The sequence below is a fragment of the Phaseolus vulgaris genome, chromosome 10 (assembly GCF_051622355.1).
Source record: "Phaseolus vulgaris cultivar YP4 chromosome 10, ASM5162235v1, whole genome shotgun sequence".
Classification (NCBI taxonomy): Eukaryota; Viridiplantae; Streptophyta; class Magnoliopsida; order Fabales; family Fabaceae; genus Phaseolus; species Phaseolus vulgaris.
Genome location: NC_143507.1, coordinates 40,957,923 through 41,030,011, shown reverse-complemented (window position 1 = coordinate 41,030,011; position 72,089 = coordinate 40,957,923). Strand labels below are relative to the sequence as shown.

Here is a 72,089-nt window from a genome sequence, read left to right as displayed (position 1 = left end):
AAGGCAACCTTACACAATTACAAGCCTACATACAAGATCATCTAAACCTATTACAAACTTTACAACAAACTAGCTATTTTCTACATCAAACACACACAACACTAGGTAGAGAAGAGACTTCATCCATCTTCAACAGAAATGAGATTATTGTAGACATTTGACTGTGTAGTACCTTAAAAATAGAGTATATATATCATGAGTGATATGTTTGTGAATGATTTTTTTTAAAATTAAAGTTTTATTTGAAATTTTTAAAAAATTTAACTAACCATATTGTTGTTTGTGTTGTGTTTATTTTTCTTTATCTCTGATGATTGTACACTACTATTTATTTATTTATTTATTTATTTATATATATATTAATATTAATATTTCATGTATATTATAGTATTTAAATATGGTAAATAGGGATATTACACTTAGTAGTAGCATTTTTTTGTGAACTCGTGTTTACTAAGATGACTTATATTTTTTTTTATTTATTTATTTTATGTTTTTAATTTTTATAAATTAAGATAATGTAATTAATTATTTATTATATGGTAGTTGAATGTATTTTGGATAATTTAAAGTATTAATGTAGCAAAATATATTTAAATTGTTTTTTATAAAAAATATTAAATATTTAGTTAATTTAATTAATTAATGAAATAAATTATATTAATTGGATGTAATTTTTGAAAATTTAAAGTAGTACCACTAAAATATATGTTACTATTTGAAAATATTAATATAAAGGAAAAATAAATATATAAGAAATTATTTATTATTTTCTATATTGATAATTTTTTATTGTGACACTCATTATTATAATAAAAACAATTTTTTTTTAATCATTTTGATATGATAAATCCATTTTGTTATAGATTATTGATTGAAGCTAAAAATGTTATTAATTGACTAATTTTTTTAATTTTTTACTCTGTTTGGTTCTATAATTATTGAGGACGTCAAGATTGAATTTAATGTTTTTTTAATGATAGTTGAAAGATTTTAATGTTTGTTTTAATGATAGTTGAAAGTTTTGAATTCTTAATGTGATTTTTTAAAGACTAGTTTATCATCGTATGAATTAATATGATATTTTATTTTATTATAATACGTAAAATGAAAAAAAAAACTATAAATTAGTATTTAATTACTGCTTGAATAACGTCTTTAAAAACTATAAATTTCTGAAATAATTTTCTTACTAAATATTATTAATTAGCAAAATTAAGTTTTTCAGTTAGTGGGAAAAAGTTAAAAATTAATTTAATTTAAATAGATAAAAAATGAATATGTTTGAATATAATCTTTTACATGCTATTTCCTAACATATCCTTTTTTAAATAATTATATAGTCTATTTTAAAAAAAACATCATTACATAGGCGACTTTATTTTTCCTGAAAATTAAAAACTGAAATGTAAGAAATTATAAAGTAGGCACGGAACATAATATATTCATAAATATTTCAAGCAGTGATGGCAATTTTTGACCTTAAACAAAGATGTGTCTTTTCGAAATAAGCTTTCATGTGAAAGAAATATTTATTTAGCGTATGAAGTAAAATAAATCAATAAATGTGAAAAAGGAAATAAAGTTAATTACGTTTAAATTGATAAAAAAATATATAAATGTGATATAACATTTTTTTATTGGTAAAAAATAAAAAAAATATAAAACACTTAAGAATTACTCTAACCTTATTATACAACAAATGTTTAACAAAGAGAATCTTCTACCAAACTATAAAGTTACAAGAAACAAAGTTATAAAAACCAAAAGAACTAAACTAACCATATGATATAACATATGATTAACAATAAATCACACAAGCACTCTTATTTTGAATAAATTGGATTGTCAATATCATGGTGATGATTTCATATATGGGGAAAAAATGCTGAACAAGACATAAAGTAGAAGAAAAATGTTACTCTCATGGATAGTGTTAGAGTAGGTCAAAGGTGTCCACCAATAGTCTATATTATGGCCTATTTAAGGTCTAGTTATTTATCATGATATAACAAAAGTGTAACTTAACCTAATTTGTTTGGTCTATATCAACTAACATTTGAAAAACAAGTTAAACCTAGCTATTTAAGATCTACTTAATTATCATGATACATCAAATCTGTATCCATATTGCATATTTAAATATTAAAAACATAATTATAAAGCTATGGAAATATAAGTTATTGAATTTATTAAAAAGAGTTATACTATTATCAACCACAATAAAATCATGAAATAGAAACCAATTTTAGAGACAAAAAATAATTAGTTGTTATATGACTAAATTAAATCTAATTTTAGAGACTAAAATTTTTTTTAGTTTATAAATTAGTTTCTATTATTTTTAATTAGTTTTTAAATTAGTATCTAATTTGGCTATCACAAATTATTTTAATTTTAAATTTGGTAGCAAAAACCTTGGTCGCTAATTAGATATCAATTTAAAAATTATTTAACAATAATAAAAGCTAATCTAAAAACTAAATTTTTTTATCTCTAAAATATCTCTAATTTAATCACTATAACAACTAATTATTTTTTATTTAAAATTAATTTTTATTTCATATTTTTCTTGTAATAATCGAACTAGTTTATAATTTTTAACCCTCGTCAATAATGAGTTCTTAAAGCATAACCAGTTGGTCTCATTTTAACCATTTCGTAAAATCATTGAATAGTAAGTCTTACTAATTATTGCTGTTCTGTTGCTTTTTCATTTTCGATCTTATTTCTCTTACTTGTTATTTTCATATAATAATTTGTATTTATTTTCATCTAAAATTTACATCTAAAAAATTATAAACAGATTGACATAAATTTAGAATATTTTTTTTAACTCAATTGGTTTTAACTTAAAATTAAAACGTGAAATGCAGAAAAATATTCCATGTAAAAAAATGTATTTACGTCTAATGTGACGTGAACTGATAAAAGGATTCAAATAAAATCTAAAATTTACATCCAAAACAATTATAAACTGATCGTAAATTTTGAATATTTCTTTTAATTAAATTGGTTTTAACTTAAATCTAAAATGTAAAATGCAGAAAAAATACCAATATAAATATAAATATAATATAAATAAAATATTTTTAAAAAAATTAATTAAAAATTATCTAATCTAACTTAAAAATTAGCTAAACTATAAAATAAATCTATCATTTTAAACAAAATAGAGAATAAAATATGAAACCGTTAATAGGACTCAAATAATTAATCAATCCGTATAATTTTTCCTATTTTTAAATTTCAAATTATAATTTTAATCATCATATAATATTATACTTATGAATAAATTTTTTATAATTTTTTTTATATAAATGCTTTTATGTTAGGCATCACTATTCAACTTGACATCTCAGCTAGTCTGACACCTCAAGTAACAACAAATCATCATCACATGAAAAAAGTATTATTAAAAAAAATATACAAAAATATGGGTGGAATAGGCCAAAATCCATATGTTAACAAAATCGATACATAGTTAAACTTATTCATAAAGAATTATAAGAACAGATTAGATGAAAATCTATTATACCAATGAACTAATTCTGTATGAATAAATTTTAAATTAGCCAACTTATCAGTACACACATTCCATTCACAAAAAATATGAGTAACCCTAAACCTGATTAATCACTATCATTTCATGATAGTGATTACTAAAATATTAAGTCACTGGACACTAAAATAATTCATTAGTACCAATATTTTTTTTCTATTCCTAAATTTCTCCATATATTTTAATCTTTTATAATACTATAATAATGGATCAATTTTCTATAATTTAATAACCCCTATTATTTAAAAAAAAATAGTTGTTCCTAAATTTCTCTATATATTTTTAATTATTTTATAATATTAAATTATAATTATGGATAAATTTTCTATAATTTAATGATCCCTATCATTTTAAACGATTAAAATATAAAGTTGCTCCTAAGAACTAAAATAATTAATCTACTATTCTTTAATTTCTTTGTATAATTTTATTCATCATATAGTATTATTCACTTTTAAAAAAAAAGTAATTTCAATAATTAGATATAACTAACTAAGTATCACAATTTAAATTAAAAAATGTTACACCTAAAAAAAATTCAATAGAGATATTCATGCATTGTCCATAATTGTGATCAAGATTAAAAAAACAATCATAGCTTCAAATTCAATATATATCGTTTTTGTTAATATATGAGTTTTGATCTAATTTTTCATATTTTTGTATTTTTTTTTCTTTTTTAATAATATTTTTTTTTCATGTGATGACAAATGATTGTTGTTACTTGAGATGTCAGCATAATTGAGATGTCAAGTTGAATAATGATACCTAACATGAAAGTTTCAATTTAAAAAAAAAACAAATAGATGTTTCAATTCTTATATAAAATAGGATGAGAAATTTTTTCAAGTATAAAGTTCCCCTGCTCTCACATTCCTAATTGGTCCAAAAGTTGGCCTAAACCAAACCCCTATGATAAAAATTGCTATGAATTGTTTTGTAGTAGTAAAAAACAAGTAACAAGCCAACCATCTTATACACATTTGTTATGTTTGAAACATGATTTGTTATGTTTGTAACATAATTACTTCCTCATGTTTCAGGTATAATAATTTTAATAGTACAATAAATATATAAAACACATATCTCAATGATGCACTTACGCCCACAAAACTTCAATTCAATCAGAGAAAAATATCCACCACAATAAACGACCAACACCAACTTATTCAAAGGAAAATAACAAGGAAAAATGGATGATTATGTCAGATTGTATGTGAATCTAATGTAAATGTCGAATTTTACCTCGTACACCAAACAATTTAACGGAAAAATTTCCACTTAATTAGAAAATGTTATGATACATTTCTTTTCTTGTTTTCTTCTGGATCCAATATAAAACCTATGACGTGAAAACTCATTTTGTACTTATGTGAATGACAAAAACTTGGTGGTGTTGGTTATAATTTTGGAAAAATGGTTCTCCAATCACTATTAATTTTCTCCTACACCAGTTTTGGAATTAGCTAATACTAGTAATATATAATTTTTAACAAATATAATAAATTTGTAATGAAAAATAATTAATACATGTTGGCAACTATAAAATTTGTACATCAACAACGAAAACTAATGGCGTGCAATTAAAAATCCGTTGTGCACATTTTGAGTTTTCCATCAACATCTTTATTACTTCATTTTCACTTCTATTTCAAAAATTAAAATATTCAAACGTTAATGGTTCACATCTAATATTTAATAATAGGAGCCATTCGCTTTAATGATTTACGCCATGTACGAATGGAAGCATTCTTTAATTTGATATTTTTTCCGATTACTTCACCCAGAAGAAAGATACATGCTTTGCATTTTGTGTACCATAAGACAATTTAAAAGAATAATAATGATAATAGCAACATAAAAAAAATTCATATAAACTGCTATCAAATTGATCATCACCACTTGGACTTCATTTTTAAATATATTATCAATAAGTTGTAGTAATTGTTTTACTTTTAACAAAAGGTATATTGTTATCATCTTCTTCTTTACAAGGATGAAAAAAAGAAAAAAAAGAAAAAAAATTAATTTATCTATTCATATTACGAAGTAGACTTTAAATCTAATTCAATTCCATAAAAATGACTTATGGAATGAAGTTTGCATCCACTTATATACAATGAAATGTCATAATCTTTAATTGATGTGAAATCTTCAATAATTCACTTTCCACATTAAAATTTGCTAAAACAACACACAAAAATTAGAAATGCAAGGAAGAGAGTTCTTATGATTGTTCTCCTGAGATATAACTATTATACTTGGCGATGGCATGAACAAAGATGCATATATGTGAGTTAGAAATTGCTAACGTGGAGACCTAAAACAGCTAATGGCATGGTGTTGGGTGGAAATCTCCTTATCAATGAGGGCTTGAACGTACCTAAAGTCCTTCAAATGGCAAGGGATAATTATGGTGCCTTGCTGATCAAAACCATACTCTTCTTCTGCCTCTTTCAGTAGCTGAGAAAACAAAGGGTGGTTGAGATACATAATAGGCATCACAATTTTCTCTTGCTCTTCACCTTGCCCTACCTTGATTGGAAAAAACCCTTTTGGAATGTCTTTAAACACCACTTTCTTTCTCTGCGGGTGATGATCAGGGCATGGACGATTTGCCACTGGAACTTCTCCCAAGTTGTTTTCTTCACTCTCACACATCAGAAGAGAACAAAGGTTTGAGCTAGATATTTGTTCCAAGGTTTTTCGTGGAAAACAATGAATGTTGAAGGGGGTTTTATTTGCAAGAATCAACTCTAAATGTAGCAACGTCAGAAAATGGTAGATTATTGGCGTATATGGCGGCAAAAAACGTCATGATTCGTAGAAGAGGATGAGGTGAAGTGGAACAATCCATTGCCAAATTAATTAAGTCGGTTATTTAATGGTAAATATGAATGAGTAGGACTTTGAGCTCCTATTACAAGTGGGAGAGGACCTCATGGATTCTAGCTAGGCTACAAAAAAGTCTTTATTTTTAATGATGCATTATCTTCCTTTTTTTTAGTTAAAGTCACTATTTATACATGTTTTTCATAGTTGGTTTTATTAAGTATATTTTAATCATTATTACAAGTTGTTTTTCACCCTAGTTTTTATATTATTTTTAATCATCTCTCCTAATTTATATTTTTACTCTTTACATGGATTTAAGAAATTTTGAAAAATTATATCAGTTTATACTTGTTTCTTAATAAGAATTAGGTTAATTATTTTTTGTCATCACAATAAATAAAATTCAGTACTAAGTTGTGTTAAATAATATAATAATCTTAAATTTATAAAATTTTATGGATATCAAATAAACTCTAAGAGATAAAATGTTGTCAAAATAAAAATATTTAATGATAATTATTAATTTAAGTGAAATATTAATTTAAAGATTATTTTTTATTATATTATTTGCTTGAGTATTCTTCTTGAAAGTTAGAAACTCTTTTCATATTTTTTATATAAGGATAAGAATGGAAGTTATGGTCAACATGTTTACATAATTTATATTTCTTTCGTCATTTAAAGTTAGATCCATATCCTCTATATAAGGATAAAAATGAAGTTATAATTAACATGTTTATATAATTGATATTTCTTCATGTTTATCGATGAATGATTCTTTACAAAATCTTAAGAAAAATTTATTATCGGCACCCTTCATTGATTTTGGAGGACATTATAAAATGTGAAATATGTCTTTTTCTATATTATTTATATTATTTTTATTTGTTTCGAATAAACATTTTTTATAAGTGACACTGGACTATGTTAACATAATGAAAAATATTGAAAATAAATTCTAAATACATGTTCATGGATGAAAACACTCAATATATTACAATAAAAAGTACCTTAAAACTCAAAATGTTTATATTAACAACCTTGTACTTCTCTATCCTAATAAAATTTATGCTTTTTAGTCTCACATTCCTTATAATAATGCATTATAAAATCACCAATTACTTTAAGAAACACTAAATATTGAGAAATTTTGTTAAATTTCTCTTCAAACTTTTTGAATTGCAAAGTAATGAAGATATCAACATCTTGATGTTCCAAAGGAAATAAAGTTCATAAGATCCCTATATTTATCCAAGAGTGTCATATGCAATTGATTCTGTTCAATATAAATGGCTATATGAAATAGTTTGCAACAATATAAAAGATAAATAAATTCCCTATGATATAAAAGTAAATAAAACAAATATAAAGAAAGAATATAAAAAAATTATATTGATTTTTTAATGAATCGACTCAAGAAAAAAAACACTAGTGAATCATTTCATAAAACAATTGACATTTCATATCTCTTTGTTGTTGTCATTCTAGAAAAAAAAAATAAAAAAAATCACGAACGTACATGGTAAACCTAATTGTGCCTTATTTCATAAAGTTCTAATCTAACACATATTTATTATTTGTCTATTAAAAACTTCAATCACTTGGGGCCATATAATGATTCCTTCAATCCCAACAAAAATGCCAAAGGGCATATCATATGCATTTTGTATATGATATCACAGGTCATAACATCTCTAGATTTTTTTTACCAATCAAAACAACGAGCTAGTGATAAAAAATGTGTTCTAATTTTGTTTCTCCATCAAATTATAAGAGTTTTGAAAGTTATATTTTTTGTCTTTGTGTAACAGATAACAACATCATATTTTCTTCAATATTATGGATATTAGTAAACAAATTATAGAGGTCCTTTTGGGATAAAAGAAATTATCACATGCATAATTTATGCATAAGAAGACCTTCATCTTTCAACATATGTATATGATCTTCATTTTTTTTAGTAATGGTGCAATATGAGGTAGAAAATATGTCTTTTGTTAATGAAATCCATGATTCTGTTGAGCATCAAACTCAATAATATGTCATTCGTATGAAAATATATTAACATTGTTATGTTTAATTTACATATAATTCTTGTCATGTTGATAATAAGTCAAACAAAGCTATAAACATGTGTTTGATCGGTCACATGACAATAATATGTTTTCATCTGAAAACATCTAACACTAATATGAAATTATATTTTGTTATTACATACACTATTAAAATTAAATTAAAAAAATATTGAATTTTGATCTAACAAACAAATTTTTAGAAAAAATATTATTAAATTATCAAATTAATAAACTTGAAAAGATCAATCGTATCACTATTAATATGTTCAAACAGACTTTTTTTATTTTTTATATTGATACGGAATAAAATCTTATAATACAATAATCTTTGATAAAATGAATATTTTTTTCTTATATATTATTCACCTCATTTCTATTAAATACTCATTTTTATTAAATACTTACTTTCAAAACTCATCTTGAATTCTTAATAAAGAACTTTCCTCCTTTATATACATTACTTTTTTTATATTATTATACATAAGATTGATTAATAATGTAAGGAAATTTACTCTACTAATGCATGAAATTAATCTACAATATTTTACTTTCCAAGAAATATAATAGTAGTTATCAAAATAAAATACCAATTTTGATAAAAGAATATATAAATTTATACAACTTGTATTTAAGTTAGGCACTTAGCATAAATGGTAAACTAAACTAAGTAATTTTCTTAAATTTTCTCACTAGTTGTCAAAGATATTTTGGCATGGGACACTCACTCACTATGTTACCAATATTTGATGCATTTGCTTAGATGGGTAGAAATTTTGAAGTTGCATTGTGTCATGAAAATTCTCACAATTATGCCTATATGAAGTGGGAAATGCAACTTGGACTCCAAGGGCATCTATATAAAATAGATAGATATTTGGTAACTTTATGTTATATTGTGTTCAAAATTGGGATTGACTTGAGTATTAATGTTCATTAAAGTCATTTCCCATTATAAAACCAGCAAAAATTGAAATAACAAAATAAAAATCTCACCTAGTAATGGCTAAAACACTTTGTCAACTCAGAATATTCAGAATTACAAATCCAATTTAATTAATCTTCCAATACTATATACCACGTTTCTTACATTCTAAGTTGACTTCATACTTTCAGCATTAAAATCAACGACTCACAATTAATATTTGTGTTGTTTTATACGTAATTTAGTGCATCCACCAAATATCCAATTTAGTGTGCAATGAAAATATATCACAAGTGCATTAGTTCATTTTGAAGTGCCAGTTATTTACAGGGAGGAATTTTTTATAGAAAAGAAAAAGAAGATAAAAATTTTCATTTTTGAAAAAAAAATCATATAATTTAAGAATTTAGAAAATAAAAAAGAAATATTATATATTTTTCTTAGAAAGCATGACGACATAGAGGACGTAATATCGATAAAAAAAGGTGGTGAAATCAACCATCTATAAAAGTTTAAATATATCATTAACTTTTTAAAATATATTTATTTTATTATTTTAGTTTTTTTAGTTTTTAAATTTTTAATAAAATTTCATTATTGTAGTATTTATTTATTAAATCATGACACAATAAAAATCTTTACATAACAACTAATTTAACGATAAAAATAATTAATCACTATCTTAAATTAAATACTATTTTATAAATTAAAAAATTATTGATATCTAAAATATAATAATAAAAAAATTTCAAATAATTTTTATATTAAAAAATAAAATTAACTATAGTTACTAACTACTATTGATTAATTACTAATTTAATTAAATATAAATTTAAAATATAAAATTTTACTTTAATAGTTAATATTAAATTTAAAAATTATTTTATAATTTGTTCTTAAGAATAGAAAATAATATTTTTTAAATTTATAAAATAATATTTAATTTAGTTATTATTTGTAATTAATTATTTTTAAATTCTAAAATTAATTTTTATTTAATAATTATTTTTAGTGATATATATATATATATATATAATATCCTTTTAGTAAATTAAATAGATTAGATGAATAATATATTCTATTTATATTAATAATATGACATTTAATTAATTTTTAGTATATATCAATTATTTATAAGAAATTAATTAACAGAAACAAGTGGGCGTTCTTCTCGTTCCTCCCTCTCAACCAATCTTTCAATATGTCTGTAGATTCAGCAAGGGCAACAAGTTCCTCCTCCTAAGTAACCAGAGGATCCATTTGAAGTTGTTGGTACAATGTTCCATTTTGATTTTCTCTAGAACGGTTTAGTCTTGTTTCTAAAGAATATTGGCTTTCAAAACCACCTTTTTCATCACCAATAACTTCTATGAAGTGTTTGTTGATTTTGTCTGAAACTGTGTCTAATATTTGATTGAACCTTAGCAGCATTACATATATTTTTAAATTAACAACGATTAATTATTTTTTTAATAAAATTTCAAATTGAATAAAAATAAAATAAAGTAATTAAGCTTATTCTTAGATTTTTAAATATGTTTAATGAGTATAAACTTGTATATATTCAAACTATTTGTTTTTGTTTTAATTTCAATATAATAATAGAATACATATTTATTCTCATATCTTTTGTCTTTCTTTTAATCTTTTGTTCATTTTTAGACTTTGGAATGAACAGCATAAATTAATCATTCAGGATGCCATTTCAAATTTTCTTTTGCCTTCTGTGAAGGAAACACGGTTTGGGAGGTTGTTTCCTATCCTTTCGAATAAGTCAGTAGAAAAGTTTATTTCTTACCTCAATGATCCAAGATTGAAATGATTCTAAAACTCCTCTTGAAAAGTGTTATTCAAGAATCGAATTGAGGGTGAATAAAAGGCATGGATGTAATGAGTTTAGAAATAAATATAACTTTAGAAAATATTAAGGAAATAATAATTATCAAATTATACGTAATTATTGTATGTAATTTTGTACATCATTGTACGATATTACACAAGTATATGCAATTAATTTAATAATGACATAATATCATGATTAGTGGATCCATACATAATTAACTTTTAATTTACAGAAACCAAAACTCCATACACTTGTACATATTTCCTACACACAATAAAATATATAAATATCTATTTTTCTTACCATTCTTATATACAATTTCGTATATGGTATCAGAGTACCACCGATCTAGCATATGCAAGCAAGTACTTGCTAATTTCCATGAAGTTGATTATGCAAGATCTATCAGTTACATTGGAGGAAAAGTTTGAAATAAGAGAAGAAGTGGTGGAAAAAGAGTATATAAAAAATGGCAAATTGGTTGGCAATCAAGAACAATGATGAATAGCTAAAGGACATGTGAGGGAATTCGAGTTTGGCTGCTACCATACTCACAACCATCACTCTTTCTGTAGAAAATAATTGAAGGAAATAACATGAGGCGAAAAGTTGTAGAAACCGAATAAACGTAATTGCACAAAATTGCAGCAAAACTGATGAACTGATACATTCATTTTGATTTACTTCAATAATATATATAATAAAATTACAATTACTAGAAGTTATACTAACACCTATAAAGTGACCACTAATGCAATACTAACACCCTATCATTTGAATCCTCTGTACGGTTTCGTTTACTTTTTATTTAGAAAAATAATTGTATACAATTTTTTATGTGATGAGTTTAGAAATAAATATACAACAACAATAATACAACAACTTAATATTAAGGAAATAATAATTATCAAATTATACGCAATTATTGTATGTAATTTTACGATATTGTACGCAAGTATACGCAATTAATTTAATAATGACAGAATTCTAAGATTAGTGGATCCCTACATAATTAGCTTTTAATTTACAGAAACTAAGTCTCCATACACTTGTATATATTTTCTACACACAATAAAATATATGCAAATCTCTATTTTTATTACCATTTTCTTATATACAATTTTTGTATATGGTATCAAAGTACCACCGATATCATATACAAAACTGATATAGTATATGCAAGTATTTGTTAATTTCCATGAAGTTGATTATGCAAGATCTATCGGTTACAATGGAGGAAAAGTTGAAAGAAAAGAAGAAGTGGTGGAAAAGGTATAGAAAAAATGACAAATTGGTTGGCTGAAGGACATGAGAGGGAATTCGAGTTTGACTCCTACGGTAATCACAACCATCACCCTTTCTGTAGAAAATAATTGAAGGAAATAACAGGAGACAAAAAGTTGTTGAAACGGAATGAATGTAATTGCACGAAATTGCAAAATTGATGAATTGATACTTTCATTTTGATTTACTTCAAATAATAAAATTACAATTACTAGAAGCTATCAAATAGGAATACTAACAACCCTATAAACTGACCACTAATGCAATACTAACGGTAAATAATTTAAGACTAATAAAATCTGAATTCATAACGAACATTTTCAAAATGCTATTAATCCACCAGTGTTAGACCAGCCACAGAGAATGAATATGTGAATTGTCCAAAAGATACATGGTGAATATGTTCTAGCAATAGTTTACTCATAAGTTTATGTTTGATTCCTTCTATCCAACACTATATCAATAAATTAGATATCATTTTAAAGATTAAAAAAATTATCGGTATCTAAAATAATTTATAAATTGATATCTAATTAGCTACTAAGGTTTTAGATACAACTTTAAAATCTATATAATTGGTAGTCAAAACCTAGGTAGATAATTAGATACTAATTTAAAAAATTTTTATAAATAATAAAAATTTAGATATCAATAATTTTTCTAGTCTCTATAGAATCTAATATGTTCAATATAATAACTAATTATTTTTATCTTTAAAATTAATTTTTATTTAATAATTCTTTTACTAAACATTCCTTAAAAAAAATAGCACATGTTTGGTAGATTTTCCGAAACCTTTTTTTTTTTAGTTTTTGAAATATAAAATATGAAATGCATTTTGTAACAAACTTTATATTAGAATTTTCAGAATAAACTTTGAGAATGTATATAATAGCTTCTGAAATAAGTTTTCTGAAATAAATTTTTCAGAAAAAACTTTTTTCAAAACGCATTCTCTTTCTTATTCTTCTACGGTATTCTCCCTCTCTTTTTTTCTTTTTTTGCAGTGACGATGATACAGCCACAGCTATAGCAGCACCAATAGAGGTGATGGGATGGTGAGATATAGCTAGGATAGTAGTGTAGTCCTTTTTGTTTATAATAGGGGTGCAGGAAGCAAACTCATTCTTTTATTTGGGGTCCAACAGCATTGGATCCAGGCTATTTCTTTCTGTCCCTCCATATATTCTTCTCTCACCTCCATAAATTTTTATTTCCAAAAATATCCTCTATAATATTTTGGATTACGTAATCTGGAACTCTTTTTTCAAATTTGTAATTAGCTTCTGGATTACATAATCCGGAAGCCTTTTTTCAAATATGTGATTAGTTTCTTGATTATGTAATCCGAAAGTCTTTTTTTAAATGTGTGTCCAAATTACATAAATTCGGAAGATACTCTATGGGGTAACACAAGAAAGATAAAAATGTATTTTCACATTATGTATTGGGTGGCAGAAAAATCTATGGAGGTGCAGGAAAAAAAGTCTTGGATCCATCGTAATTTATTCTATAAAAGCCCATAATATATTGGGTATAGTTTGTTGGGCTAAGATTTGATGAGATAAACAAATTTGGTAAAAAGTGCAATAATCGTTAGGTTTTGGTATCTAGAGAATGTATTTGAAAAAATTCTCACAAAAACATGTAGAAAAGAAAACTCAAATTCCATAAAAATTAAAATTAATTTGTATATAAATTATTGGTAGAAGATTTCACACACATTTTCCATATTTTGATTTTTTAATTTGTGTAAAAGTTTGATTTTGGTCATGAGACTTTGACATTCTATTTTTTTTACCTAATTAGACTTTTATTTTAAAGGTACAATAACTAGTGTAATTATTGATTGTACGAATAATGTTGGACACTCCTTCTGGTTATAAAATGGTATGTGTTATAAGTTTGTTTCCTTTTATTATAATTATTTAAATTTCTACATACTAATTTTTAATTGACAGATTTTTTAAATTAATAATACATAAAAACTAATATTCTTTAAAGTGAATTTGGTTTTTCTTTTATTGTTCTCCATCTTCGTAAGTCTCTCGAACCATAATTTTCTATTGAAATAATTGCCTTAGTCAAAACATACTGATCAAAAAATTCATTTCACCAAAAAAAAAAAAACTTTTGAAACCTTATTTTCGTATTTTATAAATCCTTAAATTTTTATTAAGTTACCAAAAGTTATAAGTATTTGAAATCTATATTTTATCGAAACCTCTAATATTTTGAAGCGTAGGAAGCAACGGAGATGACCAAAATACAAAACATTAAATTATTGACAGAATATTATCAACAGAGCTGTGTTTATCAATAATTTTTTAATTACCGATAACTTTATCGATGGATAGAATTAATGACTATATAAAAAATAATTATCATTATATTTCATCCATCAATAAAATTCATTGATAAAGAAACACAAATCAATACTCATTAATAATATTTGATACGGATTGTAATATTATTTAAAAATTCGATAAATTTCAAAATATTAATATAATTATGATAATAGTAATAATAATAATTAAAGTAATATTATCATTAATAATAATCATTTTAAATTATATGAATATATAACAAAATGAAAATATTAATTTAATATAATAATAATAAAAAAAATATTAGAAATAATTATGATAATAATTTATAAATAATTTTTTTAATATTAACTAATTTAATTTTTAAAATTAAGTAACTTTAGTCAATTTCTGCTAACAATAAATATCAACATATTTATCAGAATAATATATGCTAAATTTTTTTTATAAATCTTCTTAATATTTTATCTGAATAAAGTAAATGAGAATATTATCATTTTTAAATCTTTGTATTTTGGCAATTTTTTTTTATGATAACATCGGCATGATAGAAAGTCGTTTGGAGGATTTATCTATTTGTTAAACATTGAAAAATCCATTAAAAATTAAAATTAGCCCAATTATTCGTATAGAAGTTGTTTTCTCTAAAGGTATCTTTATCTTGTTCTCTAATACAAACATATAATATTTTTATCTTTATCGAAAAAAGCAAGAAAAGCAAGTTGAGGTTCACACTCCATCTATAAATTCCTTCAAAAGAGACATTTAGCATTTTCAAGGGCACAAATAATAACCTCCCTATCATCTATCATACATCACACATGACACAACAAATCCTTTGAACTTGAATGTTTTGAATGTTTCTGTTCAAAAGAGAAAAAAAAAATCTATGAATTTATCATGTTAAGTTTCTGGATAGAACATCACATCCTATATTTTATTTGAGTTTTGGTGTAAAATATTCTCATATAGATTTTATTACTCATTAGTATATAGTGTCTCCCCTAAAAACACTAACATATGTATGACAGTTTCATTTCACAGCATTGCCTACTGAGAAAAAAAAAACTGTTAGCTTGTCTGCAAAGAGGATCCGGGATCTCTGATAAGGGATTGCCAGCTTACTTGGTCCCCTTTTTAGCAAGTCCAGGACACCATGGTAGTAGTGTTGGAAAGAAGAATACTTTGTTTTCTTTCTGTATTTGAATCTATTGAGGTTTTTTTTGTCAGTCTAGAATATCATCTAGTGAAAGAGTTAATTAAAAACTAAGTTCTCAAGATGCTGGGAAGTATTTAAGGAATTGATGACAAATGAAATAGAAGACTCTGACTACATAGGTAAAAGACAAAGTTATATATGAATGGTATCATATCATGGTGATCCTATAAGATTTATGTAGCAAGATACAAATTGTAGTTTTTTCAAGGAGCCATTAGGTGACAAAAGAGTTTTTAACAACTTAAGTAGCAGTGAGGAGTTAAAAAATGGTTGTTAGCAGATTGAGGGAGGTAGCAATGGCACATGTTTGTTTCCAAGTTAGAGGGATGAATGGCTGAAAAGGGAGATCCAAAGTCTTCTCTGGATCCCACTAGAATGTGTCAAAGGGGTCTAATTCTGCTATACCCTACCTGTGGCAATCACTTCATTAGATGGTACACCTAATTAATCTATGTGTGTGTATATATATGCATGGAAAGACTACGAGGTCCTCAACTTCATATCCAAATAGTACAAAGACTCCAAAAAGTTTTTGGGGTTACATAATTTTATTCGCTCTCCAATTATTCATGGAAAAGATATCTGTGACCATAAAAGCTAGCTGTATGGGAATTCAACAAGCATGACCCAGCAAGCAGTTTCTCTTTCTCCCTCTCAACCATATCATGCATGGGAAAACACAAAGCAAACCCTCCAGGGCTTCAACTTTATGCTACTTTACAAAAGGTCAAAAAGTTTCAATTTCCCAAAAGCAATTCTTTACGAGACAGCATTCACATATACATAAAGTGGAATTACAATCAATCCCTTTAATCACAATGACCATTACATTAAACATTAAGATCAAGCTCAATTTTTCACAACTTTTTATGCTTGAGAATTCTGTACACACAAAAAACAAGCAAAGGTACAGAGTGAGATCATGCATAGTCAAATGAACGCCTTTTACCCCCATGAATTTTGAAAAAAACAAGGACAGTGTATTCCAAGCATAGTATGGTGTTTTGTATTTTATGACAATTCGAGGTCATGGTTTCAAATTGATATGAAAATTCAAATAATATTCTAGTAAGAGACTTTGGATACATGAGTTGAGTTGAAAATAATAAAGTGTACACATTTGCGTGCAAGTATGAATATATGAACAACAACTGTAACAAAGAAAAATAGAGCTGTATGAGCTTTGAGCACTGTGATTATGTCATTTGTATTCCCCAATGCCCCTTGCTATGTGCAGACTCTTTTTGTCTTCTATTCTGAATCAAGCTTAATATGATGCTCTAGTCTCCTCCAAATCCCTGAGCACATGAAGAAAACAATAAAAAAATGTTAAACAAAAGAGACCCCAACAAAATTCCTTTGTTAGTAATTAAATAATCGTTGATTCCCATCTTTGCAAATTATCAAGCATATAATAAAAAATCAAAAAGCTTACTAACACTGCAGTGATGCCTGCTGGGACAATGTACAGTTGCTCAAACACTGACCTGCATATCTTTGCTTCCTAAAGAAGCATTCACTTTCTTTTGCTGCTTCTACATGATTAGAGGGAGAGCTAAAATGCACAATTGTAATGCTTATTATACTTATGATCAGGATTCATTATCCTTAATGAAAAAAAAAATTAATTACCTTCTCCTTGAAGAACTGAAACTATTGATGATGGGAGTTTCGTTTTGTCTTTCTTCTTCCCTGCCTACAACATTGAAACTAGAGCAATACAAAAGGAAGTATCTTGTACATTGTGTCTTTGATTGTGCAGAAAATTAGGGTTTCAGCTATCAAATGAGATATATTAAAAGACAGGGAAATTGTAAAGTTGTGCGTTGAAAAAACTTACAAGGTACAGCAGCACACACAAGAAAACACAGTCAAAGTTGTAAAAGTTGATTCTATTGGGTGTTGTTGGTGCTCAGATCTATTAGTTTTTAATTACAAATTGATATGAAAAAGAATGACAAAGCAAACAGAGAAAAGTGTAGATCTGTGACATTAGTGAACCCATAGAAGGAAGCTAAATGCTATCCACAATAACAAGGATAGTTTACAATCGAACATAGATGAAACAAAATCACATGATAGAAAAATGGTTAAGGGACATAAAAGGAGAATTAAGAAAGAAATGTTTGACCAGCAGAAGTACAAGAAGCCAATAAAGAGAGGGCGGAGTCTACAAGGCTCCTGAGTCATATGCATGCCGGTAACACATGGCACATTTAACCAAATTAGGCCTCGATTTGACCACACCGATTTACAATGGTGAAAGGACTAATAATAATAATAATACTAAGAAAAGGGGTCATCCACTTGGTTCTTCTTCATCAAAGACTCCTGGGCCAGCTAAGTGATAGAGATTAGAGACAGAACATAGGCAAGGAAACCCTAAAGAGAGGGTGAGAGAGGAACTAGGTAGAGAGAGAAAGAAAAAATTGGAAAAAAAGGGAGGAGGGGGACTTGAAAAAGAGGAGAATGTCTAACTGAGTTTCAAAGGTGGCCAGATCTGCGAAAACATGGCAGAGACAGACAGATCGGATACTGGAAAACATAATTGGGAGAAGATCTGGCTAATGATGAAGATGAAAAAAAAAAGGTAGTTGCTTCCTGACAACAAAAACACCATCATAACTTGATCAGAGAAAAAGAAATAAACGAAAAGGAGGTAATGATGAAAAACTTTTGCCAAGTGAAAACCGGGTCAAAATGTTCATCATTACACCAATCTGCAAACTACCACCATCTTTAATTCATCCAAAAACCCAACCCCACGACTAAGATCTACCTATATTTAAGAAAAAAACAAAACTTTTACACTAATCCGTAGTTCCAAAAAAACATTTGAGGAGGACACCAAGCAAACAAACCTATATAGCATTTCATCAGCAGATGCAACAGACACAATTTATGTTACTATATTGCCACGGCTCGATCTCGAGGAAATAACATATGCTGAGAAACCCAGTTTGTGAACGAATCTACATAAAGATACCTCGATTCTGGCCGGAAAATTATTCTGGAAGCATATAATTGGGGGGAATGAAGCCTGGTCCGACAACACTATACATTCCTTGAGCACAAGCATATCACTCTAGAAAGAGAGGGATGCAGATACACAAGATGAAGATGAAGGGTCCTCGAGCCAGACAACATTCCCCTCAAAAGACAAAGCTTCCCAAGAATGGCCCTTCTTCTTGAACTGCTAAGAAAGAGGAAGAGAAAGAGGTTGAGAAGGAAAGAGAGAGGCTTTGTTTTGATGGCTCACTCCCTCACTACTTCTACTCTCTTCTCAGTGTGTCCCCCATGAGTTTCGGCTATCTTCAAGGGGGGTCTGATATTGAGAGAGAGAGGGAGAGAGAGAGAGTGGTTGTGATGATGAATGGGTGAATGAGAATGATATGAGAAAGAAGAGAGGGGGTTATAACAAGAGTAAAAATAAAGGAGGAGAAGAAAGGCAACGTCAAAAAAGACAAAGAATTGGTGCAGGTAGACCCTACCAGCTGCCTTCTCACTTCCAGAAATGACCACGACCCCATGCACCCTTCTTAATTTCCAAAATTACTACTTTCTAATATTAATGCCAAAACATTTTTATTTTTATTGTGTTTTCTGTGTGGATCAATTGTGAAGTGTGGTGAAGTCATCCACATCCACCGTTGGATATGCCAGATCATGTGTTCTGGTGTTATGTCCTGCTGCTACACCCATTCACTGCACCTATAGTACCGCACTGACCTTCCACAAAACCGAGACCGACCATCTGATTTTGTGAAATTGAGCGTGATGTGGATGATGGTGTCATCCAGAGAGGGATCTATGTGCACCCTCACATCCTAGCTTTGCATTCAATTCAATGTTTTCAGATATAAACAAACAAAAAACTAAAATACTAATCACAGACACAGACATTGATTGTGGACCGTAGGATTTTGAGAATACCAAGGTGCCAATTCAGTCAGCGGAAGAACACGCAGTGCGATATTTGTATAAAGTGAGAGGAGTTATAAATTCTCTTTATTAGGTCAATCCACCCTTAAATGTATTTCATAAATGTACCAAATGTTTTCTTCAACGTTAAAGTTTAAACTCTTCTCTTTTTCTTTTGACTTTATCAATTATTTTATGCATATGGAAAACATCAAATTATTATTTTAACTCTAATTTATTAATAGTGTAAATTTGTACATTAATGTATAGTTAATTATAAGTTTTTATATACAATAAAGTACTGTAACTTTTTAAATATATTTAAAATAATTTTTACAACTGAGGGTGTAAAGAAAGTAAATAAAAATTTAAAATTTAAAAGAGAGAGGGATACTTATATATAATATTACATGTAGCACAAATTTTGTATCTTCATGACCGAAAGTTATACCTGATTTTTATATGAAACTATTTTTAAATTTCTTGAATGTATATTTTATTAAATAACAACAGCGAAACTTTATTCTATTAGATATAAATATAAAACACGCAACATTATTCAATACAGTTAAAAATATCACATCTGCAAAAAAAAATATTTTATTAATGAAATTGAATTTCGACAAACTAATAAATGAAATTATTATAATTACAATAAAAACCAAATACAAAAACGCGTATTCATTAATTAGTTCAATCAACGGTCACAATGACATAAATACATGAATTAGTAATGTACAGACACTTTCCACTATAAAAACAAGTTAAGACAAAAAAAAAATATTCTAAAACTTTTAATTTGAAATCAATATTACATATTTATAAATTTTTTACTTTTTATATTGGAATTTAGTATTTGAAAAAATCATCAATATTAGATGTCAATCTTGATTGAAAATAACTATATTATTATATTTTAGTGTTTTTTTTGTTATTCTTAATAGTAAAGGGGCTGACTCAGTTTTCGAGAATTAGAATTATATAACATTAACATCGAGCGGGACTATCTTTTAATAGATACAAATGTTTTTAATTTGAATGTTTAATTTTATTTTTTTAGTTATTTGACATTGTAAAAATTTTATTATTCTACAAATTAATTTGAGTTAAGAAAGTTTTTTGTAAAGAGAAAAAAAAAGGAAATAATATTTATGAGTGTAAGCAATAATTTAGCTTGAGGAAGATAGACATAATGATGGTTGAAATAATGAAGTGAAGAGGAAAAAGGAAGAGGAGGAACAAGTAATAAGTGAGTCAGAGGAGTGGTTGAGTTAAGAGATGCCCGATAATAGGAAACCCTATTTATTATTATTTAATAAAGTTTTAGAAAATAAATAAAAAATAAAAAAATTGAAAAATGGAAAGAAAAGAGGTAGGGTCGTCCTCGTAGAGCGTGTAAATTTGAAGCAGGAGAGAGGCGAGGAATTCGAGGAAGTTACCGAGGACAGAAGGGGTCCACTCCGTCGCATTTCCTTTTTACCCCTTCCCAATTCCTCGCCGACTTTTCCGTCTTTCTCACTTTTAACCCTAATTATTTTATTTTAATTAATTATAAAAATATACATTATTTCATACCATCACATGCCATTTTACCAACCACTACCTTAATTTCATCCTCTCTCCCCAACTACTATAACTGTCTCACCAATAGCATAAATATCATTTTTCTATTTTATATTAATTAAAAATAAATAATTAAGTATATTTATTGTTAATTAAAAAAATTACTAAATTATTCTTAATTATATTTATCGAAAGGATGTTTAAGCTTAAAAATGATTTTGAAATAATAAAATTAAAGTCGTTGAAATTTGTTTGTTTGAAGGATAAATTGTGAAATAAAAATATATAAATTAATATATTCTCATTTTTTAAATCTTTAAGGTTTTGTATAGGGTGAAAACATTTTGTTGATAATTTAATTCATTATTTTTTCTCAACTGCATAAATATATGTTGAAACTCAAACAATTGACGTTGTGAAATAAAGGAGTATACATTTTTTCTGAGAAAAATTTATTATTCGAATATAGAAATTTTGTAATGGATCTATGAACTAGAACATAGCAGAAAAAACTTATCAAAAAACAAACTACTCTTCTTTCCAAAGCATAAAACATGATTCTTTCACACATTTATCTTATGAATTATACTATAGGGTATGTTTTACTTTAGATAAGTTGTATACGCGTTAGCATATCAATGTTACAATTAGTTTATAAACTTTTATCTATAACAATGTAAGATTTTTTTTTAGTTTACACATTTATAATATTTAAATTAATATTTTTGTTTTTATGTATATAGTAGAATTTATAATGACATTGATAAATTTATATCATATATTAATTTAATAAAGTTTATAGTTATTGTAAACTTATAATCCAGTTTAATTAATATAAATTTAGCAATGATAGTATAATGGATTACTCGAACATATAAATTTAGTAATGGTGATTTTAAATTAATTTATTCATTTTTTTAATTTTTTAATTTAAACAACAACTTACAATTTGTTTTGACTAACAAATATGTTTTTTATAAAAAAATAGGAATATCTCGAAATAAAGATGATATCTCTACATCTATCTACTATACTCACTACAAGAAAATCACTAAATCAAATTTAATTTTAGAAATAAAAAATAATTAGTCACTATATTAACTAAATTAGATATTATTTTAAGACTAAAAAAATTATTACTTTTAAAAGTAGTTTCTATTATTAATAAAATTTATAAATTAATATTTAATTAGCTACTAAGATTTTGCTACTAATTATTTTAGATTCTAAAGTTTGTAGCTAAAATTTCAGTATCTACATATCAATTTAGAAACTAGTTTATAAATATTATTAATAATAGAAACTAATTTAGATATCAATAATTTTTTTAGTCTATAAAAATAGTATCTAATTTAGTTAATATAATGACTAATTATTTTTTAACTCTAAAATTAATTTTTATTTAGTAATTTTCTTGTAGTGACTTAACACCCACATATCCCCCACAAAAATAATAAATCTTTCATATATGACATGAATTATTTTAATTCAATAGAATTAGAAAAAAAAAAGACAACTCATTTGATTTTTTCCATCATCGTTTTCACTTTTACGCATATGACATATGTTGTTATAGTGTTTTTGCATATAGAATAAAGAAAGAAACCTATATATGCATGTAGAAGAAAAAAAATGTAAAAACAAAAAAAGAAAGAGAAAATAAGAAAAACAATAAAAGAGGATTGTATTATATTTTTTCAAAATAAAAATAAAAAATCAATCATCTTATAAATAGGCGAAACTATAAAAGAAACAAAGAAAAATAAAAAAAACAAAATAACATACAATCCAACAAAAAACTATGAAACCCAACATCCCCTTCAAACTTTACAATAGATATCCATCATTTCGAACTTGGAAACATCAAAATTGATATTTTCATACTCAAAGGGCTTGGTGAAAATATCGATAGCTTGATGAGCAAATATAATAGAAAGCAACTGAAAGAGTTTGGCCTGAAGCTTTTCTTGAATGATGTGACAATCTATCTTGATGTGTTTGGTACATTAATGGAAGTTGGAATTGAAAACGATAAGTCTCGATTGACTGTCACAATATATATACGCTGGGAATTGAGTTTTAATCTTAAAGTCATCTAAAAAAACTTTAGCCACTAAATCTTATAGATATTGGCAACAAGTGCATAATATTCCATTCCAGATGATAATGGAAAAACAATTGATTGTTTCTTTGACTTCCTACGTATTAAAGATGATTCGAGAAACATATAGTAGCTAGTTGTGGAACATTTTGTTTGTGGATAGATGGCTCATTTAGAATCAATAAAGCCTTTGAGTTGTAAACAAGAATCAATTTGAGTTGCAAACAAGAATCACTTAGGAAGAACAAACCTTATCTAGAAGTACTTTTATATACAGTAAAATCTGATGTGCAATATTATAAAGATTCAAAGTGGGAGCACGCAAAAACTTACTTAAGAAGTGCACTACATAACATATATTTAATTATGTGTTTGTAAGATATACAACCTTTCTATAAGTCACTAAAAAGAAGAAACGTCTTGTAGAGGAACTCCATCTTCAAACATGTGCTTGGTATCTAGAGTGAAGTAAGGTTTTGTAAGGAGAAACCCGGTATTAGTGAGAAGATTGAGAGCATACTTCCTCTGTGAAATAGGTATGCATTTGCTAGATTTATAGTAATCTTCAGGCCAGGAAAATATTTCAAGTCACCCAAATCTTTCACCTTGAATGCCTTGCCTAAATATTGAGTAACATGTTTGATATCAAAAATGGAATCTCCTTCAACGATGATACCATGTACGTTCATGAGTAAAATGGTGAAATTGTGTTATAGTTCTTTTAGTAAACAATGAATTATATATCAAAACAAATTGTATAAAACCAAATTTTTTAAGAGAATTGAAGAGTTTATCAAATTACTCTCTAGTTGTTTGCTTCAATCCTTATAAAGACTTCATTAACCAACAAACTTGTCATCTTTCTTGGTTCGATTCCAGGAGGAGGAACCATGTAAACCTCCTCACTTAACTCACCCAGAAGAAAGGTTTTACCACATTATGTGTTTTTGAAAACCAAATTTGAGTAGTTCTTGTAGCTAAGATAAATTTTAGAGTAAAAATGTTGGCAACTGATGAAAAGGTATTCAAGTAATCAATATCTTCTACTTGAGCATATCTTTTTACAACAAGTCTAACTTTGTATCATTCAATTTCTCCATTTGCATTGTACTAATCTTATAAACTCGTCTACATCATATGGTTTTCTATCCATGAGGAAGCTCGATTGTGCACCAAATTTTGTTTTTTGTTCTAACTCTTCTAACTCATTCTTTATAGCCTCTCACAATTATGAAAACTTGAGAACTTCATCATAAGTTTGTGTTCTTGATAGATAAGGTTAAAGTGTATTTAAGTTGTTTTAGAGATAATTTGTTATAAGACAAAGAAGTTCATATACGATAAGTAATTTTATCAAATATTTAGTATTAACATAATTCATTAATTGATAACAATATCTCTTATAATCAACTAATCAATCTCTACTAATGAATTGATTATCTACCATAGTAATGAATTATATAAAGAATTTATGACAATATTAAGGTGTTTATGGATGCAGAACAACGAAATATATGTACCCATCACAACAACAAAAAAACATAAAAAGAGAAAAGAGAAAAAAGAAAAACTACAAAAATGAATTGTATTATATTTTCCTCTCAGGACAAAAAAGCCAATTACCTTATAAATAGGTGAAACTAAAGAAAAAAGGAAAATTAAAAACAGAGTAACTTAAAACTCAAAACAAAATTATGAAAACCCAACACAACACTATTAAAAAACATTTGTATTTAAATTAATTTTAAAATGTTAGAAATATTAATTAGTTGTCATTCTTAATAAAAAAAAGGTAGCATAAATATACTTAGTTGAAAATGGATAAAAGGAAACTTAATATAATGATACTACCTACTTTCGCACTGAGAGCCCATAACAGGAAGATTTTTTGATAAATTCACAATTGGGGATGTTTTAATTAGGTAATTTTATAGAACTATAATGTTATTTTTATGAAGTAACAATTTTTAAATGTTATTCTTAATTCATATAATATAACCAGTAAAACATTACTTTCAGTGGGCATCAAACTATCAGTAAAAGGGAACAAAGTAGTTGAATAATTGTTTTTCTTTTATGAAATGAATAGGAATAAACAGAGTTAAGTAAAGTGGTGCACCCTTCAAATTATTTTGATAAAGCAAGATGACAAATGAGATGAAGTTGCTTTAATTAGTACATAAAAAAATGTATATAAGTGAGGAGTTAGGTCTGTGGTTTGATGGTTCACATGCAAAGTCAACACAAAACAATGTCCTTTTCCAAGTCAAGCGATTCATAAAGTTGTGGGACGTTTGCTTCATCACTTCTTTGTAGCTTTGGTCGGCTATTTTACGTGTCACTGCTCTACTTTCTGTTTTCTTTTGCTTTACTTTCTGCATTCCATGGTTGAAATTTGGAAAATTGAGCTCTTTCAACATGGATCTTCTGCTTACTCCTAAAAAGCTTGCAACAATGGTTTTTGTACCCTTGGAAGTTGGAACTATATGTTCAAGTAGTAAATCATTTCACAAATTCAAAAAGGGCAAAAAAAATTCTGTACAGTTTTTGCATCCTTTTCTTTTGATCTCACCATGCATAATTATCACAACATAATTCTGTGTTCACTTTTCCTTCATGATGTAGTTTAGGTTTTGGTATTTTAAAAAAAAAAATTGCAATGACACCACGTGCTTCATAGACCAATAGACAAGGATCTTATCATAAGGAAAAATTCCATTTAATTTAGTTATGGGGCCGCCAAGCTTCTAACCAAAGTCAATGCAAATCATACGTGAATGATTTCCCAATAAAAAAAACTTTAGTTAAACCTAATTCACTGTTTCTGATTAAGTTATACAAATTCGTATTAACATTAAAATAACACGATAAGAGAAAAAGAAGAATCATAGTAAAACTAGTCATGTCATGCAAGTCTTATCAATTTCATTAAGTTTTTTTATTTTATTTGCTAAATGTTGAAAATTTAAAATTCGAGCTATATGCTTGCTAGTAATAGGGACAAAGGAAAAACTATTTAATTTGGAATGTGGAGATATATATATAACAACAAGAAGGGTAGCGGAATCCAATGGAGTGTTTGGTGTAACCCTAATTCCAAATTAGTTAGTGAAATGAATGAGGTATTGCAGCTACTTTATACAAAGGAAGATTGGAAAATGCATAGTAGTACCCACACCTCACCCACCCCCACCATCCAACAAGACAACAAACAAGAAACCAAAACCATCGTGCATGCACTTATTGGTAGTATAAACATTGTCAGAAAAAGATTCTTAAGTTTTATTAAGTCAATGTAAATTTCGTTTGAGCAATAATAAATTGCAACTTCATCTTCAATATCACTGCCATCTTAAAACAATCAGACATATATATAGCACCATATAACAAATAATCAAAGATCCGAAGAAGAACTAGAATCACATAAAAGTCCACACACACACACCTGAAAGTCCAGACATCGTAACACACAGTAACAAGTTAAAAACGTTGTTGTACAAGAATGTACAAAATAGAGAAATGGTTGTTTTGTTTGGTTGCAATAGAATTAAGAGTGCCCGTAAGAAGTGGTGGCGAAAGAAAGGGATTTAAAAAATAGAGAAATAAGAATATTTTAGGGTCTGTAATATTGTGTGGAATGGTACACATCAGAGTGACAAACGGAGAGGACGATACTGGCTCCAGATTTCAACGCTTTTTACAGCCTTGAATATTGTGTTGTGTATCAGATTCAGATTCACACAGCGAAAGAAAGCGAAAGTGGGAAAGAAACAACACGTAAATGTCAAATCCCTGCATCTATAACCCAGCCTGTCCACTTTTTTTATTTTTATTTCATTAATAAATGTTTTTTTTTTCTATTGCATGCCCAATTAAAATATGACCAAACCATGTCATTTATTGGCATTTGGCACGGCACATTTCTTAGTTTTTACTTTCCTCTTCCCAATTTCAAAACAATATCGTTTTCCATTGTCCTCAAATATTTGGTTCCTTTTTCACCGGTTTCTTTCAATTTCAAAAACCACCTCGGAATACATTCATTCTCATCCACATGCCTTGTTTTCTTCTTCACGTGCCTTGTAGGGTTTCTGTGTTTTCTAATTATTGACGTGGTTTACTTCTTTTTCTTTAAAGAGAAATGGAAAAAGTGATGAATCAAGAGAGTTGTTGTGAAGGAAGAAAAAGGGTTTTGTTTTCAAGTCAATTTTTTTTGTGAGCTTGGAGTGAGAAGAGAGATAGCATTGCAGTCACTCTATTCTAAAATTCTAACAGTCTGCCAACTAAAAACAAACGTACAAAGCTTAAAAGCAAAGCTGGCTTACATGGGTACTCACCAGTGCCATTCCTGTCACCTCTAATTTAATGAAACTATTTTTTATTTATATTTCTCTTAAATCATTTTTTTTTTAAAAAAAACAATTCAACATTTTTTTTTCTGACCAAGAAAACCACATTTTTTGAAATAAGTTATTAAATACTTCTCATAAATTATTTGCATCTTGATAGTATCATGTCGGTCTAATTCAAATACTATACGTTAAGTTTGACAATAAGAAAGAGAGAAACCATGAAAAAAAATAAAATAGAATGAATGGCATTACTCAACATCATCTCAACTTTAAGCATCATACACAACTTCTTGGTTAGGCTAATTTAAATATAAGTATTCGAAATTTCATTTTTTAGCTATGGTACTTGATTTTTACCAAAGGAAAGTTAAATTAAAAATAAGAGAAACTAAAGAATAAAAAAAGGAAATGTACTTATAATTATACTTCTTTTAGTTTTCTATTTTTTTGAGTGGCAGTTAACCTTTAGACGTCTATGGATGATTTTTCCATTTGATGTTGTGAGAAATAAACATTATAAATTTTAGTCACACGATTATATAATGATGATAGAAGTAAAGGATGATGCATAATTGTTGATCACTAACTTATTTTTATCTTAACTATTCTTACATTAGATTTATAATTCACATCTCTTGCGGAAGTTAACTAGAGTAAGCTTTTAGATTTGGCTTTTCTTAATTTTTTTTATAAGATTTGAAATTTGCAAGTTTAGTTGCTGGAGATTCAATATCGAGTAAAATAAAAAAAAATTCATTGAATATAATATAAATTTTATTTTTTAATTCAAATTTATAAGTTTAGGTTATATTTAAAGTGAAAATCCTATTTATTAAGACGTGAGAGTTATATAGAATATATTGTAGTGAAAATTTGTTTGACTTAAATCAACCTAAATTTTATTTTTTAATACTAATTATTTTTATGTGTGTACAAGAAACGCAAGTTTGTTTGACCATTTTGTTTGAGGAATAAATATAATAGTTTTATTATTTCACAAAAGTCACTCAAGTTCAATACTCACATCTCCTCCTGGTAGTTTTTTTGGCTCTGAAATTGAAACAAGTAAAAAATACTAACTTTGTTGGGAAGTAGAAATTACAATAAATTGAAAAATAAATTAAAAAGTTAGAAAAAGAAAGAGAGAAGAGAAATCATGTGACGTTTATTTTGAGTTTTTCTTTTTCAATTTTAATAAAAGAATAGAAAATGAAGTTGAAAAAAAATGTTCAATTGAAAATAAGATTTTCGTTAAAATACATTTAGGAAGAATTCATAATTTGACAAAATATATAGTTTATATATATATTTTTTATTGTTTTTTACATTCGAACAACCGCAAAACCTCTCATAATTATTATTAGTCTTTCATTCAACCATCTCTCCCTTTGAGACAGCTAAAAAAAATTTCACTAATTTTTATGTAGTCATCCAAACATCTACAAACTCAAATAAATAAAAAATCCTAATTCTTTTTTTAAAATTTTTTTTTGCTTTATGTCTCTAATCGAAACTTTGATTACTCTCAATCATTAATTTTTTTTCCTTTTTATTACGTAACAACATGATATGATGGTGTAACAAAGAAAGTGGCACTCTAATAATTTGCCATGTTATATGAGAGGTTGACACACTTACATATACTTTTGGTACTCAACTCTAGTTTTAACTCCTCATCTTTTTATATCAATTGATAACATCAGATTTGTTAATGAACATGGTTTAAAAGCTGTCATATGGATCAGACTGGTAAATAACATGACAATTTAAGGGACAGATAACAGAGAAAAGTTCAAAACTAAGAGTAGATTATAAGTTCTAAAAATAGTGCTAGAGGTTAAACTGCTATAAAATCCCATCACTGTTGGAGTTTTTCTACATCATTTGTTGAATCCTTTGGAACAAATTATCGGTCACAGAAAATGACTTCAGGGGTCAGACGGCATATGTGTTTATAATCATAACATCAAGATTTGAAAACCTTGTGCAAACTGCTGAAATTTTTCACTACTATATAAGTTATTTCATCTCTACGTTCAGTTCATGAAGTTAGAGCTGTAGTTTGTTTAAGAGAAAGAAATAATAAGATTTGATCATTGTTCATAACTAGGACCATAACTTGCAGATCCTAGTCACTGGATTTTCGAATATGTGTGTTAGTAGAAGTCATTGATGAATGGTTTAATGGTAATAGATTCTGAAGGGGATGAGCAAAATTTTTTCCACTGTGGTATTTCCAAAGCAGTGGCATTTTAAAAGGATGGTTGATGGTTATGTTTTCAATGTGAGGCAGCAGCACACAGCACACAGGAAGCTATAGCATTTTAAGAAATTGGTCAAGGCTAACACATTTGTCAAAAATTGTCAAGAATAAGAAATTTCGAACGTGTAAGAGAAGATTCATGTTTCTTTTCAGGCGTGTAGGTATTCAAACAGGGAAATTATAGATATGTATGCGCAGATCCTACTCTCTTTTCATACCTTCAAATTGAATTGAAGTTTTGTATCTTCTTCCCATAAAAGCAGAAGAGAGGACACAGAATTAACCCTTTCACCACCTATTAATCACTGTCCTTCACTGAATTGATTACTGTGATTTTACCTCCTGTGTTCCATCACACATTCTGCAGTGCTGCACCCTAAGTCACAGTCTCATTATTCAACACCTCACTTTCTCACTAACCCTTTTTTTCACCGTCTTTGGTTCATTATTTTGTTGAGAAAAATAGTTTCTTACTTACCTCTCCCATGCACGGCACACCAATGGACAGCCATGGAAATATGTCTAATCAGGTCAAACCCTTCTCTTAAATGAGTCAAATAGGTTACTATAAAGTTTGAGCCTACCATCTGAATATCTCATTAACTTTGTTTTTGTTTTTGCATCCGACATAACATCATGTTTCACACTATAATATTATTTCATTATGTTTTTAGTCAGGTTCAACTTTTGTAATGCTCTCCAAATCTCTAGGTCCAATCTTTTAACCTAACCATTTAACAAGAATTCATACAAATAAAATAATATTAAAATTTAAAATTCTCATTCCCTTTTTTTCAAAAAAAAACTTAACACTTTAAGGACACATAAGAAACTAAATATATTATAATACTCTGGTCTAAGTTTCAATAATAAAAATAGTTTTCTTAAAAAAATCTATAATGAGAGTGACAAATACTTTAGATTTTTTAAGGAAAAATTAAAATAATGTTATGTTAAGAATTTTCCTTTAAAAACATTCTTTTATTGATCCTCCATAAACTAATTTTTTGATGATTTATTTTATGGTTTGAACAGCAACACAGATCTTCTGCTGCAGAAATGTTAACCATTGATCATATTCTCTCTCTTGATTAACTGGTATTGAATTAACCCATCAATGGCCTGATCTTGCAGCGTTATGACTGTAGAGGATTTTGACTGCAGAGTATCTGAATATCTAAATACACCATAGGACAAAATTCAGGTTTGATATGTTTCATTTGATTTTCAAAACATAATGTATAAACTGTATCTATAATCCATAAGAAATAGATTTTTTTTTTCAAGTTATAAGTTATTTCTTATTTTTATGAAAAACTTATTGAAATAATTTAAAATTAGTGAAATTATCATAAACTAAAAAATTATACAAATACTTATGTTACTAGATAAGTATAAAGAAATTATAAATAACCTTTTCAGAATTCACCTTGACTATTGAACTCAATAATAGGTATATGATTATATATTTTTTTAAATACTTAAAAAATTTGTACAACAATACATTGCAAAATAATATTTTTTATTTTTTAAATTCGAAACATTTTTGTTTATATATATTAATTTTCCTAAAATAAAAGTAAGAATATAATAACTAAAATAAATGTGTTAATATATAATTAAAATACACGGTGCAACAATTAATGATTAGATAACAAAAAATAAATTATTGAGAAAATACATAAAAAATAAATAAGTGAGAAGCTAGTAAAACGCGAAAAAATATTAGAAGATAACGGTATAAAGTTTTTTAATATTGTTATGTGCTTACTTTCTCATAAGGCTAACGGCCCCAAAGCCTCGATGTTGGTGTAATTAGTAGCTAAGCCCAATTTGGACGCTGATTTTGTAGGAAGATGATTAGGTACGGGCTGTTTCTTCCTGCACCTCCATAAATTATTGTGAGACTCCAAACATCTTAAAATACTAAAAATATTTTTTATTTTATTTATGTTTTTCATTTCAAAATAAATGATTCTGAAAAATTTCAGATTATAAAATCTAGAAAGTATTTTTAGTTCAGATTTTTATAATCTAAAAAGTATTTCTATTCTATAATCCGAAATGTGTTTAATAGATAAAAAAATAACTTCACTGTAATTATCAGTAACTAAACAAGTACTTATACACCGTGGTTAACGAAAGAGAGAAAAAAATGTTGGATAAAGCTGTTTTAAGTAAATGGTAAACAACTTTCATCATTATAGTTTTTATTTTTTTAAGACTTTTTTCATTAATTTTTCTATATTTTTTTTTGCAATAAATAAGTTTTCTGAAATTTTTAGATTTTTGAAAGTTTCACAAAATTTATAGGAAAGTCCCATGAATATATGAAATATTTTAAATTAAATTTATGAGTATTAACCCAAACTTGTTGTATATAACATTTTAACGAGAACAGGGGAAAAATATAAATATATATATATATATATATATATATATATATATATATAATTAGGCGTCCTAAACTCGTGCTTTTACTTGTTTCGTTAATTTTTTTTATATCTTTTACATTCAACCATTAAATTATAATTTCATGTTATGATATAATTACTCGTGTTAAAATTCTTTAAAAGAAAATATGAAATTATTTATATTTTAAAAATATATAATATGTTGATTTGATCTATAAAACAATACTAAAATTTTAAATCCAATTCGTTCCTATCCTCTTTGATCCACCTTTTTGAGGACATAGGGGTGGGAGTTAAAGAAGTATATTTGCCACACCTATTTCTAAGATAAGACAATCATGTAGTAGAATTAAAGAGAGAGAGAGAGAAAAAAAAAAGGAACAAAGAACATAATATATATTCAATACGTTGAGATTTTGTTTTTTCACGTCCAAATTATATTTATTGTTTTGAATATTTAACGAATGCACTAAAAACAATTGAGCAAATTATAGACTTTTGTTCTCTTTTAGAAAAATTCAAAGATTCAAATTATCAAAAGTATGCAATATTTAAACAAATGTTGTAAAAGACACTTTTTTTTCAGCAGCTACGTAAAAATTCTTAGATACCTATTGCCTTTTTTTTTTTCAAAAGGGACTTTTCGAAATATATTTTTTACATTCCATAATGAAAGGAATGTGACAAAAAAAAATGAGATACAAAAAGAAAAAGCCTGTGGTAAAATGTAAATAGGCACTTCTAGTAAACGGAACTTTCATCTTCTTCTCAAGTTGGTGTAGAATGACATTAAAATGCTTGTCATTTAAATGTAGTGGTTTTGAAATGTAATGGATGTTGTCAATGATGAAAGATGAAATTCATTTTATTTTTTTTTCTCAAATAATAAATAAAATAAAATGAGACACTTTAAGAATGTATCAATCCTTATACAGACACTTTAAGAGTGTTTCAACCCTTATACATCACATAGCCAAATTCAATATGCACACAACTTGACTAATCAGGCTCTAGAGACCTTACACCCGTATTTCAAAAAGAAAAAAAGAAAATTTTGTAAGGACTTTTTTATGAAAAAAAACCTTAATTTAATTACAAAGCTAGCTTTGGTGATTATTACAGGGTTTTCAGAATTATTTTGTGGCGAGAGAGAGACAATATATTTGTTGTACAGAAGAGGATCATAGAATAGCAGAAGATAAAGTAGGAGTTATTTGTTCTATGTCAGGATTTCAAATCAGATATCATACAAAACACTTTTGCAGAATTCTGCTTTTACCTCTCTGTTTATATGTTTGGTAATACTCCTTTTTCTATTTGTCCTCAATGTCTCTTTTGATTTCATAACTGATAATTGAAAGAAGAAAAAGTGTCTAAAATATTGTTAAAAAGAGTTGCATGCAATCTAACTCGACAGTGAAACAAATTATATGCATTGGCAGCAATCACCTTCAAGATTTTATGCAACCATGGAGATGGTTGCTTGCACAATCAATGACATAATATGCAAGACTCTTTCTGTTACATGGATATCATCCAATAACATATAAAACATAGAATTATGAATGTGATTCAGTGCTTGACAAAGAATTACACTAAATATTAGTGTCACTAATGGCTTTTGTCCATATTCAGAAAATTGATGGACAATGAATTATACTAATTACTTTTGTCCAGATCCATACAATTGTCACTTGTTATCTAGTAATCCAATCATCTTGAACCAGCATATATATATAGACAACCAAAGTTAATATATCCGACATTAATTAGTTTAATGATGTCAGGAATATATTCTTATATGCAATTCTAGCTTGGCTCTAATAATAACATTGATTATGATCAAAAGTAGTGGTGGAGATTAGTCTAGTTATGGGGCTCATACCTAAAGGTATTTGGTACTATAAAAGGAATCCTTAACTCATTAATTTGTTGAAATTTTCATTCTCTACATTAATATTAAGCTAAATTGTGTGTGTTTCATTTCAGGGACAATGATAGATGCAGATCATAAAAAAAAGTGAATGTCAACTTTTATTTTCTTTTTGCAGAAATAGTTAATTGTTGTATATAAGTGAGTGCAAATCTCGAGCTGGTTTTATGGGGTTGAGTTGGGTTTAAAGTCCACTTCATAATATCTGCATTTAACTTCCATTCCTTCCACCTTGGTGAAGTATTATATCTCAACCTTTAACAATTTTGATTTGTTTTACTTTATAAGATGTTAAAATAAAATTGTGTATGAATATTGGAGTAGCATTATTAAAAATTTATGAGTAGTAGGTTATTGTGTAGTAAGAATTTTAAGTTGTAAATAACTTGGTCAAACGCGTATCAATAAACTATAGTAAAATTAAAATTTGTGATCTTAGTTGAGATATTTGTTGATAAATGTTTTTAAAAACTTAGTTGGACAAGGTTGTCTTTGTATGTCACTTTCATATACGAAATTTTTTAGATGCTCCCTCGAGATTTTCAGTTGCATTATTTGCACAAGTTTTCTGTTTATCTTATTTTCACTTTTTCGCTTTAAATTTTCTGACAAGAAGAAGGTACATGTTTATTTTCTGTTTCATGCATGTGAGCATCCATGTTTCTCTTGAGTTTTCTTGACATTACTCTTGACTACTAGCAAACATAGGCCTTTCATATTTTGGGCTCATAACTATGGCCCTTAAATAATGTGACTTTTGCATTACAATTAACAGAGGGTTTTGAGTTTAGGTGATTAAAACTTGAGTGGTTATAGTTTAAGAACCCACGTGGATTAAATACAAGTACAATTCATAATATATAAAAAAAAATATAAATTTTATTTTATAAATTTATTTTTTTAAGATTGAGTGAAAATTAAATTCATTCTTTAATAATTAAGAATTATCTATTTTTGTTGGAGATCTCAAATCGACTAGAGATTAAAGTCTTTCATTGGATATAAGTGAGTGCAAACCTCACCTCCATGAACCGGTTTTATGGGATTGAGTTAAACTTAAAGTCCACTTCGTAATATGATATCGGGTTTAGTTAGACTTAAAATCTACTTTGTAAGTGAGTTTATTTTGATCCTTTTCAAATTTTGTAATATAAAGTCTTTGAAATCAGGATTTTAAGAAGATCGAAATAAGCATTGTAATTGTATTTGTATGTTTATTTTCATTTTCAGATATTATTCTACTTGTTTCTTTTCTTTAACAGATTTTACGAAATTGCAAATTGTTGGAAGCTGAGAGTATGCATAGAACTGTTTTTTTAGAGTTTCATTTCACTCTAACATCCTGAATGCTTCATCTTGAAATTTTCTCCATTTAAACATGTTAATTTATATAAAAGTAGAAAGAAGCTTTATATATTATTTTTCTCTTTTTCTTTTCATTTTCAAGGAGAAGATCCTATTATTAGAGGTGTAATTTGAAATTTAAATGGATATTAATTTTATAGATAGCATCCGAATGCAAAATTCACTTACTATACCTGACTTGCAAATCACCTTTTTTTTTTCTTAATTAAAATATACTAACTGAAGATATCTCAAGTGTTCCAAAAATTAAATTTAAATTTAAGTAATATCCAAATAAAAAATAGGAAAGTTTAAAATTTAAAAAGAAAGTATATTAAATATGAAATTACATGACAAAATCCTAAATAACATATTTTTCGTTAATAATGTTTGATATGATTCTTTATTATATTTTGTTCCATCACTTCATTTATCATGCAATATATCATAGATAGTTTTTTTTATCAGTAGAAAAGAATATATAAATAAATAATCTAAGTTGATTCAAAATAATAATTATCAAATTATACACAATTATATGCAATTATCAACAAATTAATTTGATAATGTAATTATAGAATTTCATGATTAGTTGATGACTACAAAATTAGAAACGCTGATGCAGTTGTTTGTGTAAAATAAAAAAGTAAACTAAATAATCATATCCAATTGATACAAACCGAAAAACATAATAGAAAAGTTCCTTCCTTAATTCAACCTCATCCAAATCTGAATCAGCTCCTCCTAAACAGAGAAGAGTAACTCTTCAAATCTGTTGATAATATGTTTGACTCTTTTTTTCAGAGTCTCCATTAGCTCTTCAAGACTTTTTATTTTCTCTTTGACCATTGCCTCTTCTTCCATTATAGTTTTTGCTCTCTCTTCCATTTCAACAGAAACCTATGTATTATGTTGTATGTCTAATTCTTTCAAATACACACCATTCAAAATTCAACATATGAAATTGCAATTAACTTCATGCAGGTTTCGTTCAGAGTAGGTGGGTGCATGCATTTTGGTTAGAGTGTGGATTGGAGTGTATTTTATTGCTGCAGAGTAGATGGGTATATTGGACTTCCATAGTCTCAAATAATTTATTAAGAAAATAATGATTATCAAATTATACGCAATTATTTCTAACGATAGAATCACATAATTAGTCGATGACTACATAATTAGAAACGCGGCAGCTGTTTGCGCAAAACAAAAAAAAAGTAAACTAAATAATCATATCAAATTGATACCAACAGAAAAACATAAAAAAAAAGGGAACTGGTAAAATAATTATAACAATAAACAGAAAAGATAACTCTTTTTTCCAGAGTCTCCATTAGCTCTTCAAGACTTTATATTTTTTCTTTGACCATTGTCTCTTCTTCCATTATAGTTTCTGCACTCTCTTCAGTTTCTTTCTGTCACACAAGAAACATCATATATTAATATAGTTATAACATAATCTCACACGAAAGAAAGAAGCTCGGTGAGGTCGAAGTTTTCATCATTTTCTACCTGCAGAGTCAGAAAAAACAAAGAGATTCAAAAATAATGAATATTGTATCATTTCTAATTTCCAATCACCAGTGTGCATTTATAATATGTTATATGTCTAATTCATAAAAGTACGCACCATTCAAAATTCACAATTTATAATAAGAAATTCAAAATTCAACATATGAAATTGCACTATGCAGGTTTCATTCAAAGTAGGTGGGTGCATGCATTTTGGTTGGAGTGTATTTTATTGCTTAGGACTTCCATAATCACAAATAGTTTATTAAGGATATCTAATTATACGTAATTATTGTACGCAATTATACGCAATATTAATTTGATAATTCTAATGATAGAATCTCATTTAGTTGATGACTACTTAATTAGAAACGCTGCAGCTGTTTGTGAAAAACAAAAAAATAAACTAAATAATCATATCCAATTGATACCAACAGAAAAGAGTAACTAGCTTGGTACATAACAGAAAAATAGAAAAAAGTAACTAGCTTTGTTCTGTAACACATGTTCCTTATTTAATCCAACCTCCTCTGAATTTGAACATGTTCCTAACAAATCTAAATTAGTAAAATAATTATAATAATTAACACCAACCACCATTCATCATTCCCTTAAATAATTCAGGTTTACCTGTAACACTTTGATTCTTTTGTGCATGATCTCACACCTCTCTTCATACTCTTCCTCGAGATTTTACATCGGTTGGACTTTTTGGGTCAGAGTATCACACATTCTCTTCGACTCTTTCTTTCATAGTCTCAGACAGCTATTCAATTTTGTTGATAATATCTTTGACTCTTTTTTCTAGAGTCTCCATCAGCTCTTCCAGACTTTTTATTTTTTCTTTGACCATTGCCTCTTCTTCCATTATATTTTTTACTGTTTTTACTCTCTATTCAATTTCTTTATATCACAAAAGATCCAACATCATATATTAATATAGTTATACCAAACGAAAGAAAGAAGTGAGAGTGGAGTATTCACCACTGCAAGCTTGAGCCTCCCTCCTCTGTGAGAAGAGATCGGTGAGGTCGGAGTTTTCACCGTCAACATACATTTTCTACCTGCAGAGTCAGAGAAAATTAAAGAGATTCAAAATAATGAAAAGAATCACTACATAATTAGAAACGTGGTAGAAAGAGTAAACTAAATAATAGCTTTGTCCAAAACAGAAAAACAGAAAAGAGTAACTAACTTTGTTACCTTCCTTACTTCCAACCTAAGAGATCTAAATTAGTAAACAATTAACACCAACCACCATTCATCATTCCCCTTATGTAATTTAGGTTTATTGTAACACTTTGATTTTTTTTTTGCAGGCTCTCACGCCTCTCTTTATACTCTTCTTCGAGCCAGACTATCACACATGTCTTTTAAGACTTTTTATGTTTTCTTTAACTTTTCTTTCATAGTCTCACACAACTCCATTGCCTTTTCTTCCATTATATTTTTTTTTAGTGTTTCTGCTCTCTCTTAAGTTTCTTTTTGTCACAAAAGGCCCAACATCATAATATAGCCCAACATCCAGTTTAAGATACAAACCAGATTAAAAAAAAGTCTGCTTTTTAATAAAAAAATACTTAAATATTATTTGAGTTTGTAAGATTTAAGATATATACCCAAACATTTCTTAATAAAAAACTGTAAATATACTTTATTTTATGGCACACTCAACTTTTTTAATCCTTTTATTTCCACTAATAATCAATTAAAAATAAGATGAATTTATAATATATAAATGAAAATAATATTTGTCAAGTAAATTTAAAATGTAACTTTTAGAGTTTTTTTTTTCTTAAATATATTGCTAAACTTATTCTACCAGTCTCTATCTTTATAATAAACCACCTAATATGTAGATTTGCTAATTGTTGCCTTTAGTGTGCTTTTTCTTTATTTTTTTTACCTTTCATCTGTAAAATGGGGTAGATGTTTATTATTTTTTTCTCTTGCCACTTTCTTTTATAAGATCCCAAACGTATAGACTGTAAATGGCAATAACACTTTTCCAAAGTAGTTCAAATAACGATCTATATACTCTGTCTGTTTTTGGCGATGGAAGAGCATGCATGAACCTTTTTCAAATGCTAATAATAAGTAAACAGTTAAATATTCCAAATTGTTTTCACATCTTCTCCCACAATAAATACTAGAGATCCTTAGATTTCTAAGCATGCACGTATTCCTTTAGTGCCACTCTTCCACAACAGATTGGTCCTTTTCTCCATGCTTAGCCAAACGTTAAACACTAGAAAATAACAACGATATCAACACGTATCAAACTGTAAAGTCTTTGTCTCGCACTATCTTAATCACAATTTAATTTCCCTTGTTCACGATGATAAACCTGATCCCAAAAACACTCGCGTTCCTAAGTCTTGACTAATGATTTTCCTTGTCCAAATGTGCAGGAACCAGACAGAGACCTGAACTTGTAGGAAATGTAAAAGCAATCTAGAAAGAGAGAACAAAACGACAATAAGACATTCTTCTTATTTGTACAATTTGGTTAATAGTGTTATCAGACAGTTTGTTTTCAAGGGTGTATGAAATGTCCTTACCTTATCTGAAGCATTGCAAGATGATCATCCATTTCAACCAACCCAATCTGTCTACACCAAGTGTTTTTAGGTGTTTTTGCACAAAACATGAGAACGGCAATTTTTCAAACAAAGAAAATCAGATATCTAGAAGCTACCAATTCAGTGCTTCGACTTAATCTATTCATTATATTTCATGATCCCGGTAGGTGAGGTGTTAATTTTTAGTTAACATGTTAATTGAATGGATCAAAAGACCACCCTAATGTCAAAACATTTCATTTCAAGATTTTCAAAAAGCAATGTCATCATTCTTGGGAATTGGGATATATCTACACATTAATCATAAATTTATAATTTCACATACAAATTAAGCTAATCACACTTTATTAGTTTTGTTTATTATATAAACTATACTATAGAAGCGCTTAAATAAGTTCATCTGTCTTATTCAAGTTGACTCACAAAAAATATATATATTAGTGATTAATTAATTCAACTCATTAACTTTTTTAAAACGGAAAAATAAATAATTTTATTCAACCAAATGAGTTAGTAGAATTGACTAACAAGATAGGTTACATAGTAAAACATATTTGGCATAACTCATCTCACATGCAAGCAATCTAAGACTAAGTACATGTTTAATAACATGATAAAACCCTAATATAAATATTAGAAAGTGATTAAAAAGGAAGAGTTAACATTTTTTTTTAGCTTACTCGACGTGTTTTTACAGTTCCAATTCAACTTTTTTTTTGGGTAGGGTTAATACATGGAGTGAAGCACTTTCAATACGAAAGGCAACAACTTACGTGTCCTAAAAGAAGAGCAGCCAAAAAGATATCAAAACACGTGTACGGCAAGAACGCCTTTCCCACGCATCAGAGTCTGATCAAGGTACGGTACTGGACGAGATAGCACCACGTGTCCAAAAAATCTGGATTTTGCTTTCGAGTTATGCTCACGGTGGTGGTGCCACGTAGCAAGAGAGAAACCCAAAAACTCCAAAGGAAAAGACGACGTAACGGTGATACTATGTTTGAGTCTCGGCATGTGTCGATGTCTCATTGGTTGATTGTTGACAGAGTGACAGATTCGTGTCTCATGGGAAGTGATTTGATTGGACGCAAAATGTTTTAATTTTTTAAAGAAAAAATGGGAACTTTGAATATTGATAATGAAATGAATGAGAATTTAGTTTTTTTGTCAAAAGGAAATATTCGAAGTGAAGAATGAAAGATGGGCACGTTGTGTTGTGAGTGTAGATGACAGTGACCCAACCTAACCCTATCGTACTCCTACTCCTTCTCAATTCTCAGCTCAACTTCAACTTCAACTTCATGGCTTCGGCTCACTTTCTTCTTCAATTTATATATAATGCACGACATTAATTCTATTGCTTTCGTTTTATATTAAACAATTTTCTTTAAATTTAATATTCTATACTTTAGTCTAACTTAATAATTCCAACAATGTCTTATTTAACCATGATAACTAATTCTGTTTGGTATAGAGTTAGACTCTAAGCTCTGTGGATGGTACTCTACTTAGGTAGTCTTTTTGTTAGTTATCTCTAATGTTACGAGCTGCAAGTTATGAATGGTTTTTTATAAAGGCTATGATATAGCTTAAATATTCTTATAATTTATTTTTTCTTCGTCGATTGAAAGAACTAATTTTATCGATCACACATCACTATTTATCTATTTATTTTGTGTTTTTAATATTTTTAGGATTAAATATGTTTTTGGTTGTTCATGTATTATAATACGAAATTGATTTTTGTCTATGGTCCAAAAACTTTAGACCATTCAGCTGCTTATAGTATGAAAATGATTGAAATAAGTCATTATGTATTGGTTTAATTTGAGTTTTCACTTTATCAACTCATTGAAAATAGTTAAACATAAACAACGACCATAAGTTTGTAATCAAAACAACAATGAATTATGAAAAAAAGTTATCAATCTTTGAAAAAAAAGCTAATAATCATTTCACATATAAAATGAGTTCTAATCATTTCTATATTACAAGTATTTAAATGGTCTAAAGTTTAAATAAAAAAAATTCGGAAAACATATTTAACTTTCATTTTGTATTTGAGGTTGAAATGTTACATATCTTCTTTTATTGTCTAGTAATCTAATTCTATCCAAATCCACCAACTTCGTTGAGCTACCCCAAGCCCAACTCTTACATAGTACTAATATTAATATAACATATATATTTTTTTGGTAATTAAACTCCATTAATAATCAATACATTTTATTTTATAAAATAAACATATAAATATCTAAGTTAAGATTCGTAGATGTACCGACAAGAACTGGACGACCATCGAAGACCTTTGTACTCGGGTTAACCGACTGAGATGAAGAACATCATTAAGTTGGAACAAAAGGTTAACAGAACCAAATAATTAGGTAATACATTTTTAATTATGTTCCAAAACTTTAATCCGGTCCAATAACAAAGAGTTCATGATAATCATATAAATAATCACGAGTTTTGAGAAAAAGGTATGTCACCATCTTACATTAATTGCACCAAACACCGAATACCGATATTTCACTTGAGCGTCGGAGTACCTTTTGCAGGTACCATCCGAATCGGGAATTTGCAAAGGAGAGGAAGACAACGAAAAGAGAGAAAGAAGTTGTTCGGTGAAGTGAAGAAGAGACAGAAGACAACCGACCAACCAAAAAAGAATGTAATAGTTATCTGGGTCCCAACATATGTACAAGAACAATAAACACTTCCACATCTCAATGTATTTTAAATTGTTTATTGAACTATTTACGACTACTTTCCCACAAATTTAAAACAAAAAAACAAGAAATTAATATAATTTTATTGATGTTTTTGTATGGAAAAGGATTAGACAAATTGAGTAAAAACATAAGTAAGAATCGGCAACAAATTTAATGTTTAAATTTTTTAAATTGAATGTGATGTTATGTTTACTTATTTGATTAATTCATGAGGATAGATAGATTTATGTGGATTATTTCCCCTTCTATTTTAATAAATGATTCTAAATGGTAACTATGTGAATTATTCACTGATATTGGTTGAGATAAAGTGTTTGGGGTCATTTTTATTATATATGTTAATTTAGTAACATTAGAAGAATAAAAATAGAATACTTTTTGGTTTAAATAACTTGTTGATTTTCATAAATTTGCATATTGTGAGAAATGGAGTGAAGGAAAAGGAAAGAATGACAAGGAAAACGAGGAAACAAAAGGAAAAGCAAATGGTATTCACACATTGCTACTAGAGTATACTCATACAATATACATATTAGTACATGCGCATGCATAACGTATAAGTAAAAAATACAAGAGTCAATATTACGTAACATCCCCGTAAAACAACCATTAGTTTATCTTTGGAAAGCTCAAAAAAATTATCCACTGAGGGGCTTAGTGAGGACATCTATAGTTTGCAAGGTAGCAAGAATGCGTATAATTAGGTGCAAATGCTTTTGTTGAAGAGAATCCTTGACAAAGTATAAATCAAGATTAAAATGTTTGAAAATCTTTAAATAAAAATTAGTTGTAGAAATTAAAATAATTGATTACTATTTGACTAAATTAGAAATCATTTTATAAATTAAAAAATTTATTGGCATTTAAAGTATTTTTTATTATTAATAAAAATTTATAAAATAGTTTTTAAATTGGTATGTAATCATTAGTTACCACAATTTTAGTTACTTACTGCTTTGTATTCTAAATTACTCTTTATTAGTTTTTTAGAAACTAATTTAGAATCTAAAATATTAGTAGTTAAAACTTTTGTAGCTAATTTAGATACAAATTTAGAAATCATTTTATAAATTTTAATTTTTATTAATAAATAGAAATCACTTTAGATTCAACTAATTTTTTAGTCTCTAAAATAGTATCTAATTTAGTTAATATAGTGACTAATTATTTTTTGTTTCTAACTTTGGTTAATATTTAATGATTTTCTTGTAGTGTATCTAGAAGGCCTATTTAAGGTTATTAGAGTAAATATTTGGAGTCGAAGAAGATACATGGAGTTCATGTAGAGGATTTGAGACCGAGGTAATCGACTTCAGTAGAACTTCAGGAAATGCCTTTTTGCTTACAAGATGCCCATCTATAGGATTTGGACCAAGAAAAACAATGTAACTTGTTGTAGATTTCTTTGAACCCCCAATCTGCAACAACAAAGACATGGAGTTGAAGATGAAAGGGTCATTTTATAAGAATACCATGAGATATAATGTCAACAAGATAACGTAAGATTCCCTTCAATGTTTTCTAATGATGTTGTTGAGGTTGATGCATAAACTGGTAGACTTTGTTAACACTATAAGATAACTTAGATCGTCTGATAAGGAGATATTAAAGAACCAACGGTGAAACTATATAGTGAAGGATATCATCAACAACAATGGTTCCATCCTGAGTTATATAACTTTTGAATAGTCTCACATTTATTCTATTTAATGGACTACCACAGTTTGATTTGTAGTAGAGTGAGCACTTGCAGAAATATTAAATCTTTTGCTCAATTCACCAAGTTCATACACATTCCCTTTTTTATTTCCACCTCCAACGACATTAAAGTATATTTCACTATCATCAATGGAGACAACATGAGAGTTTTGCAAAGAGGAACCTTCAAATATCTATTGTTGTTAGGCTTCTTTTCAGTGTTGCTTATGTTTCTTCTAAAAATGAAGTCAAATGTTCTTATTGTGAATAAAATATATAACAAACATTAAGTTATAACATCAAGATTAAACATACCGCAATCATTGCTCAAGCTGCTGAATACAATTTTCAAACACCATCTACCTAAGCAGTTAACATACTACAAACTTTTCTCTACCAAGAATGAATCCATGAGAAATGCGAGAATCAAATTATAAAATAAAAAGAAAGAAGAGATATTTTTGGAATTTTCAAATTACGGTTATAATATGGAGACAGAGAAAGCATAAAAATATTGTAGCGGTGTAGCGAAACTAAGAAGAAGGTGGAAAACCTGATATCTTGCAACACACAATAGCACGATGACACAAGATGGTGGTGGTGGTGAAGTTCTCAAAAGGAAACTTTCCTTTTGCAACAACACTACAATATTGCAACGACACTAAGAAGAAGAAGGTGGAAAACATGATATTGCTCGACACACAAGCACGACGGCACAAGATGATGATGGTGGCAAAGTCCTCGAAAGGACACTTTCTCTTTGCAACAATACTCAAAATGACACTTTCTCTTCGAAACGACACAAACAATTTTTTGTATGATAAACATAAACAATACTTCTCCTTCCATTAATTTAATCTTCAATATTTTAATAATATCCTTCGCAAACGAATAAAACTACGTCGCTAAAATATCACTCATCTCAATTGCATATTTGATTGCCAAATTCAACTATTTAACATAACGACCGAAACATTATAACATAACTTCTTTTTTTACTTCATATAATCATCGATTTAGTGACTAAACTTTAACTACCATTATTTTTTATCGTTATACAAATTGATATCATCAACAAATTATTGTATCATTGTTTCAGTCACAAATTTGTGACAAAGGTCGGTCGGTCACTATTTCGATTGCTAAATTCACTAAATGGATTTTTTTAGTTAGAAAAAAACAAAATAAAAATAAAATTATATATATATATATTACCTAAAAGTAAAAATAAAAGAGACTATATTACTTAACACATATAGTGTTCAATAACTTTTTTTTCGTCTTTAATAATTTTTTTTCTATTTTGTTCGCATTGGTTTTTAACATATGTTAAGTAATAAATTTTCACTTCACTGATATATCAACAAGAGTAAGACTACCACATGTATATTTTTTTAAATAAAATTTTATATTTTTCTTTGACTCTGAATCAATGTTTTTCACGTGGGCTTTCATATAAATTTTATTTTTACCTTGGTGTCAATTGTTTATTCACATTCTTTCAAGTTATCGATTACGTGATCATGAGTGAACCTGATACATATACTTTTATCAAAAGCATTTTATTTAACAAAAAAATAATGATCATTATTTTTTTCCCTTCAATTAGGGTTTGCATCTTCTATTTCTTATGATTTTTCCTTTTTAAAAGGGAAAACTAATCAATATGATGTAAACAGTGTTGTTTTCCTTTGACTAAGGTTTGAATATATTTTTTCAATATTCCGGGTGAAACTCACACAAAATGAAAAATAAAAAAAAATCTTATATATATTTTTATCTTCTTTGAGTTTTACTGTTAAATATGTAGTACTTAAAAAAATAAAGGATGTAAATCCTAAATAAAAGAAAAAAATATTGTTTGATTTACATTGACTAATTTTGTTTAAAAAATACATAATCTTAATTCTACTCATTTGTTAACTTGGTCATGTAATTAATAACTTACCACTTAAAATAGATCAATAAATGACATGGAACAACACAAAAATAGAAACTTTATGGTGTAGAAAAATAAGAAAAAAAGTTATAAAAGACAAACACAAAATGTAAAAATTTATTGAAAAGTGCATACGTGAGTCATTCATCCAAGTATCACTTAACAAACAACAAATAATTTATCCAATGCAAGTAAACCGTGATAATAAAAACTGAAATAAAAATATTATAAATGTCAAAAACGGAAAAAACAAATATTAAAGACGATTTCAAAAATTTATTGAAGTCATACTTTTATTAAAAATATTTAATACATCTAAAATTTATATGTTAGATAAATTATTTGATGATGATGAAAAGAAAATAAGAAAAACACTTTAATGTCTTAACCACGCAACAATGATCTTTTATGCGACACTTCAAATTTCTTACTCAGATTTGGTGCGTTTGGAGACGCATTTTTAACTCACGTGTTTGGAAATTTTTATGTCAGATGTTAAAAAAGACGCAAAAGCTACAGTCGAAAGTAGCCTTTCCAAAAATTTCCAAAACATGTTTTTATTCGTATAATATATTACCATTTTTTGCCACCTAAGCATAATCTTTTGTTGTTTTATCAAACATGATGTTTTAAGAGCTTTATAGGACAAGTCATTTTTAAGTGCGTTTTTAAACTTGTGAAGATTTTATCAATGACTAATTTCACCAAAACTGCTAGATCTTGAAGATTATTATTACATTCACCAATACCATGAATTGAATTTTTTTCCCAATCTCCTTTTTTACTTCATGATTTGCCAAAAGTGCCACGCATGAATCATGCTAACTACAGAGGCTTCTCTTCAGTAATAAAGAAATACTGACTAAAATGTCTAGACGCAGAAGATCTCTTAAAGAAATACTAATATTGTAAGATATAGTAAAGAAAAACTGTATCAATATAATAATAGTAATTTAATGAACAAGGTAGCGCAGTTACTATTAAGCTAGCATAAATAAAAGTTTCATGAAGAACGTGATTCATGTAACCGACACAACTCTAGGACAAAACGATGAAGTTAAAGAATGATGACAGCGATAACGACCGAATGAATATCAAATACTGCATTCATACTCACATAAATAATTAAAATTGTGATTAAATAAAGGAGAAATAATGAAGGGTACGCTGCAATGTGATCACACAATATGATATTTGATTATAAAAGTTATAATTGAAGCACTGAGCAAAAGCAAGCCAAGCCAAGCCAAGAAAGAAGGCTTGGAACCAAAAGTAGTGCACCAAGTTTATCTCAAAAGCTAGAGATATAAAAAAAAAATACATATAAGCATAAACGTCACTGAGATAGGAAAATAGGTAATATTCACAAGGTACAGGTGGAAGAACATTGTATGTTAAGGTGTCAACAGGACCAATGAGTTTTGGATATAAAGCCATCAATTGGGGACTTCACTCTGACCACCATGATAGGAACTCCAATAAGCAAAAGCCAATTGATACTTGCATATCACAAAACACACACACACACTCTCTCTCAAAAAAAAATCTCCTATCACCTAACTCACCTATCCTCAACTCAAAGCCCTTTAGTCTCAGCAAGCAGCAAGTGAGAGTGTTACACAACATGGAATATACTTATTCAGCAGAGGCAGAAACTTACACCAGTAGCAGTACCACCCCATCAAGTGCCATGAGATCAAAGAAGAAAGCCAACAACAACACAAGAAGGTTCAGTGATGATCAAATCAAATCATTGGAAACCATGTTTGAGACAGAGTCAAGGCTAGAGCCTAGAAAGAAGTTGCAGCTGGCAAGAGATCTTGGATTGCAGCCAAGACAGGTTGCTATATGGTTTCAGAACAAGAGAGCTAGGTGGAAGTCAAAGCAACTGGAGAGAGACTATGGTATACTACAATCCAATTACAACAGTTTGGCCTCACGTTTTGATGCTCTTAAGAAGGAAAAGCAAACATTACTAATTCAGGTACTTTATCCAATACAAATTAACATATTCTTTAGAAATGAGTAGGGTAAATACTGAGATTAAATTGAGTCCATCAGTGTTTTTAGTATTGTTCTTGAATTAGAATTAAAGTTTGAACTTCCTTAAATGGGTTATGGATATGCAGATTCTTGAAATGAAACTTCAGTTCTAAGTTCTGTCCAAGATACAATTCTATTTCTATCCACTTTATATTGTAAGGTAATTATTTGTGTGTCTGTTGTCATCAGTTGCAGAAGCTGAATCATCTAATGCAGAAGCCACTGGAAGCAGGTCAGAGTCGCACACAAGATGAAGCAGCAAACAGCATGGACAGTGAATCAGAAAATGGAGGCACCATGAAATGTGAACATGAGGAAAAGCCAAGCCCAACAATGGAAAGATCAGAACATGTGCACGGTGTTCTGTCTGATGATGACGCTAGCATAAAGGTGGAAGACTTTGGCCTAGAAGATGAACATGATCTCTTGAACTTTGTTGAGCATGCTGATGACTCCTTGACTTCACCGGAAGATTGGAGTGCTTTTGAATCCAATGGTCTCTTAGGCCAAACGACCAGTGATTACCAATGGTGGGACTTCTGGTCCTGAATGAAACAGAACAACCAAAATTTTGTGGAGGAATGTATACATATTAATGCTTCATGTTTGGTTCCATATTTAGCATGCAATTTTTCACATTAACCAAGATGCAGCTAGTTATAGCTTCTACATTTTTTTTAGCAAAATTGACAAATTTTACTCTCTCTTTTTAACAAGTTTCCAAACACACCAACTTAATAAACAAGGAAACATCATGAAACGCGACCTAAGATAAAGGCAGAACAAAACAAGTTTCTTATATCAAGCTATGCAATACCATCAATTCCATCCCATAAACTTGTGTGGAAAACCAAATTGTTCAAACACTTTATGAAATTTATGAAACTGTATGTTTCCTTCTCTAAGGGCAATTTGGAATATAAAAGTTGACACTAACTGCTATCCAATTTGAAGGGCCAAGAGGTGCCCCACTCCACATTATTTTGGTGTGGATGATACAAACTATTAAATAAAAATTTGAATTAATGAAAAACAGCTACCACAAGCATAGTGTTCATTGCTTATGAAAATTGATGACCCAAAATTTAAATAATATTCAAAAGAAGACTATTCCATTATGCAAATACAAATTTCATTCGGCATGTGAAATATCAACAAGCTCTCTTCAATGCTCATCACTTCACATTCTCATTGTTACTGTAAGTCGGAGCTGAAATCCTGAAACCTAGCAAAAAAGAGGCTTCTCAAGGGGAAAAATATTATATCAAACTTCAAATTCCTCTTAACACTTTCAGAGCATAAACCTTTCAAGACTTTAACAAAATCTCAAGAACTTCTGTTAGTTTTGGTCAACAATTCGTATGCAACTGCAATATGACACTGTGCATAATATATTCTTAAAAAAAGTTTAAGTATTCAGCATGTTCCTAAAGAATTTGTATTTTTTTAATAAATTCCTAAATTACTTTTCTTTTTAATTAGATCCTTCGTCATATCAAATTTTTTATTGAATTCCTAAAAATTCTATTAAATCATCACAAATTGTTGGTATTTTGTAGAGGTTTTAAACCGTTTAAAAGCAACTCCAATGACTTATTTTTTTAGTTTAGTAGCCAATGAAAAAATAGTTTAACGACTTATGCAAAAACTTGTAAATAGTTTAAGCACCTAATTAGTGACTAATATAAAAATTATGTTTTCCATGCATATACTTATGGGAGAAGAGAAAGAGTGAAAAAAAAAGTAAGTTATTGTCATGATGAAAAAAAAAATTGAATAACATTTTGATTTGTGTTCTTGTATGGGTGAGAAGGTCTTGATCTTCTCAATTATCCAGATCAAGTCTTTCGAATTTTGTTTCTTGATCTTGAACAAAGTGCGGTGTATTTGTAAAAGATATTTCAATGTCTAAGTTAATATTTGGAATATATAATGATTGTAAATAATAGATAGATTGAATACGTCTAATTTTATAGAATCGTAATGGATTTTAAATATTGAACCTGAATTAAGGTGAATAATCGAACGTGACATAATTATATTAATCATACACTAGAAAGGAAGGGACTATAGTTTCGTGACTTCATAAAAAAATATTTAATCATGGATAAGATGACAAAATTTATAACATGAGTATTTTCTTTTCACCTTCTTGATTTTATTTTTTATTCTAATTCCTATTATTTATTTTTTCATTTTAACTTTAATATCATGAATCTGATATGCGATGACTGACTTTAAAAAGAATCTGACATAGTTATGGAAAACTAAAATCAAAATCTTCTGTTATCAAAGATGTCATAATTTTATAGAGACTAAAATGAACTAAGTCAAAGAACTAAAACAAATAAAAAAATTAAGGTCAAAACAAAAATACTCATACATTATGAAAACTAAAAAGTTATTTAAAAAAATATAATATAACAATTTTCTATAACACTTTTTCTTTTCTTTACTAATCTCCACATGTCAAATGCTTTATCATGTAATCTTCTCCCTTGTTTTCTTATTTCTCTCCTTATCGAACACTATTTTTGAAGAAAAAATTGTACAAACGAAAATTTTCTGGAGAAAAGTATGAAATAAAAGTCAAAACTGGAGTGCTAGAAAATTAGTTGGATTCATAAAAGTTAAAAAAAGTACCACCACTACATTTTTTTTCCTGATTTGTTTTAAATAATAGGGGATAAAGCCAAGCAGTGAATGTTTTTTCTAAATTATACAATGGTTCTGCTTTTCTAAATTTCTTTTTAAGTGCAAACTGAAATGTTTAGCCCTAAAACCAAGCATGCCCTTTATGGTTAATTGTCCTGGGAGACAACAAAAAGAGGAGTAATTCAAACGTGTACCTTTAATATAGTGTGCATGCACCTCTTACTCTGCTTAATCTAAATTCACTAAATGAATATTATATCTCAATGTGTTCTAAGTTTCTATATACACGATTCTACACTTTGGGGTTTAGTCACTATTATTAGTTTCTAGTTTGTTTAATATTGACATAATTAATTAAATAAAATACTAGTTAAGAAAAATAGAGTTATTACATTTTTTAACTCTATAATCTTATTAAGTAATGTATTTATTATTTAATATCAATAAATTAATTAAATGTAATTTTTTTTAAATTACTTTAACTTGTTATAAGTGACTAAGTAAATTATAACTTTTAAAATGAAATATTTAAATTAAATTATTGGATTCAAAATAAAAAATAATATAAAACATTGTAAAACACTACAAGAAAATCATGAAATAGAAACCAATTTTAGAAACCATAATGACTAAATTAGAGAACATTTTAGAGATTAAATAATTTTTTGGTTTCTAAATTAGGGTTTAGAGTTTAGGGTTTTAGAAACTAAATAATTGGTAGTTAAAATCTTGGTAGCTAATTAGATACCAATTTATAAACTATTTAACAATAATAGAAACTAATTTAGAAACCAAAATTTGTTTTAGTTTCTAAAATGGTCTCTAATTTAATTACTATTGTAACTAATTATTTTGATCTCTAAAAATTAATTTCTATTTGATGATTTTCTTGTAGTGAAAAAACACTACTTGCAATATACTACAACTTTTAAAACTAAACTTAACTTTTAAAACTAAACTTATCGTATTTATACAAAATAATAAATATATTACTTAATTAAATTATACATCTCAAATTTCTAGTGTTTAAATTAAAATATTTTTCATCATATGTCAAGGCTAAACTAGCTTAACTTAATACCAAAAAGTAAAAAAGAAAGTATAAAGATGTAAGAAAAATTACGATAATTAAAACTAAATTTGATTAAACTTACAAAATATTAAAAAAAAATTATTTTTCTCAAATCTAATAGTAATTACATGATCGTGTAGAATGATTAATTTCTGGAAACGATTAAATCTTATTTTTTTTACTGTAAGAATTAATATTAATAAGATATTTATATTTAATGTTCCATCAGCTTTCAAATTGAATTGTCTCTGGATAAGTGAATAGTTGTGGAAAAAAAGAAACGAGGTAAAAAGAGTGAACTTTGCACGTCTGAGTGGTGTCGTTTGGTCATGGCCAAGTAAGTATTGTACTGTATCTTTCAGTGCCGTTTCCAGTTAAGTAAGTTCTGTCCAATCCATTTCAATATTAAAGCCATAAACACATTCATTTTTCAAGTACCAATATATACATTTTTATTTAATGAGTTTAGAAATATTTAAATATTTTTAAAGTTTCAAAATAAATCTAAACGAAAACTTGAGTTTACTACAACCTATTTTCTAACATTTCAATTATTATATAAGAAAAATTGTCAGGAAGATATATTCTTTTTCACAAAATTTGGTAGTTCTTATTACCAACTCATGGAGTGAGGTTTCCACTCACTTATATACAATGAAATACTCTAATATCTAGTCGATGTACAATTTTCAACACATCCATCACGCCGAGCATGACAGTTCGTGCGTGAGATAACATATTATGGGTGATCCGATAACGATCCGATAGCGGGTGACCTGATAAGACTAACAAACATTCACTAGGATAGACTTTAAATGACTCTAATACTATATTACAAAGTGGACTTTAAACTTAATTCAACCCCATAAAATCGACTCATGGGATGAGATTTGCACCCACTTATATACAATGAAATACTCTAATCTCTAGTCGGCGTAGGATCTCCAACCGTTCTCACAACTTATTTAGTTAGTTCTCCTCATTTGTAGCTTTCAGTAAATTATTTTAATTAATATAAGGGTGTATTAGAGAATACGTTGGTTTTTTGACCATGATGGGATTATTTTTTTTTGTTTTTATCAAAATGGGGTCCGTTTAAAAAAAATTACAAATTTAGGCACGACTTCTGCCATGTCATACTAAAGTCATGCCAACTTGGTACGACTTCTGCCCTGTCATACTGAAGTCGTGCCAACTTGGCACGACTTCTGCCACGTCATAATATTTTATTTTATTTTTAATTTTATTGTTTATATATTGGGTAGTAAGTTATGTAATGTTAAAAATTAATTTCTTCTCATCATTACGTGTTATGTAAAATCATTACTTCTCAAACTATTTATTTTGCAAATTCACAACAATAATTCTCTATTTATTTTCCAAATATAATAATTTTTCATTTATCTATTTATTTCCAAATTCAATAACAATTTTCTTCATTTTTTAATTAATCAAATAATCAAGTTATTGTATTACATTACCGTCAAACATGATTCATACACGATTATCCAATTTTTTGTTCCTTAAAACTAACACTCTTAGAAAATTATGTATCAAATTAATTTTTAACATTACATAACTTACTATCCAATATATAAACAATAAAAAAAAATATGATGCGGCAGAAGTCGTGCCAACGACTTCAATATGACGGGACAGAAGTCGTGCCAAGTTGGCACGACTTCAATATGACAGGGCAGAAGTCATGTCAAGTTGGCACGACTTCAGTTTGACATGGCAGAAGTCGTGCCTAATTGGAACGATTTCTGCATATAAAGTCGTGCCGAATTGGCACGACTTGCCTAAATTTGTAATTTTTTTTAAACGGACCCCATTTTGGTAAAAACAAAAAAAAATAACTCCATCATGATCAAAAAACCGAATACCTTTTTAACACTCTTCATTAAATAATATTTTTTTCCACCATTAGTACCTACAAGTTTTGTAATTAAGGCAGTGAGGGAAGTTTAAGTGTGGATTCTCTATAGTGCATACATACAAAGACACAATATCGTGTTTGTACGTGATCGAAATACTGTGTATTCATGTGCTCCCACATTCAAATTATTCCGAATATTATAATTACAATGTTAAATGGATGGTATTGAAAAGAAACTATGAAGTGGATGGTAGCTAACATTTTTATTGAAAATGAACTTGGTGATGAAGATTGATTATTTTTTTCATTGCAAGTCTCCTACAATTTGTGAGAGAAGTGTACCTGTGATATGCATAAATAAATGAAAAAGATAGGGTCTGATATAATAAACAAAAAAAGACATCATGTGAAGCAACATAACAATAAAAATATCACTGCTATTTAGTAGGAATATCAGCAACACAAAATGCATGAACAATCACTTCAATAACAGCAAAACCTTTAAAAAATAAAGGTTAATGATATTTTTAAATATAGAACAAGGTTTGATGAAAAATACCCTTTGTGCAGGATTTTACAATAACAGTTCAGTAGTCATCAACATTTTCTGTTAAGAAAACAGGAACACTTTAAAAACCTTTGCATCTGCAATTTGCATGCAGTAAGAGTAAAAGAACCTGTGTGATGCTATTTTTGTTCACTTTAATATTCTTTACTTTTAGATGTTATGGACATGAGAAAATGAAGTTTTTATTTGTTCTCTTTACTATGAAAAGCAGAATAGAATGATATGCTACCATCAAAGGTTAATGAGAAAAATCTTGCACTTCTTTTGATAATTTCAACATCAAAGAGAATAATCCTTCTCTCTCTGTCACATGGTTGACTGTGTTTGATGGTTTTAAATAATGTTCCACAACACATGGATAAGCTACGCTCTATTAGCTCCCTACAAAGTAGAGAGAATAATATATAAATGTTGACATGAAGTTATAGTTTGATGCCTCTTGTTTTTTACATAAAACAACTGGTATATTGAGCCAATGTACTACTTCAAAGATATTTCAATTCCTGATATAGTTTATGGATCCTTAAAGATTCTTAAGATTTTAGTCATTAAGGATAAATAATCACATTATGTAGATGACATTTTTTCCTAATTATGTGGTGAAGGTATCTATTGAAAATCTAAGTCTATTAAAAATAAAGTCAATTTATAATATATAACTACACCATTCTTATTTTATAAATCAATTTGATAAGGTTAAGATAAATACAAATTCACATACCAAAAGGATATCAAAGTTATTGAGAGTTTATCTTATCGAAATTTGTTAAATTTATCCTATCACTCTATAAATCAGTTTTGTAATATTAATTTAAGACTTGTTAAGATTATTTATAATTAAATCAGTTTTGTAATATTGAGTTAAAAGATGAATTCACTTGGTAAGATTATTTATAATTGACTCTGATTTGAGATAGAAAATGCTGATAACTGGTGGAAAGTTATTCTGTCCTCTTCTTATGCAGCACTTGTATTGCAGAGAATGTTGATATTCCATGACAAATTGTTATCTACAATAGGTCTCAACATTTTTAGCTAAGACAGAAATCCTTAAGGTTACATATATTGGTAATTTTGATATTCAAATACCAGAATAGCATTTTTCTATCCTAGCATTTGCAGGTCCACAAATGCACATCAAGAAATAATGCTTTGCTTTCTTTATTTCTACTATTGAATAGTTGTAACTAAAGGTTTGCAAATTGTGGTTACCAAAAAATTGATGTTTTATTGACTTACACTGCAACTACTGTCTGAAAAATTGGCCATTGAGGTGAAGTAAGCTGGTAACAGTGTTGGTAAAAAAAAGTCATGGAAAACAACATTAAATAATACGTATCATTTTTAATTTTGTTGCAATAATATGTTTCACAATAATTATGTTTTGGGTCTCTCTTTCATAACATATGACCTTTCAATGTTGTCATTATTTTCTTGTATACACAAGCCGATGCTGTTCATGGAGACTAATCTCTTTTGCTTCTTCCTACTCAGTTTTTTTTTTTTTTAAATGTAATAAGAACTAAATCACTAACCACTTAAAAATTCTGAACTCATAGTTACTGACTGAGATCTAACTACTTCTCAGTTAATATTTGATATTACTAAGAGATAATCCAAATCCAATACATTGAGTTTTCAGTTATTTCAAAACAAAAGAAACTAATTTCCAACTAGAAATATTAGATTATACTAAAATTATATCTTTAAAATGTATGTAAAATATTATTAATATGATTGTAATTATGATTATAGAAAATTCAAAATTAGTTTTGAAAGTGTCTTTATCTGTCATTTATTGTCTACGCTTTCGTGTGTGTGTATATATATATATATATATATATATATATATATATATATATATATATATATATATATATATATAGCATACAAAAATTTACACCAAAATTACTTACATTTTTCGTTATTTCATTTTAATGTTTACTGAAACTTTTTTCCAAAAAATATCTCATTTAATGATTTTAATATTATTTCTAGTTTCAAAGAAGCCCATGAGGGATGGGTGGCCCAGGTACCCAGCTAAAAATCCGCTTTATTGTTTAAAAATTAATTATATATCATTAATTACAGGATAAAATAAATCTCATCCATGGAAAGCCCATACTCTGACCCAGAAAACTTAAGAGTGTAGCTTCAATGGGCCGAAGGGCTTATTGTAAGGAGGGCAAATTCTTCCTGCACCATATAAATTCCAACTGCACCCAATCTTCCATTGAAAATGACAAAATTATCCCTACAAAATAACGAAAATAACTATAAATAAAAGGAGTGATTGAATAAAATAATACTTCTGCGACCTTCTTTCCAAAAATATTTTCGATTTAGATTTTTGAATTCTGAAAATTCTTTTCTGAAATTTATTTTTAAATTTTGTGTTCTGCACTTTTTCCATAATATATTTCCAAATTTAAATTTTCAAAACATATTTTTGAATTCTGGAAAGTTTTTCTAAAATGTATTTTCAAATTTTGTGTTCTGAATTTTTTTTTCAGAACTACATTTTAAATTTCTTTTTCCAGAAAACAAAAATTTGACTTCTGAATTACAATTTATTTTAATTACGGAATTTCAAATCCAGGATATAGAGTAGTTTTGAAAATTTTGACCGAAAACAATTTTGGATCTATTTATCGGTTTTGGACCAAAACAAAAATAAAGTAAATGAATAAACGCAATTATTTCGAAAACAATTTGTTAATACGATAATGATTTTTTTTTTAATAGCGAGAATATTGGGCTTGGCTTGGGCTATAGGAGACTTCTTTGTCTCTTCAAGATCTTGGTTAATTCTCCCTGCTAATTCTCCCTACACCAGATCAATTTTGATCTACACCCATAATTTATTTTTAAATCTCAAATTGCCCTGGTCATTTTTCCAGATTTTCGCATCCAGAATGAAAAAAAAGCTTTGGAATTTTAGTATCCGAAAGACATTATTGTGCTACGGATTCTCATATCCAGAAGGCACATCTTAATTCCGGATTTGTATATGCGAAACTGTCTTACTTGTGTTGTGGATATAAATATCTCGAAAAATAAGAGTAAAATAGACATTTTCTTTGCAGTGTCGGGTGTAGGTCATAATTGGTCTAGTGCAGGGAGAATTAGCCCAAGATCTTTTACAATTATGAATGACAATGCAGGGTAAGCCATGTGTACCAGCTCGTAGTCCGCTACTAAAAAGTGTTGGACGAACTTATTAATTTAGTATGTTGACTCGTTTAGGCCCGTTTCGCATAACCTGCAATTCGTATGGGTCAACAACAAGGCGGAACAGGTTGACTCGCTGATCCGAATAAATAAATAAAATAATTATTTTATTTTTTTTGAAAAAAAAAATATATCTCACTTCCTCATTATTATATTGTGGCATTTATTTTATTTTATTTTAAGATAATTGAATTTAATGTATTAAAACTTAAATATTTTATTTTAATCATCTAAAGAACTTAATATTAAGAGTGACAATAGATTTAATTTTAAGTAAAATCTTCTATTTAAATTTTTTAATAAAAAATAATATAAATAAGAAATTTCAATAAGATACTCTTTAAAAAAAGTTAGTCATCTACATTAAAATATTTTGTAGCAAACCTTTGATAAGATACTCTGATATATTTATATAGGAAAATATATGCAAAATAAAATTTTAATTATTTTTAATCAAGCCTTCTAACAACCCTCATACTTGAATTCATATTTTTATCTTAATTAAATTAATTGAAACATAAATAAAATTTTAATTTTTCATCCGAAGAAATAGTTTTTTTTATATAATTAATAAAAATTTATTTTAAAAAAAATTATTTTCCTTATGTGGATTGAACCGTAGGCCCATAAGCTACATAAGGAGTGAGTCAGTGAAATAAATTCACATTCCTTGTACAAACCAAATGCGGGACGAAACTACAATAAATTCACATTCCTTGTACAAACCAAATGCGGGACGAAACTACCCGCATTGTCATTCCTATTTACCTCTACTAAATTTGAGATCTATTTATACCTATTAAATTTAAGATGAGATGAAGCATTCTTGTGTTTTCATTTCTATGCTTTCTTACAAATTGATTAAAAAATTATTCAAAATTTTCTTTTTCTTCTTTCCAAATTCCTCCAATGTTGAAGAATATAAAAGTATTAGGTGAAGAGAAATCATTTGCTTCCTCTTCTCTCTTAAAAATTAAATATGACAGGAATTATTTTTAAAATTATTTTTTCAAAACCAAACATTATGTTAAACAAATATTGGGTTGAGTTTTGTATATAAAAATATTGTTGGTAAAAGAAAATTCACAAACATACTCTTCAACATAGATGATTTATTAGAAAAAGTAGGTAATTACTTTCCAGTAAAAAAAAAACTATCTCTAATTGATCAAGTAATTAAAAATTTAATACATTCCCTTGTAGAATAAGTTTTAGTTTGTCCAAATAAAAGAAGTTAAATAATTAGATTTTTAGTGATAGAATGATTGTACTTTGTAATAGCCCACTTGGCATTTAATGGGATTGGGTTAAGATTTTGACTTTTGTTCTCCCAACTAAAATGGTAGAGTATGGGCCTGTGATTAGGCCTACCATGCTATTCCAAATAAAGGATGATTATAACTGAAAACTTAGCTACCATTCATTCTGCACTCAAACCCTTTCAAAACTTATCAACATTGCTCCTTCTCATTATGTGACTCTCTTTTTCTTGAAAGCTATAACTAAAATAAAATAATGAAATAAAAACTAATTTTCAAAAATAAAAAATAATTAGTTGTTATAGTGATTAAATTAGATATCATTTTAGAGACTAAAAAAACTTTGGTTTCTAAATTAGTTTGTATCATTGTTAAATGGTTTCTAAATTAATATCTAATTAGCCACCAAGATTTTTGCTACCAAATTTAGAATCTAAATAATTGGTAGTTAAAACCTTTGTAGCTAAGTAGATACCAATTTAGAAACTATTTAATAATAATAGAAATTAATTTAGAAATAAATAAAAAAATTAGTTTCTAAAATGGTCTCTAATTTAATTACTATAACAACTAATTATTTCTTGTCTCTAAAATTGGTTTTTATTTCATGATTTTCTTGTAGTGTATGATTTACATCTAATTGCATGTTTTAACATCCAATTATCAAAGCATGCCCTAATAACTCAAATATTTTTAAAATAAAATAAGGTTCCAAAAATAAAATAAGGTTCTATTCATTGTCTAAGTAAATGGAAGATAATAAAAAAAAATGTTTTTTTACCAATAAAGAAAAAATAAATAAATTTAAAACATTTTAGGAATATTTTAATCTTATTACAATGAACAGGTTATTAATTAACATCAAATTTTGGTCAATCCCATGCTCTACAAAATAATTTCCATAAAGAAATTTTTTTTCTCACATGGAAGACAAGTTTGTTTTTAAAAGAAACATTGTGCAAAAATTATTAGAATCTATCTAATCCAAAGGGAATGTACCATATTTTAGTACTATTATTTTATTAAAATGCAGTTTTCATGAAAAGTACATAAGGATGATGAAAAGAACACAAAATTTTTAAAAGGAAAATTAATCATACAAAAAAGTTGAAATGATGAAACACACTTGTTGAATAATTATTAATATGTATGTATGTATGTATGAAACAAATCCTTTAAAACTAAAATGGTTTCTGTTTAGGTTAAAAAAATGCCAAACTAAGTATATCACAAGCAACCCTCTAGTGGAACCAAATTAAGTATATGTTTTTTTTATTGTTTTATTGATTGCATCTCCATAATTCATAGTTGACTAAACACATATTGCCAATCAAATGTTGACCATCCAGAAAAGTTGTCTGCCCAGAACGAAACCAGTGCATACCATGAGACACAAACAACATGTGAGATCATATGTTAACATCCATGTCACTTCATTTGGTCAAAACCCATGTCACAAAACAATTTACAACTTAATTTAATTAAATTGATTATGTTTTCAGTTGGTTCCTTGTTTTGAACAATTCCAACTTGAATTTCAATGTAACCAAATCAGTCAACCTCAAGACCAAAGGGTTTCATGTCTTCAAGTATATTCCTTTGTCTTGCAAAATAGTTTATGTTTATTCATCAAATCTTATGTCAGCTTTAGTAATGAATCATTATATTATATATGTAGTTGCTGCCAATATTGCAGCCACAAAGAAGTTTAAGAGAAATTAGTAGAAAGAATACGAATAATGGCATGCATGAGGCCATTTAGAACATGAATTATTGCATTTTAGTATTCATTGGTTGCTGGAAAAGGAAGTTGAAGTTTGTTTCTCGATTTGGAAGTAGGTCACAAAAATTGTTAGTCCTTGTGGATTAATAAATAATTGAAAGAAATTATAATCAAAATTTCAGAACCACCAAATCCACTTGTCTTTAATATATATATATATATATATATATATATATATATATATATATATATATATATGATGTATGTGTGAATGAAATAGTTTTTTAATTTTAATTTTTGGTTTTGCATGACTGACTCCTCAGGTGTATATATGATTTAATTTTTTTTTGAAGTGAGTGTGAAGAGAGAGATTTTACTCTTCAAGTAGATTAAAGAAATTTAAACATTATATATAGTAAAAGGCAAAATAGGATGTTTACTTAAGGTTTTTCTTTTTAGTTTGGTTTTCTTTCCTTTCGATTGAGATTTGGTTTGGATATATGTAGAGTTTGTAAATTGTATGTTGGTCAGGTGCTGAACTGGTTGACTTTGACTAATTATTGTATAGGAGTTGGGACACTCCTGAATTATCTGTATAAAGGTTGGAACACTCCGAAGTGTTACATTTTATTTTATTTTATTTTATTTATTCTTTGTTAATAATTTTTTTTTGAAATCAATTAAGTGAAGATGAATTCATCCAATGATGTGATATTAATAGGAACTATTTTGTAAATAGATTAATTTTATTAATATCAACTAAATTAATTACCTTTTTTTATCAACTTATACTATAAACCTTTTTATTATTTATTGTTATTTTTTTTACTCTTTTGACGTCTAGAAAAATTTATCTACATATGTCTAAATCTCCATTCAATCCAAATTTGGAGTGTATTAATAAGTTTGACAATAACTAAGTAGCAGATAAGATACTAGGTAGTTAAAAAGTTAATTTATTAGATTATAAATGTTTAACAAGCTAGTTGATAAATTATTCATAAATATAAAATTCTATAAAAAAAAATATAATTTAATAAATTTTATTATATAAATAAATTTATATTTCTAAAAATATATTATCATATAATTTTAATTTTAATTTTTAAATAATTAAATTGTTATTAAACCTTTTGCTTCTATTTATTTTTTAAAAGTTCTATATTTTCTATTTGAATGAGTTATTCTATTTTAATGATTCGATCTAATGGGTATTAATCAAATTTAGTTTTATTTATTTTTCATAAATTAATTTTTTATTTTTTAATTTAAAATAGTGTTAAATTAAATTTCTCTTTTGCAATCTTTATTTTTATTGTGTGTAATTTTACATAGCATCATATAATAAAATATTTGTCAATTCTTTAAATCTTTTTTATTTTAAATTGCATGGAAAAAATAAAATTAACTTAACAAATACTAAAAACATTACAATAACTAATTGTGTCTATAAGATTGAAATAAATACTAATAAGTAAAATTAAATTATAGATAATAACATAATAAATTAAAACATAAGAGATATTACTAGAAAAAATTAAATAAGCTATAAGCTAGATGAAATACCTTATAACTTATTGCATGATCTTTTTTCTTTTATTAAGAGTGATAGTAGTCTTTTGGTTAAATTGATTAAGCTTGTTGTGATAAATTTTTCTATTTGGATGATATGGCGTATGATGAATTCTGTTAGATTTTAGGATAAGATTGAAGTTGTTATGGCTATTTTGGTAATTAAAGACTTAACTTGTCTAGTGGGAAATTTGTCTAAAGCTTCAATGAAGAATGATATGTTGGATTTCAATGTGATTAAATTTGTTGGTATTAACACTCGTAGTAGTAAAGTTCTTCGTCCTCTTCCTATTAGATGAGAGTTTCTTTCACCAGGCTGGATTAAAATTAACATTATGGGACTACTAGTGGGTATCATGATCTTGCTACTTGTGCAGGTATTTTCCATGGGAGTATGAGGGAGTTTATTGGTGTTTTCTCTGCGTTTCTTGAAGTTCAGACTACTGTGGTTGCTGGGTTTTATGGAGTTATACATGTTATGGAGGAAACTCAAAAGATGGGGCTTACTAATGTCTGGCTTGAATGTGATCCTGCCTTGGTTTGTGCTGCTGCTAGGACTAATGTTTCATGGATGCTTCGTAATTGATGAAATACTTGTCTTAATTACTATGGGAAAATGAGGTTTATGATTACTCATATTTTTCGTGAAGGAGATGCATGTGCTGATAAGTTGACTAATTTAGGATTTATTCATAGAGAATCATTCCATTGGTATAATAGACTTTCATCTAGTTTGTTCTTAGAATTTGTTAACATATAGGTTTTGGTTTATTCCTCCCATATTTTTATATTTTCTTTCTTTTTCATTTTTTTAATAATATTTTTTTCATGTGATGGCAGATGATTGTTGTTGTTTGAGATGTCAAGTTGTATAGTGTTGTCTAACCTAAAAGCTTTTATAAAAAAAAAACTCCTTATAACTTATAAGTTAGAAGTTACTAAAATAAACTCCTTTACATAATTACCAAACTCTTTTATATTAGTCAAACTAGTTTATATGTTAATCAAATAACTTACTAACCAATTAATTATTGGCGTTACCATTCAAATATTGGATTTTTTTTAAAACAAAATATTGTTCAAGTTAGTGTAAGTATTTTGATAAATAAATGCAAAAATATTTTTATAATTCATATATTTTTCATCAAACTTAATTTTAGTTTATATTCTTTTAAATAAATAAATTAGTCCTTAAACATTTGAGCAAATATGAAAATTATATTTTTATGATTTGAATTTAATATTTAACAATAATAAACTTCTTTTCAGATGTTTTGGGAACTAATTCATTGATTTGAAGAATAGAGGCTATAAAAACAAGTTTGTAAAAATATAGGAACTCAAGATACATTTTCCTTAAATAAATTTATACCTTCAATAAAATCGTAGAAATGATACCTTTTAACAATTGAATACTTGACATAGAATTTTGATACTCGTGTATATAATTAGTTTACTAATAAATATTAGTTATGTTTTCAATAACATATTATATGCATGTAAAATAAAATTTGATACCATGTCATTTAGTGTTTGAATTAAACGGTGGTCTATTTGAGAAACAGTTTCAAGCTAATAAATAAACTGATAACTTGTTATTAAAGGTGAAGGTTTTAACAAGTTACACCTTTAAAATATTTTAATAAACTAAAGTACGATTTAATTATTAATATATACTTTAAAAAAAATTAACGACATATCAACTACTATGTTGACCGGCATATTCGTATTTTTAAAAAATAAAGATGCTACTATGTTCATAGATCACAATTTTAAAAGTACTTTTAAGAAAATCAAAATTATATTTTACCAACATGTGCATTTAAAAAAAAACAGAGAGAATATATCAATAAATTTATTTGGAACCTTTATTTTTCTTCACTGGAAAATTCTGCTGATTAAAGTCTATCTTGAAACATTAAATAAGATTCAAGATTCTTGGAGCAACTTGGCTTCTTTCTGTTCATTTCAACTTCACTGAAGGGTCGTTCACACATGTCTCCCACACTAGCTATAATTTTTCCCAAATATTTTTTAATTTTGGTTTGGAATTTCAGTCCAAGTAGTTAGTCTTATGGAAGAATAAACCCTAGATAATCTTAATTTACCATTCATTGACTCTTTCCTTTTGAATTTTTTTATTTTATTAAAGTTTAACAAAGATCCCATCTTGACCAAATCCTCTAATTATAATTAATCATCAAATAATGACAAGTGCTCCATGTTGTGTAGTTATATTAAAAAAGCTTTATAATTGTGCAGGAAATTCGCAGGAAACCTCGTCCTTGTTAATATGATAGTGATTTTATTTCCACATAAAGTTTCAAACACAAACTACAGATATAAAAAACCAAAACTAGGGACTGTGAGAGAGTAAATACATGAAGAGCTTTTTCTTTTTGTATACTGCTTTTCTAGTTACATATTTCACACTTTTTTTTTTAAACTGATGTTTGTTCTTTACATTTAACTGTTTTGTAATTTTTAATTTCTTTCTATTCAGGCATAACATGTAGATATCTTTCTCATATAATTTTATAATGACTAAGAAAGTGTAACATATTCTTTATGAAAGACTTCATCAAGACTGTAATAAAATTATAATCATAATTTATATTGATTCTTGTTTTCACAAGACATGAATTTAAATATTATTTAGTTTATGAATTATTTGAAACTTACACTTCAATGTCATATTTTTATTATCATTCATCTTTTGTTGAAGTTGAAGAAATAAAGATGAATTTCATACTAGATATTTGAGTAGTTGAACATTCTTTCAACATTATATTTGTATTAACTTGTTTAATAAATTTGTTAACGTTTTATATATATATATATATATAGTTTTTTTAATACCATTTTCTTATATTTATTGTAGGATAAAAGAGTACAATTTTGAAATGATCGGTACTCTTAAAATCATAGATATAAATATACATAATAACACTCTCAGTTCCACATCATTCGTATGTCAAGTAGTTAGAGACATACTTAATTATATTGCAGGATTCTTTAGTTGGGCAGGTCATTTTTGTCTCATTTATTTCCTATGGTTGTGATAATATACAAGTGACGACCATAGGAAGACAAGTCACTCAAGATATGTGGGTGATGTTGGTAGTGGTTGGGGCTTTATGATTACTTTTGTTGCACCATCACGAAGGAGCATTTGATAGTCTTACAGTCATGATGTCTTGTAGAAAACTGAGATGAAATTTGAAGAAAAACTAAATAAGATCCTACTAGGATTCCAAGTGTGGGTTTGTTCCCACATTGAGTAGTAATGAGTTAAAAGAGAAATATATAATAATTAAGACTCACATACCATTTGCCTTAAGGTTTTGCATTGAAAGTGGTGTCTTGATATGAAATGCTCATGTCCCATTGGTGTCGAATCTCCCCAGCGTTTCCCCATAGAAAAATCCATCAACTGGTGTGGTGAACATGAATTGAACATGTGAGTGGTTGAATCATGTATGTTAGATTTATTTGTATCGAAACTCTACTAAACAAGGGATATCGGTTAAGTGTGTCCTATTGTGATAAAAACATCGGTACAAGTGGGCAACCACTGTTTCTTGTGCTGAAGTACCATGTGGAAGAAACTTGCACTTGAAGGAGGTGATTGTTAGGATTCCAAGTGTGAGTTTGATCCATATTGAGTAGTAAAAAGCTTGAAGAGCAATATATAAAAAAGAAAATCAACATCGCATTTGCCTTAGCACTACCAAGGCCCATAACAATTGCACTATGATTCTTCTCCTACACCGCAATCATGTCTTTTTCAATCATGATTATGTCAAGCTTAGAACCTTCCAAAATTTCAAGGAGGCCCTGGACAGAAGAGCATGCATCTCAAAAGTCATAGCCCAAAATCATTTAAGCCAGTGAAATTCTCAATCTTATACTTTGCGAAAGTAATGATGATAGACTTTCTTCGATCCATGCTCATTGCATCAGTTTGTAATGAAAACCCACAATTTATTAAACTATCTACCCTACAAAAGTGCAATAAAATAATAGAGAAAACAATACAATCTTAGAAAGTAAACAAGAACAGAGTAAACGAAATCACACAGAGAAAATTTAAAGTGGTTTGACTGAAACTCAGTCTATGTCCATGGTTAGAAATTCACTATGACTACAATCCATGATTACAACACAAAGTTTCTCTCAAGTCTTACAAGTGAACTTTAAACTCAAAGTTAGAAAAAAATATTGTTCAGTAAAGGTCTTGTATAAACAAACAAAATTGTCTAACTAACTCCCAGCAGAAGATGTGTTAAAACATATATGAGTCATGTGCATAGTGATTCGGTTTGGGAGCGTAAAATGTCAACTGATGCTTGAAAGTTATACAGTAGAGGTAGATGGTCTAAACAAAAGTTTTGGTTCAGATTGACGGTTTTGATCCACTAGACAGTCTTTCACCACTAAACAATTTAAAGTCGTTAGACAATCTACTACCTTTTAGACAGTTTAGGAACTTTTGAACATAGATTTTTTCTGAACCAATCTTCACAAATCTCCATTGGTTCAGTAGAAATTTTTTAAGCAATACAACACTCTCTTTCTCTAAGCACATTACAATCTTAATCACCTATCAATTGAATTAAATCCAAACAATGAAAGAAATTGTTATCAAGCAAAACCTTCGTGATCTTATAAAAAAGATTATGTTCTATTGAGACCTTCGCCACCTTCATATATCCTCGTGCAATCTATTGTCTCACAAAATTCAAATTCATATTAATGTGCTTTGTTCTCTCACGATAGACTTGGTTCTTCAAAAGCTATATAACACTAATATTGTCACAGTAAACTATTACAACTTGGTCCTCCACTCTTAGCTCCTCACCTAAACCTTTAAGCCACAAGGCTTCTTTCACTACTTCTATCATGGCAATATACTCTGCCTCAGTGGTTAACAGAGTCACTACCTTTCGAAGACTAGTCTTCCAACTGATGCCAGTACCATGAGTATTAAACACGGCCAGTGAGAGATTTTATTATGTTCAGACACCTAACAAAGTTTGAGTCAACAAACCTTTTTATCGAAACTTCTTTGATAGATCGTCTAGCTACACCATAAACCAAGACTCTTCCAAGTACCCTTCAAGTGACAAAGGATCCACTTAAGAGTTTGTCTTTATGACAACACCGAGGAGATTCTGCACCAATGAGCCATGAACATTTCATATAAGAAAGTCAAGATACCACTTTCAACCCAAAAATTTAATGTAACATAATTTGAAGATAATGATATTTTATGTTACATAAGAAAGTCAAGATACCACTTTCAACCCAAAAATTTAATGTAACATAATTTGAAGATAATGATATTTTATGTAACATAATTTGAACCTAAAAACCTGTGAAAAAAAGTTTATTTTATACTATAATGACATCACTTGTATGCAGTCTTTGTTACATATACATATAACATAAAAACTTGTATTGTGTTAGATTTTTATCTTTGCGTGTTAATGAAAAGCCTTTTTGTTTATTTTTCTTTTTTGTTCGCAATTCCTCTGCATTGACCTTCATGTCTCTCTTAGATTACTACTGAATACTCCTCAACTATTTTCATTTTTAAGGCTCTTATTCAACTTTAGTTTAGTTCTAATATTTTATACTCATTTGAATTTCGTTATTTGATTTGAATTTTTTTCTAGTCAATTAAGTCCCTTATGTATCATCAATCATATATTTGTAGATTTTATTTCTTATTCATTTATCTAGAAATATTGTTTCACTACAAGAAAATCATGAAATAGAAACCAATTTTTAGAGATCAAAATATTTAGTTGCAATAGTAACTAAATTAGAGACCATTTTATAAACTAAAAAAAAAATTAGTTTCTAACTTAGTTTCTATTATTGTTAAATAGTTTCTAAATTGGTATTTAATTAGCAACCAAGGTTTTAACTACCAATTATTTAGTTTCTAAATTTGGTCTCTAAAACCTTGGTTGCTAATTAGATACTAATTTAGAAACTATTTAATCATAATAGAAACTAATTTAGAAACTATTTAATCATAATAGAAACTAATTTAGAAACCAATTCTTTTTTTAGTTTATAAAATGGTCTCTAATTTAGTTACTATTGCAACTAATTATTTTGGTCTCTAAAAATTGGTTTCTATTTCATGATTTTCTTGTAGTGTTTGTTGAGGATTTATAAGGCTTTTAGATTTGGATCATTGCAACATGTTTTCTTTTGGAGATATAAAGGGTTTAATGAATATTACTAATATGATCACTACAAGAAAATCATGAAATAGAAACCAATTTTTAGATACCACAATAATTAGTTGCAATAGTAACTAAATTAGAAACCATTTTATAAACTAAAAAGAAAATTGGTTTCTAAATTAGTTTCTATTATTGTTAAGTAGTTTCTAAATTGGTATTTAATTAGCAACCAAGGTTTTAGAGACCAAATTTAGAAACTAAATAATTGGTAGTTAAAATCTTGGTTGCTAATTAGATACCAATTTAGAAACTATTTAACAATAATAGAAACTTTGATTGCTAATAATTTGAATTTTGTTAACACTTTGATTTGAAGTTTTCTACTCAATTAAGTCCCTTATGTATCATCAACCATATATTTGTAGATTTTATTTCTTATTCATTTATCTAGAAATATTGTTTGTTGAGGATTTATAAGGTTTTTAGATTTGGATCATTGCAACATGTTTTCTTTTGGAGATATAAAGGGTTTAATGAATATTACTAATATGATGCTTGGATTCAACCATATTAATTTTATCGAAAAACAATTTATTTCAAATGAAGAAATTTTTCATAATAGCATCATATTCTAAAAATTATGTATATTAATTTGAACTCTAACTATTTTATATCGGCTAAAGTTACTATCAAATTAAAAGTAACATATTTTATCTCGATTTTATTTTGTAAATGACACTAAAATCGTCACCTTTTATATTACATCAACTTATCAACATACATATAACATAGAATGTTTAAAATAAATAAATATATGTTTGTGTGTGTGAATGTAAATAATCCATATTAATTATTACATTAGTGGACAGCTTAACAAGAAAATCCCTTAGGTCATATTAAAGTGTTCCATTATGAGGATATGATTCTTGTCTTACCAATCATATCTTCCGTAATTATCTTAAATTGTTCCTTCTATCCCTTGTGAGAGACATTCATATCTTAGCTTATATGTTAATTATTTCACAATAAAATGATTTAACATTGCATTATCTGAAAAGGCTATATATATAACATATGTTTGTATTAAAATAAAATATGAAATTTATTGATTAAATTAGATGATAGAAAGTACCAAGTTGCAAGGCTGTGTGTGCCGTGTTTGGGAAGATATAATAACTGGGACTGAGTTGTTTGGCATTAACTTAACTGAAAGAATAAGCATTAAAAAAAAGCAATATTTGTTGTGATATGATATATCATGTGTGACTGGTGTGGTGAATATTAAGCAGGCAAGGTGTAATTTAAAGGTTAAAATACTTCATTTTGCTTCTCGAATCAAATCTTTGGAAAGTAAACAAGAATATTACGAGCTCTGATCGATAGTTAATGCTTCTATTTTTTTTTTTTATGTGTTGGTTGCACTTTGGTTATGCTCCATGCCTAAAGCACTCTCATTCAAACATGGTTCTCTTCTAAAGTAAGATCCCTGTTTTTTTTTTTTAATTTTTTTCTTCAGTTTTAGTGGGGGAAACGGCTGAACATCACAACACACCCATGCTTAATTTCTTACACACGAAAACCGATATTTGTTATGTGTTAAAGCTTAGAAAAGGTTAATATTGTTGTTTTTACCCTCAAAAAAACTTGAAAAGCTTGTGAGTGATATCTAGAGCCGACAGAAACACTTCCTAGCTTTTACAAAAGTAAAAACAATGATTGAAATCTTTTAGAAATAATGATATTTGAAAAGAATATAGCCTCATGTGATTTGTGCTTTCCATATCACAAGTTTTTTTTAATATGTAGGTCAAAAAGAAAGTGGCATGCATAGGAACTGAGATCCATGATCAACTCATTAGTGCAAAACCCTTAAAAAGCAAAGTTTATCATAGCACAGCATGTCCATTGTTGAACATATTCTCCATTCTTGGACCCATTTTTTCTTATTAAAAAATTGTGCATATGGAGAAAAGGATAGATATGAATTATGTTTGTCGTCCTCCCCAACCCTAAAAAGCCGATTCATCAGAAATGAGAAAATGGCTTCCCGAATCCAATAATATTATGAGATTATTATGAGATGTGTTGTTTATATCCAAGTGGGGTTAGGTCTTCTTCAAGGCCAATTCCACCAACTTATTAATTAAACATTCATTTTCAAAGATTAAGGTAACCCATTTGAGTTTTCTCTATACTAATGAATTCCATTGTATCCTTGTAACTATTGATTGGTTTAGGGTTGTGTTGCATATTTTATTGTTGGACAATGACATCATTGAGCAAAAAAAGTTTGGAATTTTGTTGCCACAATATGAGGCACAGTGCATTCCTTCCTTCTCACTAAGATAGCTCTAGATCTTATTCCCTTAATGGGTCGGGGTTCTTATTCCTAAAAAGATCATAACATAATGCCTTTTGTTTATCATATAAAATCTCTTTAATCATTCCAAACTCTAATCATCTAGGAACATTCACTATAGTAATAAAAAGGCTTATATCTCAAACTTTAATTAAAATGAATTGAATATGTACCACTTCAACTAATTACCGATTAGACTGTGCATAACTTAGTTTAAAGTATTTATAATATTCCTAATAGTATTATTTAGTTTAAGCGATAACACTTAATTATCCTTATAAATTTTTGCTTTGGCCCAAGTAAAGGCGTGGGCATGGGTAAGTTATAAATTTCCAAAGTCAAATTTCTCTTATTCTGATTGGTGTATTAATGTATATGAATGTTTAAAATCAATACATTGATGATTAACACCCTTTCTTTGCTTTTTGTTGGATTCTTGGTTTGCATGAGAGTAATGTCCTTGGGGTACAACTTTAATCATAATGGATGCTTGGAAAATGCAGTAGATAGCAAGGAGGCAAAGTCTTTCTTTTGAGTTGATACGCCTATAGTCTGGAATTTGATTAAGTTACAGGATTCATTGATAACTATTTTGGTTTATGTATTGACATCTTGTTGTTTTTAAAGAGGTTAAGATTAGCAGATATATGTGTAGAATATGTCTATGTTTAGGCATGTTATTTGGAAACCTCCTTTCTCTAGTATAAGGAATTGTGTAAATGGGTTGGAGTACCCCTAGTACTTCTATTTATTAAATCTTTATTGCTGATTAAAAAAAAATAAAAAATTATCCTTATAAAAGTCTTGGATTTTAATCTTCCAAACGATAAAATAGATTCTCTAAAAGTACTTTTTATTGTTAAATGGGCTTAGTTTAGGAGTACTCTTTGTTAGGTTTAGATACAGTATTAAATTCAGTCTAACATGATCCAATTAAAGTGATTTTAGATTAGATTGGATATTTTATTTTAGTTAAAAGATGGTACGTGTATCTTCCTTTATTATCCGTTCTATACCCTTTTTATATTCAAAACTGCTTTTCATACATAAATCACAAACTTTGTAAAAGAAAATAAATGAGAGACAGCAACTACTTTAATTTAATACAAA

General features: G+C 27.6%; 2 protein-coding genes and 1 long non-coding RNA gene across 5 annotated transcripts; 1 reads left to right on the top strand and 2 right to left on the bottom strand.

Moving 5' to 3' along the window:
- Positions 1-5,580: 5,580 nt before the first annotated feature.
- On the bottom strand, positions 5,581-6,392 carry LOC137818046 (auxin-responsive protein SAUR32). The gene has a single exon (XM_068621266.2). It carries the CDS (start codon positions 6,221-6,223, stop codon positions 5,870-5,872), a length of 354 nt encoding a protein of 117 aa, XP_068477367.2. The 5' UTR covers positions 6,224-6,392; the 3' UTR covers positions 5,581-5,869.
- Positions 6,393-17,107: 10,715 nt separating this feature from the next.
- On the bottom strand, positions 17,108-19,916 carry LOC137818563 (uncharacterized). 3 transcript variants are annotated; one of them, XR_011082086.2, is made up of 3 exons: positions 17,700-19,916; positions 17,507-17,622; positions 17,108-17,365 (listed from the first exon to the last, which is right to left on the bottom strand). It is a non-coding gene; the product is annotated as an uncharacterized LOC137818563 (long non-coding RNA). The 3 variants fall into 3 exon arrangements; XR_016516221.1 differs by having other exon boundaries at positions 17,507-17,602; positions 17,700-19,461; XR_016516220.1 differs by having other exon boundaries at positions 17,503-17,622; positions 17,700-19,456.
- A 27,841-nt stretch (positions 19,917-47,757) lies between these two features.
- LOC137818540 (homeobox-leucine zipper protein ATHB-12) lies at positions 47,758-49,147 on the top strand. Its single transcript, XM_068622028.2, has 2 exons — positions 47,758-48,402; positions 48,651-49,147. The coding sequence occupies exons 1-2, from the start codon at positions 47,833-47,835 to the stop codon at positions 49,008-49,010; spliced, it is 930 nt and encodes a 309-aa protein (XP_068478129.2). The 5' UTR covers positions 47,758-47,832; the 3' UTR covers positions 49,011-49,147.
- Positions 49,148-72,089: the final 22,942 nt, after the last annotated feature.

Coding starts and splice junctions, on each gene's coding strand:
- LOC137818540 (XM_068622028.2), top strand. CDS start 47,833: ATGAGTTTTGGATATAAAGCCATCAATTGGGGACTTCACTCTGACCAC. Junction 48,403..48,650: donor AGCAAACATTACTAATTCAG/GTACTTTATCCA, acceptor TGTTGTCATCAG/TTGCAGAAGCTGAATCATCT.
- LOC137818046 (XM_068621266.2), bottom strand. CDS start 6,223: ATGTGTGAGAGTGAAGAAAACAACTTGGGAGAAGTTCCAGTGGCAAAT.